Raw genomic sequence first — 72,089 nt, forward strand, 5'->3', positions numbered from 1 at the left:
CAAAACTGGATCTTCAACCTTCAAGCCCATCTTAAATGTTGGGCTCTTGCTAAACACGTCCCAAGTGGATTGCATCAATCCTTACCTTGCTTCCTTGCTCTTCTTAGCTCTTGATCTTATGATCGCCCCATCTGAAACTTTCAAATGATTTTTAAGACTTGGTCCATCTTGGTGCCCATCAAATGCGTTTAATGTAGTTTGATTTATTAACTGCCATCTATCAAGTGAATCTTGCATGACCCTGACCTTTTGTCCCTCGAGGCTCCGTCCTCACCTACTAAACATAATGACAGCCAACACCAACTATAAAACCCATTGAGATATGCTCTCCATTCTAATTGAGAATTGAAATTTGATAACCCGATAACATGAGCCACAGTTTATTTTTAGCCTTAGTAATTGAGGGCCCTAGTGAATTAAGGGAAGAAGAGGCCTTAGAAGATTAATTATGAATTTTAGCCCTAAAAACCCTTAGTGTAATTCAGCCCATAAAAAAACCCATGCCCGTTTGGACTTTAGCCCCAAATTCAAACCCTAACTGTATCTAGTCATAATGGACTAAGGGGGAGAAAAGAGTGGGAAGCCCAAGGGAAGGCTTGCACGCCTAACCTTAGTAGTATTGCCATTAGTCACTCATGCAAGGATGCTTCTAGAAGAATGAAATGATGATATGCATAGGGAAATTCAAGAGGCACTTGGCCAAGCCATCCCACAAACCTAGCACCTTCTACTTTGGCACTGTTTCAATTTCCAAGAGAGACATGTATAGGGAAGTGGCGCCTAGGGAAGATCAAGGGGATTTTCAAGAAGGATTGGTGGGGAAAGCCAAGGGACAAGAATGATTTTCGGTTTTCCTCCTACCACATGCCCACTCATGTGTTTTTCTCAGATCTCACCACTTGTCAATCATGTACAATATTCTAGAAGGAATAGGAGAAAACATTTGCACAAAAGACCATCTTAACACTAAAGTTTCAGTCACTACACTCAAGGGCACACACTCACACGCCACTTGTTAACTAGGGGTACAAGAAGAAGTTTTGGGAAGTGAAAGGTCACCTAGGGAATATGTATAGAAGAGGAAAGATCTTCATGGGGAAGAGAGAGAGAGAGAGAAGCGGCATCTAGAAGCCACCACATGCCTAAGCCATGTAGCATCCATGCAACCAACAAGGGTTTCCTAGGGTTTGGTCCAAACCGAATGATGATGAGTCCAAATCCTTCATATATTCAGCCAAAACTACTTGTCTTTTCACCTTACTTTGAGTTATGGAGAGGAAACCAAGAAAAAGGAAAGATTTCTTGACTCAAAAGCCCAGAAGCCGAATGGCCTATTGGTGTTTAAACTCTAGTTATAACTATAGTAATCATGCACACTCAAGCCTCATGGATTAGGATTTTTGGAAACCTCATTCTAACTAGTTACACTTAGATTTGAAACTTACTATTTATTACTCTAAATGGATTTTTGTAAGTATACACTCAACTTAGTTTTGGTTAATGCATGTATACTTTGTGTAAATCTCTTGTTTGTTTCTATTACTTTAGTTTCTATTCTTATTTGTTTGTTTGATTGAATACTCTTACATGAACTTGGAATATGATTATTGAATGACTAATGTGAATCGGTTCGTGATAAAAAAAAAAAAAAAAATGGTAATAAGATCTCTTGCATGTTTTGGTTTTAAGGAAAATGATGTTGATGTTTTAAGACCTTTGATGACTCAGCTTTACCCTACTTTGAGTGACTCGGATCTTGTTCCAATGCTATGATTTCATGTCTTATTTTACTATTGTATGATTTCTAAGCATTTTGGATGAAGTTTGGAGTATGTTGAAGTGATAATTTTCCATGTTTTTGTGCATATATGTTTCGGCCAAGGCTAGTTTACCTAGTTCCATGTTTGTGTTTCAATATGTTATGAGTTCTATATTATCATGTTATGAATTAAACATGTCATGCTCGGTTATTTCATGCATGGTATCTCATATGGTATATGTCAAGTACTAGCACACATGTCTTAAGTCTCATGTCACATGCATTTGGGAAGAGTTATTTGAAAAAAAAAAATCAAGAACAAAAAAGGTCTTTGGAAATGAAATAATGTTTTAAAAAATTTTATCATGACCCCAAATACTAGGACGGGAGAATGTCCTAGTGGATACCCTCTGTCTACTCTAGAGTGCTTAAGAATGGAGTGGTAACCCCTGGGTCAACAAAGAACCATTGACGTGCATCTAGAGTGCTTAAGAATGGAGTGGCATTCTTTTTAAAGAATGTCGAAGCAAGGTAGCTTCTAATGCCAGTGGGTGCATAATGCATTTAACCCGACAAAATATTTCCATGTTAATAAGTTAAGTTATGTTTAAGATGTAGTCATCACAGTGCACGGACCAGTGATGGTGCGGTAATTAGCAGGAACACACTGTGCATATGGGAGCTGTGATGTATCCACAAGTGTTATAAGAGCAAGGTTACACACCTACATGATATTTTATGGATCACATGACGTGAATCATGCGATATGATATTATATGTTTTGGATCACGTGATTAACTAATATATGACTAATGACAAAAGTATGTTTTTCTGAAAATACTAAGTCTATGTTACAAGTTTAAAAGTGGTCAATGCATAAATCACAGTTTGGTTTCAGTCATGAGTTACATACATGTCCATGCACACATTGTATGATATATCTCTTGTATGCTTGTGTTAACTATGGTATGTTGTATGATTAGTTACTGAGATTTCTTGAAATCTCACTGTTACAATTTTTCCACTATCATTCATCTCCCAGAATGGTAGAAGTTGTAATAGGACTAGAAGGTAATGCTGATGACCAAGAGGAAGAGAACGACACCTTGTCCTCCGAAAAGGATCGTGCCTAAGATGGGTATAAGTGGACACAAGCCCACTATTTTGGAGCATTTGGATGCTATAGATCAAGAGATCTCTAAGATCCTCTAGTTTGTTAATGAGTGTCAATGCCTTAATAATAGAGATAAGGGTTAGGTTTTGGAGAAGCAGGTGAAGGACGAACCTATAAAAACAATAAAAATTAAAATAAAATAAAATAAAATAAAAGGAGAAGAGAGATGCCTAATGTTGGGACCCAGTTTTCCATGAAGGGAAATGTTTCTTGGAATTTGATATATTTGAAGGAATATTTGGTCCCGTGTTTTGGGAGACACAAACTCGTATTATCTTTTGAAAACTCTCTTTGTTTATTGATGATAATGATGTGACAAAGTTGGAAAAAAGTTTTTTTTGTGTACCATGTACTATGCAATTGCCATTGGCATTACTTAGATCTCTTTACCTTTTTACTGTTACTTGTTGAATATTTATCGCATACTACTAGAATATCTAGGAGCATTGCATATTATCTATCATATACGAGGGGTGTGTAGCTTTGTGTTACATGTCCCGATGTCTCAATCACCTCCAAATCTCAAGTAGGGGCTGGGGGCGCCACAAAGGATGGTATCAGAGCATTTACGTCTCTGGGTAAACCCATACTTTTTCCTAGGGATACATGTTACTTACAACTAGGTTTGAGATCTATAGTTATAGGCTATGATCCTATAAGCGGTAGGCCTGAGTCTCGGAAGGATGGAGTAGAATGCATAGGCGACCTCTAAAACACCGAGTAATGAAGGGATAAGCTATCAGGAGAAGGAGCTACAATGCGAAACCAACTTGAGAATACCACTCCTCGAAGAGAGCAAGAAGCCGAGAACCCACCTATGGAAGGAGGACAAGCGATAGCAGAGGCTATTCGCCAAATGACTGAAGTGGTGCAGACTCAAATGGAACAAGGATAGCAGACTAGACAAGGACCGCCCAGATGAGAACAAGAATGTTCTTATGAGAAATTCTTGGTGTATAAATACTCGAATTTCATGGGAATAGAAGGATCAATGAAAGTTAATAAGTGGATCCTGGACTTAGAAAGGACTTTCAATATTAGAGGATGCATGGCAGAGTAGAGAGTCCAGTATGTGGGACATATGCTTCAGGGAGAAGCTAGAATATGATGAGATACTAAAAGACAACTATTGGCTCACGAATTTGGGAATTGGACTGCACTTACTTGGGATCGATTCAAGATGAAGTTTGACAATCATTTCTTCCTCTAAATGGCAAAGCAGCAAAAGGCTTTAGAATTTGCAAGCTTAACCCAATGAAATATGACAGTCGATCAGTATGCGGCTCATTTTATGGAATTGGGGAGATTCGTGCCTCACCTGATCAGCACAAAGCATATGCAGGCTAGGAAATTCTAGGATGGGTTGCAACCCTTATTCAAAATCAAGTGGCCTGCTTATGGATAGATAATTTCCATGAACTAGTCAACGTAGCATCTATAGCAGAAGCGGAACAACAAAGATTGATTGCACAAGCTCAAGCAGATAGAAAGAAGGGATTTCCTTACTCACTAGGAGGTAGTGCGGGAAAGTGAAAGGTCACTATAACCCCAAATAAAATAAAGGGTGTAGTAGCTGGGAGAGTAGCACTTGTCACTCCACCACCATGTCGACGATGTGGGAAAAGGCATAGTGGAGAATGTTGTTTAGCCTTAGGAGCATGTTTTAGATGTGGCCAAACTGGTCATAAGATCCAAGATTGTCCACAGAATATGCCTGGAGGGGCATCAATGCCAAGTAATAAACCAAAGGTCCTTGTGAAAGCTAAGGTTTATGCCATTACACCAGGAGAGGTAGATTTACAAGCCGACAAGACTGCAGAAGTAGGAGTGATTACTGGTGACATTTCCAACCTTGCTTTGGCTCAATTATAACTTATGTTTGAGAATTTTTTAGTAATCTTAGTTACCTTATTAGGTAAGGTTAGATTGAAACAATTTTCGATGTGTGCTCTATTTGATTCTAAAGCATCAAGATCATTTATCTCTAGTAATTGTGTACGACGATGTGAGCTCAAGGCTGAGCTAATGCCTCAAAAAGTGTTAGTGGCTATCCCATACGAGAAGATTATTGGGTGCACGAGTATAGTTAAGAATTGCCAGTTGGAGATCGCAAATTTGGTTCTAACCATGGATTTGATTGTCTTCCGTATTATGGAATTCAATTTAATCCTAGGAATGGACTGGTTATTGAGACACTATGCCAAGATAGACTGCCATAGTTAGGCGAGAAGTAGTGTTCGAATTTCCTTTAAAGGAAAAGCTCTGTTATATGGGGCAAATTGTTCAATTGAATCCATCTATGATAAACATTGGACAAGTCAAGAAGAGCTTGATGAGTGGAGATACTGCTTATCTCATAATGATCATTAGCATGGCGGAGGAACCTAAGGGAGTCGAAGGGATTCTTGTGATTGAGGATTTTCCAAAGGTTTTTGCCAATGAATTGCCTGGATTACCCTCGAATCGAGAGACAAAATTTGTAATAGAGCTTGAACTGGCCACAGCCCCAGTGCATAAGGTACCATATCAAATGGCCCCTGCAGAATTGAATGAGCTTGAGCTTCAAACTGAAGAGCTCTTGGAAAATGGATTTACCCGACCTGGGCTCACCACCATGGGAAGCACGGATATTGTTCTTTGAGAAGAAGGATGGAACTTTAAGGATGTGTATTGATTATAGAGATTTGGTGTGATGACCCGCTTTTGAGTGTATTTTCGCTGAAATAGTTGTTTTTATTTTAATTAATATATTAGTTATTATTTTAATTTATTTGCGTTTTAAAATTATTAGTTTTTAATTTAATTGATGTTGTGTTTTATTTCTTTTAGTTGTTTACAGTTTTTAATATCTTCGCGGCGGTTTAGTGTTGTTTTTCCCAGACTGAGGATTAGACCTCGTCTTTTCCCTACCTCTCTTTTCCTTTTTCCTTTTCTTTTTCCTTTTTCTCTTTTTCCTGCTTTCTTTTTTTTTTCCTTTCTTTTTCTTTTTTTCTTTCTTTTCTTTTTCCCTCTCTCTCCCCACGTCGACCCCCCCGGCCTCTCTCTCTCTCTTCTCTCTCCCTCATGCCGGAAGCCTCTCACCCCCAATCTACCGCCGTCCGGCCACCGTGCGGCTCACCGTCGGCACCGTTTGGTTCGTCTCCCTCCGGCGCACCTCCCCACCGAAGCTCACCCCCATCCGGCCGGCCGTTTGGCCGGAAAACCTCTTTAAAGCCCGCACGGCTTTGGCTCCGATCCGCCGCCGTCGCTCCACCTCCGGCCACCATTTCTTCACCACTTCATCACCGGTCCCTTGCCGTCCTAACCCACCTATTTCCGGCCTCCAACGACCACCGGAACAACTCCTACAAGCTAGCTTTCCTTTTTGGGAAATCCGGCCTCCCACCGCCGTTTTCGCCGCCACCCACGGCCAACCACCACTTCCAATAGCTTCACAATCATCCTTAGACCATTCCCTATCAATCCCAAGCCCTAGTTTGTCCCCGTTCAAAAGTGGGTTTTTCACAACCCATGGCCACAATGAATTTTCACTGTGACGTTGCTTTTTCTCAGCCGTTTGCAACACCGCGTGTTTTCTAAAATTGCCATATAGCGTTGTAAGTATTTTCCAAACCCTATTTTCAGATTTAAATATATATTGCTCATTCAATTTATTTTATCTGCTGGTTGGTTGATTCCGGACTGAGTCTGAGGAGTTCAGTGGTCGAATGAATGGAGGATGGAGTTGCCTGTTTATTTGATTTATGTTGTTGGTTTATTTTATGCATTGTTATGGCATTGCATAGTGCATGCACGTGTGTTTGTGAAATAGTGTGAAAAGCATGTGTATTGGCGTAAGTGGTCTTACGGGTGCGTGTGTATCACGACCCCAAGCCGGGATGGGGTATTATCCCAGTGGAGCTCCTCTGGTCACTCGGGAGCGGAATAAACTGAGTGATGTCCCCTGGGTCGTCGCTAGACGACGGGAGCGGGGGCTAGGGGTTGCTTGGCTACGAACGCGCCGGGCATCGCTCTACGCACCGACTCCGTGGCCCTTTGCTGGTGAGGGCTAGAGGATGCTTGGCTACGAACACGCGGGGCGTGGAACTGGGCATCGCTCGTTAGGTGTCACATGCGTAGTGGTACTCTGCGGTGTGGCACTGGAGCCAGGGTGTGCGGATGACCCCTAGGGGAGGTCATGGTGCATACGGTTAATATGGATTCTGGATTGAGTCGGATAAAGGCCAAATGTAACTTTTGGAGTGTTTTTCGGAAAGGTTATGTTTTTGGGCCAAATGGGATTTTTGGCGTGTGTGGAAAAATCGTGTTTTATGGGCTTTGTGCATTGGGCATGTTTCATGCATATTGTTTGAGTTCTATATGCTTTTATCTAGTAGTGTTTGGGTTTTACTTACCTGCGGTACCATTTTTGGTTCCGTAGCTTTTGGTGCAGAGTTTGAGGATGAAGAGGAGGAGGCTGAGCCCGAGGAGGCGGCTCCGCCGGGTTGCTGATGCTATGCTTTATATTTGGTTTAAAACTGTATTTGTGTTTTTGTAATACTTTATTTATGTATGTTTTAAACAGCTTGTATTACGTTAAGAAAAATTCTGGTACTTAGTTATGATTTTCGTTATCTGCTGCGTGTTTCTTTGTGCACATATGTTGTCTTGCACACACTTGGCACCCGTCAATAGGATGGTGACCCGGGTTGTCACCATTCGGACGTCTCGATTTCCCCGTGTTCGGGCGTGGGGATTTGGGGGCGTCACATTTGGACAAAGTGACTATCAAGAATAAGCACTCGTTACCAAGAATAGATGATATGTTAGTCAATTGCAAGGAGTTAAAGTTTTCTCTAAGATTGATCTACCATCAAGATATCACCAGCTCAGAATCAAAGATCAGGACGTGTCTAAGATAGCTTTACAAACTCACTATGGACATTTCAAGTTCCTAGTTATGCCTTTCAATTTAACTAATGCTCCAGCAACATTTATGGACTTGATGAATTTGATTTGCCGGCAATATCTAGACAGTTTCGTGGTAGTTTTCATATATGATATATTGATTTGCTCGGGAAATGATGAATAGCATAAGAAACATTTGCAGATAGTGTTAGAGACTTTATAGGAACATCAACTTTATGGCAAGCTGAGTAAGTGTGAGTTTTGGCTCCAAGAAGTGAGATTTTTGGGACATGTCATCTCTAGTGTAGGAGTAGCAGTGGATCGTGCTAAAATAAAAGCAATAACAGAATGGCAAAGTTTGACGAACGCCCACGAGATGCATAGTTTTCTTGGATTGGTAGGATATTATAAATGATTTGTGGAAGGGTTTTCCAAACTTTCTAGTCCTCTAACAATGCTCACTAGGAAGAACACTAAGTATGTATGGACTGAGAAATGTGAAAAGAGTTTATAGAAGTTGAAGAATAGATTAACTTCAGCACCTATATTAGCATTACCTAAACCTCATAAACCATATGTGGTTTCTCGTGATGCATCCAAGATGGGTTTAGGATGTGTTCTAATGCAAGAGGAAAGAGTCGTCACTTATGCTTCGCGGCAACTCATGGATCATGAATAGAACTACCCTACCCATGATTTTGAGTTGGCGGCTATAGTTTTGCTTTGAAGATCTAGAGGCACTACTTGTATGTTGAACAATGTGAGGTGTACACGGATCACAGAAGCCTCAAGTATTTGTTTAGTCAAAAAAACCTAAACATGAGGCAGAGAAGATGGATCGAGACCATTAGTGATTACCAGTGTGAGATTAAGTATCACCCTAGTAAGGCTAACGTTGTGGTAGATGCACTTAGTCACAAAGCACAGACTGATATGACCTCTCTTTTGGATGCCATGAGAAATTTGTTGATTGGATACCCTCATCGAGTTTCTAACTAGGCACTGATGCAAGAGATTGTACCGATAACTAAGAAAGAAAGTCTGGACGGGTAGCATAAGGATGATAAGTTAGAAGGGCTAAGACAGAAAATTTTGAAGTTAGAAGAACCTCTACATTTTTCAATTAAGGAAGACGAGATACTACTCTATAAGGATAGAAAAGTAATTCCTAATGCCATGGAATTAAAGGAGAAGATTTTGAAGAAAGCACATTGCACTCCTTATACAGCTCAACCTGGTAGTACCAAGACATACCAGGATTTGAAAGGTCACTATTGGTGGGAAGGTCTTAAGAAAGACGTGGTAGATTTTGTGTCAAAATGCTCTATCTGTCAACTAGTAAAAGCTGAACACCAAAGACCAGCAAGAGAATTACAACTGTTTCCTATTTCAAAATAGAAATGGGAGGATGTATCAATGAATTTTGTAATTGGGTTGCCAAGGACCTCATCAGATAAGAATTCAATATGGGTCATAGTGGATAGATTTAAGAGAGTACGTTTTCTATCTATGGCCAATACTGATTCTATGGATAAGCTTTTTCAAATCTATGTTAAAGAAATAGTTCGGTTGCATGGAGTTCCAAGAACTATAGTGTCAAACCGAGATACCTGTTTTACTTCACATTTTTGGCAAAGTTTGCAAAAGATGATGGGTAACCAGTTAGAATTCAACAACATATATCATCCTCAAACTGACAGTCAAATTGAGCGTACAATTCAAACATTGGAAGATATGTTGTGAGCATATGTTTTGGAGCTCAATGGTGATTGGGAAAGTCACCGTTAGTAGAGTTTGCTTATAATAATAGCTTTCCAAACCACAATACAGATGGCCCTATATGAATCCTTGTATGAAAGAAAGCGTAGGTCCACATTGTATTGGAATGAAGTGGGAGAACGGAAAGTGCACGGACCAGGGTATTTGCACGAAGTTCAAAAGCAAGTGGCTCTAATCCAAGAAAGAATGCAAGTGACACAAAATTGACAAAAGAGTTATGCCGACAATCGATGAAGAAATTTGGAGTTTTCTGTAGGAGATTGGGTATATATTAAAATATCACTAATGAAGGGAGTTGTACGTTTCAGTAAGAAAGGGAAATTGAGTCGCTGATACGTAGGACCCTTTGAGATCGTGGAAAGAGTGGGTCCAGTAGCTTATCGATTGGATTTGCCTGCAACAATGCAAGGAATTCATGATGTGTTTCATGTTTTGACTTTGAAGAAGAGTTTTGGAGACAAGCAACCAATAATAATGGACACTGGCAGTTTCCAATTGCAACCTAATTTGTCTTACAAGGAACAACTTGTCCAAATTGTGGATTGTAAAGATAAAAAACTGAGAAATTAGAAGATAACACTATAAAGTTCTTTGGAATAACCCAGACTTTCAGGAAGCAACTTGGGAACGAATGGATTCTATGAGAAATAGATACCCTCATTTTTTGTATCTTAGAATCTGTAAACTCTTGATGAATGTATGAATTGTTTGATTTCTATTATGTGTGTGACTATTTTCTGGATTGAATATGTCTGTTTGATAATTGTAGTCTAAGTGTATTAACCCTGTATGCACCTACCAAACCCTTGAAGCAGGGAATGACACGACCTAGGAGGGCCCCATGAATGTCAGTGTTTTCAATGTCACAGTTAAGAAAGCAAAGGGAACGACATTGTAGAAAAGGCATCAGGAAAAGGAAGTAGATGATGGCAACTCAGTTAAGACAAATGTAGAAATTTGAGCAGCATCATACTCACATATTGGATGTAGACATTGATGACTTGCAAAATTTCGTATTGCAAATTTTACAAGATCGCTCGAGCGGAGGCTTTTGGCCGCTCGAGCGAATTCAGGCAGATTCAAACGCTCGATTGCCACTCGACAGTGAGCTCGAGCGGGTTGCAGGAAAACAAAGATCGCTCGAGCGGAGGCTTTTGGCTGCTTGAGTGAAATCAGGCAGAGTCGAACACTCGACGTGCGCTCGATAGGACGCTCAAGCAAAATTAGGCAGAGTCGAACGCTTGATGTGCGCTCGACACCCCGCTCGAGCGAACATCGTAATTTGACAGATCAAGGGTTTTTCGCCATCACACCATATAAAAGGAATTTTTCACTCTATGGTCGTGGCTGTTGACTAAAGAACACTTTTTGGGACAGAAAAACACAGTTAGAAGGATTCAATTCATCTGTTTTGGAGAGGGGATTCCATATATTGCACGAACGTTGGAATCATACACGGGCACAGACGGGAGAAAAGCATTGAAACATTTCCTTGAGTTTTTGAAGACGAGTTGCGGCTGCGAGGAATATTTTTCAGCGTTTATTTTCTTTCAATATTCTCAGAACAATTATGGTAAATTCGTTTATGTTGCATTTCATTTCTAGCATGAGCTAAATTTTATTTATTCTAGGAAAACGATATAACTTAGTTTCGAACTATACTTGATTGTCTATGCTAATTTAAGGCAATTCTCTCTTTGTTTTTCTGATTTATTCTGAGTTTATTACTTCTAATTAACTGGCCATTGATTAGATGATATTTAATCTTGTGATTTGCTATCGAAAGATGGAATCATAGGGTAGATCTTGAATATCTCAGCATAGGAAAGTATAGAGATCGAAGGTCTTATTGCTTTCTTGCTTTATTAATTTGCATATTCTTGTGTGAATTGATGAACAAGAATTATTTCCAATTGACTATCGAAAGAGGCTGTTGGATGAATTAGAGATTTGCTAATGAACAAAAAAGAATTAAATTAAATTAGCTAGATGAGAAAAGCATAGTGAAGAATTAGGTGAAATCGATTTCTTAGAAGTTTTCTTTCCCATTAGTTTGATCTTTGAACGTCAGTTTTATTTCCTTTGCGTATTTCTCTTTGAGTTGATCTTAGTTTAATTTGCAACTACAAAAATCTTAGTGATTCCTCTAGATAAAATCGAGATTAGTATAATTTTAGTCTTTGGCAAAAGTAAGGTACCAATCCCTGAGGACGATTCTCTTCTTATCACTTTATTATAAAACTACGATCCTGTGCACTTGTAGTTTTGCACCGACCAGACATATGTGGTAACCTTTATAATTGATGAGCGTTACCGCATGAGGAGCAACAACCTCAACTTAGCTAGAAATAAGTAGAAATGGAAAATCTGTGAAATTTCAATCCAAAAGTGGAATCAAGTCGAGCAACTGAAGGACGCTTGATTAGGTTTACGTCCTGTGAGACCTCAGATACATCCACAAATCACATTCATTTCGTGGAGAAGGCCAACCTATCAAGCGCTTATAAATATAATAAAAATATGCAAGAAATTAAAACAGAAGATGGTCAACCTATAGAAGATGCTGTTAATACTTTAATATTTATATTAACAAAACATTTTGTAAGAGATCATGTTCAATTTAAATAAAGAACTAGTGATTTATCAATCAATTCAAGATGTCCTCAATTATCCGATTTTATATGGTATAAGGATGTCTTTCTAACTAAAGTTATGATCAGATATGACTGTCAATAACCATACTGGAATGAACAATTCATAGCAAGACTTCCATATTACTTCGTCCAAAAGGTGCGAGAATTTTTAGTAAAACCAAATGGTACTATTGATTTTATTAATCTCACATATGAAGATATAATATCTGTGACACCCCGTTTTTACGTGTATTTTCACTGAAGGAATATTTTAATTTAATTAAAATAATAGTTCTTTTATTTTAAATTATCGAATTTTAAGTGGATTTTAAATTGCTGTTGAGTTTAAATTGCTGTTTAATTTACTTTAGCTTGTCTTTGGTTTTAAAATTAAGTAATTAGTTTTTATTAGTTATTTATTATATTTTAGCTTCACGTTGTGTTTAAAATATTTTCTTGGTTTTATTGCTTTCAAAGTTGTTTTCGTTGGATCAGTTTTTAGACTCCAGAGGTGAGGATTGGACCTCATTTCTTTTCCTCCATCTTTTCTTTTCTCTTTTTCCTTTCTCTTTCTTCTCTTTTCTTTCTTTTTTTTCTTTCTTTTTTCCTTCTCCCCGTGCTTTCCCTTTCTCCCCCGTACATTTTTCTTTCTCTCTCTCCTCTCCCTCACGTTGTCCGGCCAGCCGCCCAGACCTGCCACCGGCCACTGCCGTGCGTCACACCGCCCCTCCCACCTGACTCCCCTCCGGCCGGTGCACTTCCCCACAAAATCTTGGCCCCATCCGTGCCGCCATTTAGCCGGAAAACCACCTTCAAGCCGAGCGGCTTTTGCTCCGATTTGCCGCCGTCGCTCCACTTCCGGCCACCACCTCTTCACCACTTCATCACCGACTCCTTGCCGTCCTAACCCACCCATTTCCGGCCTCAATACGTCGCCGGAACAGTCCCCACAAGCTAGGTTTTCGATTTTGGTATTTTGGCCTACCTCCGTCGTTTTCGCCACCACCCACAGCCAAACTCCACTTCCCTTAACTTCATAAACATCCCTAGGCTTTTCCCTATCAATCTCGAGCTTTGTTTTGTCCCCGTTCGAAAGTGGGTAATTTATTACCCATGGCCACAGTGTAAATTACACTGTTATGTTGCTTTTCTTCCGCTGTTTGCAACGCCGCGAGCTTTCGAAAAATAGCATATAGCACTGTAAGTATTTTCCAAACTCTACTTTTAGATTCAAATGTATTTTTCTCTTACAATAAATATTTATCTGTTGGTTGGTTGATTCCGAACTGAGTCCGAGGAGTTCGGGGGTCGGATGGTTTGAGGACGGAGTGCTTGGTTCTGACTGTTTGTGGTTGCTTGGTTATTTGTGCCATGAGGCGTGGGTTGCATATTGCATACATGTGCATTTTAATTAAATTGAGAAAATCCCGTTTTATTGGCGTAAATAGATTTTGGGAGCGTGTGTCTCACTAGCCCAAGCCGGGATGGGTTATTATCCCGGTGAAGCTCCTCTGGTCATTCAGGAGCGTAATATATTGAGTGACGTCCCCTGAGTTGTCATTGGACAACGACGGGAGCGGGGGCTAGGGGATGCTTGGCTACGAATGCGCCGGGCGCTGAACTGGGCATCGCTTTACGCACCGACTCCGTGGCCCTTCGCTAGCGAGGGCTAGAGGATGCTTGGCTACGAACGCGCGGGGCGCGGAACTGGGCATCGCTCGTTTAGGTGTCACACGCGTGGTTGTTACCTGCAGTGTGGCACAGGAGCCAGGCTGTGCGGATGACCCCTAGGGGAGGTTATGATGCATATGGATTAATCGATTAATGGTTTGAGTTGGATATGGGCCAAATGTGACTTTTGGCGTGATATTTAGAAAGGATATGTTTTTTGGGCCAAATGGGATTTTTGGCGTGTGTGGAAAAATATGATTTTATGGGTTTTGAGTTTTGGCATCCTTTCATGCATTTTGTTTGAGTTTTATATGTTTTTATCTGGTGGTGTTTGGATTTTACTTACCTGCGGCACTATTTTTGGTTCCGTAGATTTTTGGTGCAGAGATTGAGAATGAGGAGGAGGCTGAGCCCGAGGATGCGGCTCCGCCGGAGTATTGAGTTGAAGTTAATATCTTGTTGTTGCTTTGAATAATATTTGTAATTCGTAATATTTTGAACAGTTTTGTATTATATTAAGAAAAATTCTGGTACTTAGTTATATGACTTTACTATCTACTGCATGTTTCTTCATGCACATTTGTTACTTTTACACATACTTGGTACTCATCGATAGGGTGGTGACCCGCGATGTCACCATCCGGACGTCTCGATTTCTACGTGTCCGAGCATGAGGATTTGGGGGCGTTACAATATCTGATATCAATAGATTAGTCTAATTATGTGTAATGACTTAAGATTAAAAAAAAGAAATGGTAAAAGAAAAGAAATTTGCTAAGAAAAAGTTAGGCACATTTTCTAAACAGTTCGGTTATTTCTCATTATTGGCTCTTTCTAAAAGATGAAAAAATAAAAAGACAATTTATAAGAACTATCTAAATACGAAACAAAAATATAAAAAAATCTTATAAAAAGAAAAAAGAAAAACAAATATATAATAAACCAGTAAAGGGTAAAACAAAGTTCAATAAAAAGAAAAAATAAATTGTTTGTTATAAATGTAGAAAAGTTAGACATTATTCATCAAATTGTAAGGTTAAAAAAGAAATTAACGAATTAGATATACCTAAAGTAGTAAAAGAAAAATTACTAAATATTTTTATACAATCAAGTGAGAAAGAGGAAAGCTCTTCAGAGAAAGAGAAAATTTATTAATTAAAAGAATCGGGTTTTTCGGAACAATCTTCTAGTAGTGAGTTAGAAAAAGATGAGATACATGTTTGTAATTGCCTAGATAAAAATAATTGTATTTATAACAAAAGTATTAATGTATTATCAACACATGAAAATATTATATTACAATTAATAGATAAAATTAGTAATCCACAAGAAAGAAAAAAATATTTGAAAAAATTAAAGGCTACTTTTGCTAATCCAATCATTTCTGTACCTACTTCAACTTCCTCATCATATAACATTTTAGAAATAGTAAATATATACAAAACAATAAAAAAACAAAATATTACTTTAAAAGACTTACAACAAGAAATTAATGAAATAAAGAAAGAAATTAGAGATTTGAAAGGTTCTAATATTAAACTAAAAATTTCTAATGAACAATTATTACAAGAAATCATACTATTAAAAATAGATAAAAAAATTATTGATACTCCTAAAAAAGAACAAGGAAAAAGCTCAACAATAATTACCAAAAAAGAATCAGATAATTTTATTAATATACTTAACAAAATAAATTTTCAAAAATGGTATATGGAAGTAACTATCTCTATTAATGAAGAATCTTTTTTTTCAGTAATCGCTTTATTAAATACATATGCAGATTTAAACTGCATACAAGAAGGTATAATACCTTCTAAGTATTTTGAAAAAATAAAAGACACATTATCTCAAACTAATGGAGCAAAATTAAACATAAATTATAAATTATCAAATGCACATATTTACAATAAAGGAATTTGCTTTAAAATAACATTTATTTTAGTAAAGAATATCAACACTAGAGTAATATTAGGAAGCACATTTATTCATCAAATTGTAAGGTTACAAAGGAAATTAATGAATTAGATATACCTGAAGTAGTAAAAGAAAAATTACTAAATATTTTTATACAATCAAGTGAGAAAGAGGAAAGCTCTTCAGAGAAAGAGAAAATTTATTAATTAAAAGAATCAGGTTTTTTCGAACAATCTTCTGGTAGTGAGTTAGAAAAAGATAAGATACATGTTTGTAATTGCCTAGATAAAAATAATTGTATTTATAACAAAAGTATTAATGTATTATCAACACATGAAAATATTATTTTATAATTAATAGATAAAATTAGTAATCCATAAGAAAGAAAAAAATATTTGAAAAAATTAAAGGCTACTTTTACTAATCCAATCATTTCTGTACCTACTTCAACTTCCTCATCATATAACATTTTAGAAATAGTAAATATATACAAAACAAAACAAAAAAAAAAACAAAATATTACTTTAAAAGACTTACAACAAAAAATTAATGAAATAAAGAAAAAAATTAGAGATTTGAAAGCTTCTAATATTAAACTAAAAATTTCTAATGAACAATTATTACAAGAAATCATACTATTAAAAATAGATAAAAAATTATTGATACTCCTAAAAAAGAACAATGAGAAAGCTCAACAATAATTACCAAAAAAGAATCAGATAATTTTATTAATATACTTAACAAAATAAATTTTCAAAAATAGTATATGGAAGTAACTATCTCTATTAATGAAGAATTTTCTTTTTCAGTAATCGCTTTATTAAATACATATGCAGATTTAAACTGCATACAAGAAGGTATAATACCTTCTAAGTATTTTGAAAAAATAAAAGACACATTATCTCAAACTAATGGAGCAAAATTAAATATAAATTATAAATTATCAAATGCACATATTTACAATAAAGGAATTTGCTTTAAAATAACATTTATTTTAGTAAAGAATATCAACACTAGAGTAATATTAGGAAACACATTTATTCATCAAATTGTAAGGTTAAAAAGGAAATTAACGAATTAGATAAACCTGAAGTAGTAAAAGAAAAATTACTAAATATTTTTATACAATCAAGTGAGAAAGAGGAAAGCTCTTCAGAGAAAGAGAAAATTTATTAATTAAAAGAATCAGGTTTTTCGGAACAATCTTCTGGTAGTGAGCTAGAAAAAGATGAGATACATGTTTGTAATTGCCTAGATAAAAATAATTGTATTTATAACAAAAGTATTAATGTATTATCAACACATGAAAATATTATATTACAATTAATAGATAAAATTAGAAATCCATAAGAAAGAAAAAAATATTTGAAAAAATTAAAGGCTACTTTTACTAATCCAATCATTTCTGTACCTACTTCAACTTCCTCATCATATAACGTTTTAGAAATAGTAAATATATACAAAACAAAACAAAAATAAAATAAAATAAAATATTACTTTAAAAGACTTACAACAAGAAATTAATGAAATAAAGAAAGAAATTAGAGATTTGAAAGGTTCTAATATTAAACTAAAAATTTCTAATGAACAATTATTACAAGAAATCATACTATTAAAAATAGATAAAAATTATTGATACTCCTAAAAAAGAACAAGGAGAAAGCTCAACAATAATTACCAAAAAAGAATCAGATAATTTTATTAATATACTTAACAAAATAAATTTTCAAAAATGGTATATGGAAGTAACTATCTCTATTAATGAAGAATTTTCTTTTTCAGCAATCGCTTTATTAGATACAGATGCAGATTTAAACTGCATACAAGAAGGAATAATACCTTCTAAGTATTTTGAAAAAATAAAAGAGACATTATCTCAAACTAATTGAGCAAAATTAAACATAAATTATAAATTATCAAATGCACATATTTACAATAAAGGAATTTGCTTTAAAATAACATTTATTTTAGTAAAGAATATCAACACTAGAGTAATATTAGGAAACACATTTCTTGCCTTACTTTAAGCTTTCTCTGTAATAGAAAAAGAAATTTCTACTAAAGTATTAGAAAAAGAAATTCACTTTAAATTTTTATTTCCTTCAATCTCAAAGGAAATTAATTCCTTAAAAAAAAGTTTCATTAACAAAAGAAATTAATTTTTTAACAAAAAATAAGATTAAAAGAAAAGAAAAACAAAAAAATTTCTTAAAACAAGAATTAAAATATAAAAGAATTGAATAAAAATTAAAAGATTCATTATTAATTCAAAAAATTAATAATTTCAAAAATATTATTGAAAAAGAAGTATGTTCCAATTTACCTAATGGCTTTTAGAAGAGAAAACAACATATAGTTGAATTGCCTGATGAAAAAGAATATTTAGAAAAGAATATTCCTACTAAAGCCAGACCAATCCAAATGAATAATAAATTATTAGAATTTTGTAAAAAAGATATTAATGATTTATTATCTAAATGACATATTAGAAAGAGCAAATCATTATGGAGTTATACTACTTTTTATGTACAAAAAAAAATGAGAATTAGAAAGAGGTGTTCCACGATTAATCATAAATTATAAGCCGTTAAATAAAGTTTTACAATGGATTAGGTACGCTCTTCCTAATAAAAAAAAGATTTATTATTTCAACTTTGTGATGCCACTATATTTTCAAAATTTGATATGAAAAGTAGATTTTGGCAAATCCAAATTGCTAAAAAAGATAAATATAAAACTGCATTTACAGTTCCATTTGGATGTTATGAATGAAATGTTATGCCTTTTGGATTAAAAATGCTCTTAGTGAACTTTAAAATATTATGAATGAAATATTTATGCATTTCACTCATTTTTCTATAGTTTATATAGATGATATATTAATATTCTCTTCATCTATTGAACAACATTGGAAGCATTTAAATACATTTGTTCAAATTATTAAATAAAATGAATTAGTAGTTTTATCATTTAAAGTTAAATTATTTCAAAACAAAATTTGATTCCATAGACATGACATTTATTAAGGAACTATTACACCAATAAGTAAGACTATAGAATTTGCTAATAAATTTGCTAATAAAATAAAAAATAAGCAACAACTACAAAAATTTCTAAAAAGTCTAAATTATGTTGCTAATTTCTATCCTAAGAATTCTTACAGGAAAATCATGTCTTCCTTGAAGTCTAGAGTAAAGTTTAAATCCTCTTATGCCAGACCACTTTCTTATTTTTATTCTTTACCTTGTCCTTCGCTACACCAAAATCATATACGGTACTAGAGACATTACCACAAAATATTAGGTCATCTTATAATCAATTTTCACCATTATCCTCTCCAAAATTACCAACATACTCAAAAATTGTTTCTTCTCTTCTACTCTTTCCCAAATTATCAATCATCTACCATTATCTCAGCCTTCTTCAACTTCCGTTATCCTCAAAACTTATTGGCACCCAGTGTTTCCTATTGAACCCGAATTACAATACCTATCTGATCCTAAAAAATTACTCGATACTTTTCTATTACCAAAGTGGTATTATGTTTCTCAAAACATTACGAAACCTTAGAATTTTTATGAATTTGTTTTAGTAGATCCAGATTCCATTATTATCTCTAAAATCTCATGTTCTCTCCAATCACAACCTTCTCCACATGCAGCTCTGATTATTGCATTTCACAAAATCACTATTAAACAAGTTCTTAACTTAGAACAGTCGGGAAAAAGCCCTTATCTGATGAGAAGATTTTTTCAACCATGTGATCATCCCTATTTTGATTATTATGATTATCAGCAGGCAATGATAAAAATATTTTTAAGACAGAATAAGAATTTGCATCATTCTTAGTTTCTTCATTTTGACAGATTGCAAGAAATTAAAACACTCTCATGATGGTTCCTAATATGTTGGGATTAATTTGGACCAGAATATCTCATTCTTCCTATTCCTCTCTAGGAAAGTCTTCAGGCTTTTACATTACAAAATGATTATCCACCTTCATTATCACACTGTTCACCACTTCTTCTTTTCTTCCTTAAAATCAAATTAAACTGGATTATGAAGTAAAAATATGTCATTAAATCCCATCATTCTCTCAAAAACATTATGTTCTTGGCTCACTAAGTTTCTGTAAAATAGTGAAAAAAGTACAATTATGATCATGTTGTAAAAATGTTTTCAAAAATTACTAAGACCCCTAAAGTTCTAGTTCAGAGAAGCAAATTCCAGGCCCAATTAGCATCAATTACCAATAAAAATGACTTGAAAGAATTAGCTGATGCAATATCATAAGTCTCGGACAGTGATGAAGAAGAAGACCATCAAGTCGGATTATCTTCAGCACAACAAGCAACATCATCACCATTACAACAGGCCTCTCATTCTCACAACAACTCGTCATATTATCTTTCGCAGATGATAGATTTTCAAGATCTGTTCGAACTCAAACGTGCAAATTATGACTCTCAAATTATGTAATTCCAAAAGATTATTGTCATTTTTATCTATTATCATAATACTTTTCAAGATTCTCATCAGAATGAGTCAGAAGCATTATCTTTTTTAGATTACTGTTCAAGATCCTCGTCAGAACATGAAAAACCAGTCGTTCAGCTGTCCATTTACTGTTTAGTTACCCACACCTATTTAATGTTTTACTGTGTAAGAGTTATTTGAGTTATTGTTTATGTCGGATGTATCATTGTAAATTACTATTTGTCACTGTTGTGGTATCTATAAATAGACTGATTGTAAGCATAGAAAGAGGGCATTCAGAACTTCTCATCTGAAGCCATCTTTCTCATCACTCTCAATCTCCAAAAGACTTTCTCTTGTAAACTCATTTTCATGTATCTTGCCTTTCAATCCTTTGAGAATTAATCTCCTTGTAAGTACTATATTTTTAATGAAGTTAATTTCATCATACGCTGTCTTTTATTTTTATTTATGCATCAAGGACGGTTGTACCACCTATCCTTATATTCTGCACTTCATGCATTTAATTATTGTTATATATTAATAATATATCTTGGTATACATAGTTGGTATCAAAGTCATTGGTTATTATATTAGTATATATAGTGATAATTAAATTATATTAATTATAGTGATAAATATACTATATAGCTATACATAATATTAATTATAGTGATTAGTATAACTATATAAATTATATAATATTATATTAGTATTAGTAGTAGACTATTAGTATAGGTCACTATAGCTATTGTTAAAGTATTTACAAAATCCAAAAACAAAGCTCATACCCCCAAACCCTAAAACAAAACTTATTTTCCCTACAACACCGCCCCAACCTCCCGTCCCAACCCAGAAATAATATTATTTCTAATGATTCTTGCAAATCGCTAGTAAAAAGCAGTTGTATCCCTACTTTGGCATCCAATGTGCATCGAATGGGAAATCGATGGAAAAGCTTAGTAGCAATGATTTTTAGCATGTTTTGGACAAATTCTTGGCATGTCTTATAAATATATATACTTACATATATATATATATATATATGGCTTATACTTTAAAAATATTTAATGAGTAATGCTACATACAGTCACTTTTGCGTACTCTCTGAGCACTTCACTGATGTGATTGGCTGCATAAATTTTTTTTAATAAGCAACCAATCATATCAGTAAAGTGTGCAAAACAGTATACAAAAATGACTGTACATGGAATTTTTATATGAAATATCATTAGATAGAACCGAACTATGAAAATAGTCTTGATCACCCTATGAAAGCATAAAGTCATTTTACGTATATAGTTGGCCAAACTGTTTTGAGATTTAAACGATTTAACCACAACCTATTTATTTTAATAAACTATGAAAAAAACGAATTGGCATTTTGGTAAAAAAAAAATGAAACATTTTCATAAAAATATAAACAATAGACTTCTACTCCTAATTCTTTTTGTATTAAAATTAATGATATATAGATTACACATTTCAGCCCTCTTTTGACCCTTAAAGGTCAAGAAATTGTGTTTTTTCCTCTCTAATGGATAAGATTAAGCTCACATGACATGCATCAAGTTTAATACACCGTATTTACATGTTTTTTTTATTGAAGAATTATTTAAATTATTATAATTAGTGATTTTTTTTATTTTAAATTAAATGTGATTTTTGTGGTATCATTTTATGATTTTTAAGTTGTGAAATTATTTTAATATGCTTTCTTGATATTAATTATTGTTTTACATTTAAATTATTCTTTAATTTAATTTATTTTATTATTGGACTTTAAATATTTTATTAATAATGTATTGTAGTGTTTTTATTTGACTTTTATTTAATTTTATTGTACCTTTTTCCTTTCTTAGATCCTTATTTTCGGGTTGGGCTTGGGCTTTGTTTAGTGGGTTTTTCTCTTGTTTTGGGCCAAATTCCCTTCATTTTCAGGCCCAGCCCGTTGCTTCAAGACCCAGCCCTTTAATTTCCTCATACGGCGTCGTTTTGGGCTGCTAGGACTTGTTTTCTTCTTTCCCTGCGCCGATGCCTTCATCTTCTTCCTCTGAAATGTTTTTCCTTGCCGCAGCTGTCTTCTTCTTCCTCCCTTGTGACGCCGTTTCTTCCACGATTTCTTGTGGTTAGCTTGCATTTTTTTTATCTTGCTTTTTTTTGTTTCCTTTTGATGTAAACCGAATCCCCTCTCTTCTCTTTTCTACATTTTATTTCATGGGTTTCTCTCCATTGTTGCAGGTTTGGCCGAAACTCCTTGTGCACCTCCTTCCTCTTCTTCTTTTCTTATGTATTCCTTGTTATTGTGGTGTAAAAACCCTTGCTTTTTCCCTTTGTTTTTCTCCTATATCGCGCCATATTTTGGATCCGAAATCATGCTCTATTTTGTTCCAAACGTGAAGCTTGAAGCTCGGTTTTTCCTCACTTTTTCTCTAGTATTTTCATGCTCTAGCTTGTTGGTTAAACCTTGAGATTTTCGGGTGTTTTTGGACTCAAACTGTGCCCTATTTTTTGGTCTAATTTGTGGGTTGCGTTTTTGGGTTCTTGGTGATTTGTGGTTCTTGCCGTGAGCTTTATTTTGAGTTTTCTTGGTATTTTTGGTACTACGTGGTCTACATCGTCAGCCATATACTTTCAGATTTTATTGCCATTAAAGCATTGTAAATAACTTTTCAAATACATTTTTGAAATTTAAATATATTTTACACTAACAATTTTTTATGATTTGTGGGTTTTGCCAGATGTTGAATCCAAGGAGTTTGGAGGTAGGTTGGATTGGAGGATGAAGTTATATGTGAGGTTGGATTGTGCTTGGTATTTTTATGTCTTGCTTGGGTTCATGTTATACATTGCATGTTTATAAGCATGAATGAAATTGAGTTTTCTTGTGTGAAAAGATTTTTGGCCGACCCTAAATCGAAATGTGGCATTATCTCAGTGGAGCTTCTTTGGTCACTCGGAAGCAAAATATACTGAGTGATGTCTTTTGGGTTATTGCTGGGCGACAACGAAATCGGACGAAATGGTAACGCTCTCATGCTAACTTTGTGGTCCCTCTTCTGGCAGGGGATAGAGGATGCTTACGAATGCGCTAGGCGCGGAACTGGGCATCGCTTGTTATAAAATTACACGTACAGTCATTACCCGTGGTGTGGCGAAGGGAGACAAGGTGTGTGGATGATCCCTATGGGATATCACGGTGAATACGGTTTAAAATTAGATAATTGGTTTTAATAATGGATTTATGTGAACTATTTTTTGAAAAAATTGTGAATTTTTATACTGGGTCATTTTCTGAAAAAATAACGGATGATATTTTTATAGACTTGATTTTTGGGCCAAAATGAGATTTTGGCATACGTTGAAAAATAATCATTTTTGAAAAAAATGATTTTTGGGTTCTATGCATATTTCATCATATGCACGTATTTTAGTGGTTGTATGAATGTATTTTTATCTCTTGGACTATTTAGTCTATTGCTTACTTACTGAACCGTTTCATGGTACCGTAGATTTTGGTTGCATGTAAATCTTGAGGATGCGGCTGCGGCTGCGGCGAAGAAGTGATCGGGGATCACTTTCTCGTGGGATGGAATTTATGTTCGTCTTTGGTTATTATATTTTAGTTTATTTATGTTTTTATTAGATAATTGTATTACTTTTAAAATGCTTATATTTATATAAATTTGTATTTAACAATTCTAGTGCTTAGTTGATCGTGTTACATGCGCACATATTTAGTACTTGTTGTTAGAGTGCGTGATCTATACTGTCATTATCCCGACATTTCGATTTTTATATTTTTGTACGTGGATGTTGATAGCATCACATCAAAATAGCTATATTTTAACTTAAAATACCAATTGCAAGATCCTCTTGCATTGGCTTAGCCTAAACATATATAAGCTATACTACTTTTAGCTATAATGTTCCAACAAATCTATTGGACAATGTAGTTCAACCAAAACATTGAAGTGTTTTTTTCACGCTCCCTTTGCCTTCATTAGGTACGTTACTCGTTGGCTTTGCTGATGATCTCTACCTCGCTGCAACTATCTCATAATCTCTTCTCTATCTCTAACATTGAACATTTCAATTAGGATACTGCAACATCTACCAAGAGATGTAGTCCAAATACTCATCGAAGAAGGTAAAAGTTTTTTTTTTTTTTTTTTCCATTTATTTTTTTTTATATATATATTTTTTTTTTGTTAAATCACAACATCATTATATAACATTTCTTTAATTATTAAGTAAAAAAATTAAAAAAAAAAATTATTTTGAAACACAATTTGGATCCTAAATTTCAAATTCGAATTTGAGACTCAGCATTTCTGTTTCAATAATATATACTTAAAAACAGGAGGGACGAGAGAGCTCTAGACTCTAGTGATGTTGTGCTGGCGCTCATGGACTTTCCCAACGTTCATTTTTTTCCAAGAACATAGTCAAGGCTATGAGATAGCGACCATGCATGTCGTGGATCATCTGTGCACATCATCACGTTCTTCATTATGATTTCCCACACAGTGGTGCGGGAATGGAAGCTTCGAATAATGAAAATGGAGAAGAATATATAGGCCGTATTTGAATATTGAGTTAAGTTAAATTTTTTATAAATAATAGTAATTTAAGTTAGTAGAGTGAGTTATGTAGCTCATTCAATATGAGTATAGATAGATTTAGATGTTAAGATAAATTTAGAGATATTTATAAAAAATTAAAAAAAACTGTGAGTCTCATGTATAAAGAGATATTGAATTAAAAAAAGATTGTCGGTCTTACGTTTAAAAAAGTTTTGAGTTAAAATGAGTTTAATAATTTGAGAGTTGGATATTTAAATATTAGACTCAACTTAAAATTAGATTGAACTGAATTAAATTGATCTCAATTGAGTTTAATAACCAAACCGAGCTAGTGACTACTAACTTTACAACTTGATCACCATTGGAAAATATTTTAATTTTTTCTCTTCCACGAAAATTCGTTTTATAATTTCACAGTGACAAATAATGCTGGCTGAAAATTATGAAAATGATAATAGAAAAATTAAATATTCATTGCAAATATATATAAATAAATAAATAAAACTAATTGATTATTATTATATATTTTTAGTGTTACTTTTACGTAATTTGAAACGACCGTTAAGAACTATTACCTCATTGAATATTATATCGTTATAATCTCTTAATTTATTTTTATTTTTTTAAAAAAAACTGATTATTATTGTAGGAAGTCCTATGAATGCTAACTCGACATAATCGTCCAGAATTGATGGTATGATGACATAGAGATTCTCTAAATAAAAAATTTGTGCTAAAAATCTACCACTCCGGCTATATAAAATAAAATAAAATAAAAATATGATAATATTACTATTATTTTATTACCTATTTACTACTTATTTTATATTTAATTTTTTTTAATTTTTAATTTTATTTAATAGTCAAGAAAGTGATTATTAGTAAAATTATATTTTTTTTAAATTTTTTCTTAATAGCTAAAGATTTAAAAAAATACTTTAAAAATTGATAAAAAAATAAAAATTTTCTAATAGTTTATAAGTAATAAATTAGTAGTGATAAAATAGTAATAAACTTATCATTACCCATAAAAAAAATATCTACATAATCAATTCGTAGAAAGAGACTGATACATATCTGAGTATTATTTCTAAGAAATAATTAATGAAGAATATCAAAGCATTTCTTCCGATAATATTTTTTATTTAGTAATTAAAGAAATGTCTTTTAATAATATTATCAATTTTTTAAAAATATATATATTTAAAAATACCCAAAAAAATGCCTTTCAGGGAAGATCCTTAAGGCTACATCCTCATACTCGATATGGCATTATTCGTAGTGATATGATAATTACTTTATTATTATCTATTTATCACTTTTAAAATATTAGAAAGTTTTTATTTGTTTATTATTTTTTTAGATATTTAGTTATTAAAAAAATTAAAAATATATATAAATTTATTAATAGTCATTTTTTTAATTATTAAAAAAATAAAAAAAATTAATACAAAAATCAAATAAAAAAAAGTTATAGATAAACAGAAAAAAGGTAACCTATCATTTTCTTTAATTATTTACCATGTTTTCTTCTCTTCATGTTCTGAAAAGTCTTCCTATATGAAAAACAGAGCACAAAAGACAAAAAAAAATTGGGACAAGCATATGGTGTACGTACGTGTGTCAGTATAGACTGCGGGATGCTGTCTTCTCGTTATCTTGCGTGCTCCAGGCAAGAACTGCATTTTATGTGGCCCAAGTTTCATTGCCAATGGACAAATGCACACTGTCGCCGCGTGTCTCCTCCACCGACTCATTCCATTTCCCCGTAGGCTGTAACCAAGTTTACTTGTTATCCATGCAGAAACTTTTCCCTTCGCGGCAATCATGAGACCCTCTTCCCCGTACACCGCAAAACCAGTCAGACCACCACCGACGCCAACTCCATCAGTCTTCCCCCAAAACTTCTCTTTCAATCTAAATGTGAAAAGGTCCTCCGTGTTTAGGCCACGTAATGCCAGATTTGCAGTGACCATGACCCCCAGCTCCGGACACTCTTCATCTCCCGTGATCGAATCGGATATCGGATCCCACTCCAGCATGATTCGGAATACGCCTGGGAAGTCGGAAGCTGTAGAGGAGGGCATCGAGAGGGTAGAACGTTATAGTATAGAGTTGATCTAAGTTCTTTACTATTAAACATGATTTGCTGATTTAGATATTACTTTCTTCATTGAAATGTATGTAGGCTATATATCGATGTCGTTTCATGGCTCTTTTGGGAGTCTTGGGCTCTTTGGTCGGATCAATTTTGTGTTTTATCAAGGTATGATTTGTTTATTCGTTTTGGTTATTTCATATCTAAGATGTTTTATTTTCTTCTTGTGAGGGATTCACGAGGCTTTTGATGTGATCAAATTGGCTTGGTCAAGATAATTTTGAGACCCAATGTTTTTAAATTGTTTTAGCTTTGCAGTCTTGCCGATTAACAAGTTAAGAAGAACCCTTATCAAAACAATTTTTAAATTGTCCCAGTTTGATTTGTGGAGTCGATAAGCATGTAAATGTGTTTAGTTTGCAACTACTTATCACTACTTTGATAAGAATAAGATTCCATCTCAAATTTGTGTAGTCATTGTTTGGTATTCTCATATAAAATGATTTGTACAAGCCTCGCATGGCCCTTTGAAAAAAAGTGCAATCCATATGAAAAAAAATCTTTTTTTTTTTAACAGTGGATCCCACTTTTGTTCAAAGGGTATGCACGATTCTTGCATATACTAGGCCTCTATCTAGCATTACTAGCTGGATAATTCATTTTCAACAAATAAAGGATGGCCGCATGTAATTTGTGTGTTCCATTCTATCCCTCAGCTCCAAATACTTCTTCATTACTTCAATTAGGGCTGACAATTCGTGTTTTCGTATCGGATATTGGTCGTGTCGAATCGGTTTTGGATTGTATATGAGTCAGGCCTATCATACGAATCTAATTAAATGCATTAGACCTTTCAATCCTTATCCACTAGTTTCATGTTGAATTCAAGGCTGAAACTCAATATTTGATTAATTGGGTCAAACACTTCATCCTATTATGCTAGTTAAATATTGGGTTTGCCAATTGCGTAAAAAATTGTCAGCCTTAACTCATATATATTGTGCTAGGCCTCGTAACTATTTTTGCTCATTCCTCTTTACTTTAGCTACTCTTCTTCATTGGTCTCCCTCTTCTTGCCCAAAAACATGTGGGATCTTTTGCACATTTTCACTAGAATGAGTATTTATGCAACACATTGCATATGGGGAATGTCCTAGCTAACTTTTGCCCACTTCTTATTGCCTCTGCAATTGGCATGGTGCATCGCCTATGGATCAATTCACCTAATGAAAGTTTTATTGATGGGGTTTTCACTACCATAACCATCCTATACAAGGCATGGAAACCGATGTTTAAAAAGATCAGAACACTATGCACTAAGACTGTATAATTTTTTTGTTAGTTTATATGGTTTTTTCTTCTAATGTTTTGTAGGGAGTTACTCACTCATTAGTTTAGTACAATGATATTGTGAAACATTGGAGTTTTTAGCCGTGGAGGGTTTCTTGGAAAGTAAAAAACGAATGAAGTGTAGTTACAATGCTAAAACATGCATAGGACCAAAGGTTTACTAACTTTGGAGAAGGCTGGCTGTCAATACTTATCAAGTAGATGATTTTGTATACATCTACGTTTTATCTTTTGAGTTAGTTTTCAGTAAAGGTGTTGCTCCCTCCTTGAGGAGGCTGGTATATGAAAGTTTATATTCTTCAAAGAAAATGTGCTTAATATTATTATTAAAGGATAAAACTAGAAACTTTAATTTTTTCTCTCCCCTCTCTTAAAAGATGGATGTATTAGTGCAAACAATCTCATGAATAATGCCGAAACATATCAAGAGGGTTTAACTAGTTAATCAAGATAAAGTTTAGGGTTCAATCCACTGATGTAGAAGAGGGTTTTGTTGTAGGAAGGTTCTAAATTCACTATTTTCGTTTTTATCTATATGTGGATATCTAGAGCTGTTATTTTAGTTCAGTAGCTTTAGTCTTATACATGCAGAACCTTGTCAGATTTTTTGTTTTTCAAATATTTACCTTTTGAATATTATAGGTTATGTTTGCTTCTATTCTATTTAGTGCTCTCACATGCACCATAGATAAATGGGCCGATTAATTTTAGCTGATTTAATGGTTTTGTGTTGATGACCTGTTACCTGACAAGTCTCTTAATCCATCGAGTTACACGGTTGACTGCAGGGCTGCACCTATGTTGTATCATCATATCTGGAGTACTCTGTAAATCGGGGAAAAGTGATTATGTTGCTGGTTGAGTCTATCGGTGAGTGTTGTTGAACTATTGTGATATTCATTTTTCTTCCCTAAAATGTAGAGTGCTTCCTTTGTTTTATCTTGAAAAGTGCATCTTATTGTGAATTTCATTTTAGATAACGCATATGCAGCTCTCCATTATGAGAACAATTAACTTTGTTGCATCAAAGAAAATGAGACTAAAATTTGTTATTTTACAGATATATAACTTAATCATACTGGAAAATTAGCAGCATGGCATAGTGATTAGTATGTCATTGTGTTTGATCTTTCTTTAATCATTTGCATTTATCCTTGAAAAATCATAATAGAATTAAAAAAAAAAAAAAAAGTGCAGTGGAGATAGATTCCCCTTCGATTGTACACAGGGTTCGAGGAATCCCCGTCACCGTGCTTATGGGGCCTATGGGGGTCTCCATTCACCCAGGGTGATGACCAACCCTAAGGGCTCTGGGGATCCACCTGTTCTGCCGTTCCCCTCACTGGGAAAGGGTGGATATTCCCCCTTGCAGCCCCTCAATCCCACCCTTCGCTGCACTGGAGGGGTGCTGGTCCAGACCTGTTCACTTCCTCAGTCCATCTCCACGGCGTTGGGAGGGATGGATCCCCCCCCCCCCCCCCCCCCCCCCTTTTTTTTCTTTTCAAGAGTTGAAACAAGTTTTATGTATAAGGTTGTTGAGAACAGTTGCCAAGTGCTACTTATTTTCTTGACTGTAGCACTAATGTCTTTTGACAGATTAGCATCATGCACTGTAATGGAATATGGTCAATAATTTGCCACTGAGTAATGCTCAATATGTGATCCGTGGATATTAAAGTAAATTAGATGCATACATTTGATCCCAAATAGAGTAATCTCGATAGGGAATCTCTTATTAGGGAGACATAATGTGGGGCTTGAGACGTCTCATTTTCTACTATATGTTTGAGGCTAAAACATGAAGTAGTGCTATTAATGAAGAATCCTGGAAAAAACCTTGTATAGAGATAGTTTGAACTGACATGGTATGCATCTCCTCTCTTTTTGTGATACCCCATATGATAAAGATAAGGATAAGGATATGTGGTGAATAGGATCCCACATTGCTTGGGAAGGAGGAGTTCTTGCTCTTTATAAGATTCCAATGGAGCTTCAATTGTATCATTGACGTCTTTTTGGAGTATAAGTCATGTGGTTTGGGACTTTCATTGGGACGTTACAAATGATATCAGAGCCTATCCCAACAAAAAATGTGAGACTTGAGCCGTGCCACCTATAACGGACAGGCGTCGGAAATTTAAGAATGAGAGATTGTGATACCCCATATGATAAGGATAAGGGTAGGTGGTGAATGGGATCCACATTGCTTGAGAATGAGAAGTTCTTGATCTTTATAAGGTTCCAATAGGGGCTCCAATTGTATCCTTGACTCGTCCTTTTGAAGTAAGCCATGTAATTTAGGCCTTCCATTGGGGCGTTACACTTTTGGCTCTCTCTTTTTATTTTAATGTTTATATTTTCCAGTCATTTCCTGTAAAACAATAAATCATTTGGAAACATATTCAATTAAATGTAGCCATAGACTAGTGGTCCTTACAAGCAAATGTACCTCACATGAAGGACTTCTGGTGTATACATATTGATCAATGGGACGGTTATTGCTGCCTTTGGTATTACAAAACAGATAGTTGATTGGAGAATTAATAAACAAGGACATGCATATTCATTAATAGAACAAAGTTATTGCAGTCTTTGGTTTTGTGAACACATGATTGATTGGAGAATTATTGAAATTTTGACTAATGGATTATTTGTGGTGCTTACTTGCAAACATTCCAGCACATACTGAGTTCCAATGAAATAAATATTGATTTCTGCAACAGTCATTACTGTCTTTGTTTGACAGACCACATGGAGGATTGGAAACTACACGAACAAGAAGAGTCTCTAGAATTTTTTTTTTGATAAGTAGAACAGTCTCTAGAGAGAGAACAGTCTCTAGAATTTTTACCAATGAATTGATAAGAATAAGAGATGTTCTTATTCTTTATAATGGATCCAATGGGAATCCAATTATACCATTAATTTGTCCTCTTGGAGTACGTTTTAGATAGGGCTGAAAACCAACCGGCCAATTTCGGTTTTAGGCCTAAACCGAAACCGACCGGTCCTTAAAAAAACAATACATCAACCGGCCGAAACCGACCGTGTTGGGGGAAGAAAACCGGCCGGTTCCGGTCGGTTCCCCCTGTTTGGGCTGTGGGTTTTGGGCCCGGTTTTACGCCCTGTTTTGGCCCTTTTATCCAATATGTTTGGGCCTTTTTTTTTTTTTTTGTTATATATATATTTTTTTTGAATTCATCATCCAACATTTTTGTAATTTTTTGTTATTAAATAATAATTCATCATTCATCATAATTCATATTATAAATAAATAAAAATAATAAATAACCAAAGCATTCATCATATTAACTAACTAATTACTATATTACTTACTATATAATTAAAAATAAATAAAGACAACTTCACTAGATATTTAGTATTACATATTACAAATTTGAAAAACAAACCAAATTGTCTTAAGCATAGCAAAAATACAAGCACAACAAATAACATAAATAAATGAAAAATATTGCTTCAAGTCTTCAATCTTCAATACTTGTCACGTTCGATTGTGCGGTCAACTCTATAAGAATAAATAAGAATAAAATATTAAATGTTAGTGAATTCATATTATGAAAAATATGCAAAATTAAATTACAATGAAAATTTGAAAACATTACCCGATTCTACTACAAAGCTCTCGACATTATCCATAGCTTCTCGGATATCAATGTGTGTTGCCGGATGCCTTAACCAATTTTGAGTGCAAATAAGTGCCTCAATAGTTCTCGGAGCCAACGAACTCCGAAAAGGATCAAGCACACGACCTCCCGTGCTAAATGCTAACTCGGATGCAACTGTGGAAACAGGCATGGCTAATAAGTCTCGTGCAATCCTCGCAAGTATAGGATAGTTAGCCTAATTTATTTTCCACCAAGTCAACAAGTCAAATGATTCGCTGAGTGTCTCACAACCATCTGATAAATATCGATCCACTTCAGTTTTGGTAATATTAGATCCCATGGCGGAAAATGCCCTATACCACTCCTTGAACCATTTGGTCTCACATTTGCCATCACTAACATTCATGGATCTAGATATTGGAGGGGGTTGAGAAACTGAAGTACTCGTGGTGGAAAAAAATGTAGCATTATACTCTGCATACAAATCTGCTAATACCTGTCTCACATTTGAAACCAGCTCAGCACGAAACTCATCATGGATTTTCTTCAAATGAAGTCCTAACTTGCTTCGTAGATCAAGCACAACAACAATTAACATGAACAAGTTCATCCTATCTAATGACCCACAATACTTATCATATTTGGTTCTCATGTTTATGGCCATACTCCTCAAACAAGTATTAGTACTCTCACTCAGCATAATCAATTCTGTTTGGAGATCACAAATCTTTAAAAAACTGGTGTTAGCTGTCACATACAAAGATCCAGAAAATCTAGTAGTGGCTTCATAAAACATCTCCAAAAACTTGACAAACACCCACACTGTCTCTCATTCTGTAGCTTTAGGAGGTCCCATGTTGCCCATCATCAAAGTAAGAGAGGAAATTATAATCCTCACTCTCCATCCGCCTGAAAGCCTTCTCAAACTTCTCAGCTACCTCCAACATCAAATAGGTTGAGTTCCATCGTGTCTGTACATCAAGACACAACATTTTCTTACAATCAATTTTTTCTTTTTCTGCACATCTCTTAAACTTCTCTAATCTTGTTGGGGATGAACACACATATCTCACTGCATTTCTAACCATTGTAATTGCATCATTGCACTCCTTCAAACCCTCGCTCACAATAAGATTCAATATGTGAGCACAACATTTCATGTGCATATACTTACCCCCCAACAAATTCCCAATAAAAAACTGTTTCAAATAGGAAATTGCAGTATCATTCGATATTGCATTATCAACAGTTACAGTAAATATTCTATCAATACCCCAATCAAGCAAGCACGACTCAACATATCTTCCAATGGTATCCCTTTGATGATTAGGGATTAAACAAAAATTAATTATTTTTTTCTGCAATTTCCAATTCTTATCAATGAAATGTGCAGTCAGACACATATAATTCAAATTCTGTACTGATGTCCATGTATCTGTCGTCAAGGAAATCCTCATGCCACCATCTCTAAACACTTTTTTAAGCTTCCCCATACAACTTCATACAATCTCTTGCAACTGTGACACGACATGGAACTTTAAACAGGGGTTCAAGAGACCAAGCAAATTTTCTAAATCCATGTCATTCAACAACCTTAAATGGCATTTCATCAACAATTACCATTTCTGCAATAGCCAATCTCGCAATCTCTTCACTAAATTTGTGGGTTACAAGAGTCCTTAATGTACTACCATCACTCTCTCCAACCCCCTCCTCAGGTGATGCCTCACCTGTTAATGTTTTTTGATACCTATCCAAAGGTCCACGTTTATGAGGATTTTTACGACAAGAAGGCAAATGATTTTGCATCGTTGAAGTTCCATTCCTCTTTGAGTGGCAAGCATACATCTTGCCACAATAATTACATTTAGCTTTTGGATCATCTACAGGACAACCATCCACCTTCGTAAAATGATCCCATACAATCGACTTGTCCATCCCTTTCCGTTTCTTAGGTAATGGACAAGTACTACTAGTAGGGGCACTAAGGGGTTTTGGGACATTGGTATCTCTCACATCTTCTTCCAAATTAAGGGTTGGTTGAGTTTCATTTGTATCAACATCAATAGGAGACGAAGAAGAATCCATCTAAATTATAAAACAAAATATAAATGTTAGGCAAACATAACACTCAATATCCCAGCAGCTAGTTTGCAACATGGCAAACATTACAAGTATAAGACTCTAATCTAAGTTGTTCACTCATCTTCTCTCAATTTATATAAATAATTAACAAGTTATATAAGTTAATATATAACAAAGTGTATATATATATAACAAAATAGATACGATTTATATATATAATATATATACATTATATATATAATATATATAACAGATTAAAATTTATAATTATATATATATAAAACAGATTATATATATAACTGTTTATACGCATTATAACAGATTCAATATTAGATACGATATATATATACACATTATAATAGATTCAATATAACGGATTTATATATATAATATAATAATATATATACATTATATATATAATATATATAACAGATTAAAATTTATATACACTTATATCTATAAAACAGATATAATATATAATATATATAACATTCTACAGATTAAAATTTATAATTATAATCATATATAACAGATTATATAAATAATAAATATATAAGAAAAAACATCACAAGAATACTCACAGTCACAGAGGCCGGCTTGCGAGGGAGTCACGGAGTGCTGCGGCGGTTCACCGGTTGAGCTTGCAGCCGGAGTGAGAGAATCGGAGAGAGAGAGAATTGGGGGGGGGGGGGGGGGGGGGGGGGGGGGCGGCAGAAGAGAATAGGGAGAGGGAAGGGGGGAACTGGGAACGGGAAGGGTAATAACCCTAACCCGCTCCCAACCAAACGACGCCGTTTCATATGAAACGGCGTCGTTTTTATATAAGATATATATTTAAAAATATATATACTGTCAGTCGGTTTACCGGTTTTCTTTGTGGGCGAACTGGGACCGAACCGACCGTGCTCGGTTCCTACTTATTTCTACCGCCGGCGGACCGGTTCTTCGCCAGTTCCAGCCGGTTCTGGCGTCCGGCGGTCGGTTGCCGTCAGTGGAGGTCGGTTCGCCGGTTTGTTGTACACCCCTAGTTTTAGATATGTCTTGGGTCTTCCCTTGGGGCATTACTAATTTTAGCAAAGCAAATTCTATAACCAAAAGTGTGGGTCTTGAGCCTTGCCACTTATGATGGAATGGCGCGATGAGAATGTTGGGACTTTAAGGGGGGAGATTGTGTTACCCTATATTTGATTGATGAGTGTAGGAGTGTAGGTAGTCTATGGGATCCCACATTGCTTGGGAGAGACAATTTCTTACTCTATATAATGATTCCAATGAGGCTCCAGTAGTACCATTGACTAGTCCTTTTAGAATATGACCCAGTTATGACTTGGGTCTTCCCTTGGGACGTTACAGTTCTTGTACTAATTAGTGGGTTCAGGAATCCAAATGTGATGAATGGTATGAGCAAGACAATTTGAGGGGGTTTATGGTGCCCTATTTAGGCAGAGGTTATAATCTGCTAAGAGTTGGAAGCAATGGTAGATTTTGATAAAGATGTGCTTGGGGAAAAATGGGGTGTTTGATGCGGCTGTCCTTCGAACTCCAAACAATGATTTCCTGGTCAATATCAAGTATTCAGACTTGGGGCTCATTAAAGCATGTTGCCTGAAAGAGCGAAAACTGATAATCATGATCAGCCATGCTAGTCAGGTTGGGAGGTGGCTTTTGTGGCAATATTATGAAGTTGTATTTTAATGTCAGTGAACTTGTGGGTGGCTGCCTCTCTTGTAGCAATAATGCCAATGTTGACAATAGGGCATTAATATGCAATTGATAGGAATAAATTCTTGAATATTTAGATATGAGACTTCTAATGTCTTTTACAATTAGATCTTGCAAAAGCTTATGACGAGACAATTTTTTCGAAGTCAATAGAAGGAAGTGTTTAAAGGTGAGTGAAGTGGCTTTTGGCACGCATCTACTTAGTGTCATTCTAGATCGTGTTATATAAGATTCCTATAGGACTTTTTCTGCTCTGCAGAAAAGGTTATGTGAAAAGCTAATTATGCATGTTTTCAGGAAGAGTTTTAGTCTTGATGAGAATTGTAGAATAAAGAAAGGTTTTGTCAAGTTGTGTTTTTTCTGACCTTTCTTAGCTGTAGTTTAACTTGAGAAGTTTGCTACAGCTTGTAACTTCGTGGATTTCTATTTTGGTTTCGTGAAAGCCAAGCTTTGGGTGTTAAATAGATGGAACTTGTAAAATTACTGACCTTCCACCGGGACTAGGAGGTGTGGTGCAGATTATGCTAAAATTTGAATTGGAAACAGGATTGTTTACGTTACTTACTGCTCACTACATAAGCTTTTTTTTCTTTTTTCTTTTTTTGATTTCAAGCAGGGTTTGGGGTATGCAGACTTGATCCCTATAAATACCCTCATGATAGGCCATTTGCCCTTGTTCTCTGTTAGTCTGCTCAAATCACTAATTACTACTACATTGCACTTGTAGATGTCTATCTTTTGGGAACTGTGATGCTGGTTTTTGGAATGGGTCTTTATGAGCTCTTTGTCAGCAATCTTGACACTGTCAAATCACCATTGAAGGAAAAACTTCCATACAGATCTAATCTCTTTGGCTTATTCACTCTAAAGGTCAGTTGGAATTTTTTCAGCAATTGAGCAACTGCAATGCCTGTTAGCCCAAGTGAGTGGGCCATAAGCCAACCTTGACTGATTGATGCTTTAGAAAATTTTAATTGTTCATTCTAGAAAACCTAACTACTTTAGGTAGTAAAAGCATTGGGAAAACTGATATTAATGGTTCCTGTTTTTGGTCATTAAAATTGATTTTGTCATTTCTTTTAGTTGAATCGAGTCTAGTAACATGTGAAATGCATTTAATTCATGAAAAAACCTGTACTTTCCTGTCTTTTCTGCTTTTCCATGCCAGACTTACTAGTGTTGCATGTGAACTAAAACTAGCTGGAAGTATGAAAAAAAAATGAAGGTAACATATTTGAACTTGTGACAATACTTATTTATGATTGACCTTCCATTTCTTTACATTTCCAGGAACGACCTAAATGGTTAAATATTAAAACTGTCAATGAGCTAAAAACCAAGCTTGGCCATGTTATAGTGATGCTGCTTCTAATTGGGTTGTTTGAAAAGAGTAAAAAGGCAGTTATACAGTCTCCGGTAGATTTGCTTTGCTTCTCAGCTTCTGTCCTCCTCTCCTCTGGTTCCCTGTTTCTATTGTCGAAGCTCACTGATCAAACTGATTGCCAAACATGATGCTGCTTTGAGGAAAAAAACTAATGGAATGCACATACGTGTGTATATATGATTGTACCTGGCTCTATGTATATACGTGTATGAGTTGCATCTGAATTTTGCTACATGAACCAACCAGGTGCATATCTGGCTCTATGCTTTCGCAATTTTATAGATACTGTTAAGACTATCTGTGTTTACCCGATAGTCACTATGGTACATTCTGAGACTGCAGCCGCTAAACAAACCATGACCATCTTTAAAAGCTTTTTCCCTGCGGCTTTGCTACTCATAAGCCTCATACATCAAACACCTCACTTATTTATTTTTGAAAGTTTTCTTAGAATTTTTCTACTCATTCATATACCAAACATTTGGTAAAAGGAAAAAAGAAAAAAAAAATTAAAAAAATGTTTGGTGTGTGGTATATGGGTTTATGTTTAGAATTTTTCATGTTTAAAATTCAACTACTTTGGGATGCCAACATAATAATTTATATTTACACTTTGTGTGCAAAACCATGTATATTTGAATTGAAGTGATGTGAACGAAGGATCTAGTAGACTAGAATAAAATAGCTGGCTTTAGAAGTGGGATGGCTCTTCTATTAATATCTACATGTAATACAGCCGAGCAGATGAAAGATGTGCAAACTTTTATAGCATACGTCCCTCTCCACCTGTGCGTAAAACTTAAGATTTCGCTGGGGAGGGGGGATTCTCTCTTCCATCGCCTTAGTTAACGAGCAGAAACTGTATCAATTATCTTTGCGGGGTGGGCAGATTTACCGAGTGGGTTTGAGGGGCAGCCGCCATTGCATGCCTAGTCCTTCTTGGGCATCACTATATTGATGAAATGTGTAGGAATCATTACCCTACACATATATATACACACATATATAGGCCACTTAGGAGGGTTATAGAGGGTGGGGGGCAGCTGCAAGCACTCCCTAACATGGTCCATGGCCTCACCCCGAGTCAACCAATGACACGTGCACTTATGCGGGTGCGGATAATAATGTACTATATGAAGTTATAATGGACTATACAACAAATGGATTTTCTCAAACCCAAATGAAGTAGAATTATTAAGATATGATCTTTTTAAACTTTACATATGATCAAGCATAGAACATAAAGATTGATTCTTTCACCTTAATCTTGCTTAAGAACAAGATTTCAACTTCAAAATCTTTGAAGTTCTTGCTTTAGAAGACCAAAAATTCCTTCTACCCGACTCGCTGCATAAATTTCAGCCAAAGAGGGAGTGAGCTCTCCTCTTCCTCAAAATGCGTGGAACATTAGGATGAAAGACTAGAAGAACCATTTCTTCAGCTTTTCTCGCTCTATGCATTCATGGATGCCTAATTAATTAGGAAGACCCGAAAAGTTTCTCCCTTGGCTTATCTTATAAGTTCTTACAATTCATATTAGTTATAAAACTTATCACTATTTATTTATAATTGTAGCTCGTCTATGATCTAGTAACTATATTTTTGTTGGTTAATAACAACTCATAAACCTCAATACAAGAAAATAACAAGATTCGAGAGAATGTAAAAGGGTTCGGCACTCATTTTTTCACATACACCAAGAGAAAAGTTTACAATAGCAATCTCCTCCCCGGCCGGAGAGCCTACAGGACAAGGGGGCGGATGTTTTCTAACATTCAACCACACGTACATAAGTTAATGTTTTCTCTCATTTCTCTCTATTCCTATGACACAAGGAAGGAGAATTGAGAGAAGTCTCTCTATGATGCACAGCCCAAGCTGGGGAATAATGACATTGCTATTTTGGCAACCTTGTTAGTCCTTAAACAGAGCTAGAGCTAGACCTATTTAGAATAGAAGAGTCCAAGCTCCAACAAGATTAATAGTTTTCTACATATCTCATTACTTTCTACAATTCTTTCTAGTTACAAATCTTACCATTATTGATTTATAAGCATAAATCCAAATGACCATTTTTATGAAAAAAACATACGTTTTTTTAATTGAATTTTAGAACAAGATTTTAACCATCTCTCATTTGTTGTCAAAAACCAATTACATATACATTATTTGTACTAATCCCTTCAAGATGAGACCTGAAAGTCTTCAATATCAGGGACTTAGTGAAGCAAATTGCTAGGTTGTTTGAATAGGCTATCTTTGACTACCATCACGTCTCTTTATCCCACCATGCCACCAGAAATATAGTCTGGGGTTTGCATACACCCACCCTAGCTGGCCGGGGCGGTGGAGTCAATGTTAGTATAAATTTACCTGCTTTTTAAAGAATATTATAGTAATATTCTATATTAGAATATTATGTATTTAAGTATTGATTATATTTTCTTTATTACACATGCCTTACTATATTATAAATAGTCCACCTCCGCATATTGTCAATACTTATTAGCATATCGAGTTTTCTTACAGGAAAATTCTATACACACTCTCATCCCACTTTTATCTCAATATGTAAGATATAACATATTTATCATCATTAAATGATAAAGAATCATCTGATAAGGATCATCCAATTATGATAAATGTGTTACATCTTACATAATGGGATGAAAGTGAGATGTCAGTGTAGTATATAAAATGTTTCTATTAGAAAACTTGATATGTTCAATACGTATTTGACAATATGCAAGGTGGCCTATTTATAATATTCTAATTTAGAATATTCTTTAAAAAGCAAGTAAATATATACTAACATTGACTCCACTGCCCCGGCAAGCTAGGTTGGGTGTATACAAACCCGAGTATTGGCTTAAGTCAGACAAAGCCGTGCATCCAATACAAATCAAATCCTCATGATCATGTTAGACTAGCATACCATACAGTGCCCAATTTTCTCTCTAATTAACAAATATCTAGTGTCGGATTTGATTGACAAATAGATATCTTGCACAACATGGGATACAATACATATGATGCTCCTAATACTCGAACTGTGGGATATATCCTTTATGAGCTCTTCTCATGACATCTCTCTTTGGAAAGAGTTGGGAAAAATTACTGTACAAGTAATTGGGGATTGGATCTTTCTCAAACTAGAGTGATAGAAGTTTCGTAGAGATTCTTGAGATAATATCCCAATTTTTATACAATCTTTTGGTCTATTGTCAGTTTTGTTTGATTCCTTAAACTAACTCATTGTTATTGTTGATGTCGTGTTTCTTACGTTTTTGGACCAGACCCTTGGCAATTCGGACCTTTAATCTTGAGCTGCAAACACAAAAGTAACTTTGAAGTCCAGTGGCCGGGATGGCAACTTGGTGGAGCCTCCAAGTCGCCATCCGATGCTTAAGTCAATAGAGTTTGAAGGAGAGAATTCAATGCTAGCTATAATAAGCAAATTTTAGAGAGTCCAACCCCCATTTCAGTGTCTGGCGATTGCCTTTATACCTGCATTCGGAATCAGAGGCCTACGACTTGCGACTGGGTGGAGGGGTGTCCTCCTGGGGTCTCCCCCGCCAGGTTTCATTCAATGTGGCATGGCCCTCTAATAAAGTAATTAATGCAGCGTAATTCTCTGGTGGGTGCAATTAATGCGGTGTGATTTTTTGGTGTTGCATTAGAGTTTAGTTCCATCAAGGTGGTGTGTTTCACCTTTTCCTCGTCTAAATAGCTTCCTGTATTCCCAAAACCACAACTTGTTCAAGACGAGAGCCCTCAGTCTGGCCGCCGTGGTGCTTATTGGGTTTAGGCCCTGGAGTACTGGGCTTGGCTTCTCGGGCCTTTAGTGGTTTAGGGAAGGCCCTCCCTACACCTTGACAGGGCCCAAGAACCCAGGAAAAATCCCTCCAATAGTTACCCCACTAATTCCCATCAAAGCGGTTTGGTGGGAATTCCTGTAGACTCTCATTTTCTCGCTCTTTCACTTGATCAATCGCTGTTACTCGTCTTTAGTGTCGTTAATTCGACCGTTCGGTGGTTCTCTCGCGTGTTCTGTTGCAATTGGTTTTCATTCATTGTTGATGTGGCTCGACAGTTTCCATCCTTTTTGTAATGGCATGTTCCGACGGTTTCATTCATGAACTCAATGGCGCACGTTCTATCCTATCCGCATTGATGGTCATAGGCAACTTCTATCACATCCTCTCCTTGTGCTTCATATTTGTCCTTTTAATGTGGCGTGGGGGTTCCCATAATCCCTGAATTCGAATCATTCTTCCTTGCGCATATATAATCCCTACAAGGGGGTAGACCGTTCTATGCTACCGTCCTACTTTCTGTTGTGTGTTGGTTGAAACCTTTTCATTTCCAGTACTTGTCTCATTCCTTCTTCCCTTTAATGGCACCCAAGATATCTTCATGCGCAGCCCCAAAAAATTTGAAGAGCCCTAAATCCGCCAAACCCCCTAGCCCTTTCCGCCCCTCGATGGGGTGGGGCCTTTGGAGACACCTGCAAAGTCCAGAGGTATGCAGGTTCCTAGTGACGGTCATTAGTGACTCTCCAGGACTTGAATGTAAGGCTGGGTAGCAAGGCCTTGCACCCCATCTGCCTCTCCTTCGCATGGCTGGGAGGGGAGGGGGGGAACCTCGTACCGTATGCTCCCGCCCCACATCTGGCCCCCCTAGCAGGGGCAGGACCCAACCCCTCCCCCCATTTCCCCTGGCCCGCACCCTTTATATATTATATATAAGGTTTGGCTACTATGCCATCACATTCATACCACTTGGCGTACCACCCAGCAATTTTTTTTTTTTACATTTTTTAATCACTTTCTTAATAATTAAGAAAAAAATACACAAATACACTTAAAATCACTTTATTAATCACTAAGTAAAAAAATATATATAATTATACCTGAGTGGTACTGCCCAGTGTACTGAGCGATACACCTGGGCGGTACCGAATGTACCGCTTATGTGGCAAGGGAGCTTTTCTCATTATATAAACATTAATATATATATTTATATTTTACAAATTGTGTATATATAAATATATATTACAATTTTTTAGACTTATTTACAAAGTATGCACTAGCAAATTTAAAAACTACAACTTACATAAAATATGCATTAGCAAATTTTAAAAAATTACAAAGTTTTTAAATTTAGTCATATTTATGAAATTTAAATTTATAATTTAAGTCAAAATGTATTTTTGATCACTTTTTGACTTAGGACTAATTTTTAAATTTAGTGAAATGTAATCTTTTTTTGAAGTGGATATAAGCCCTAGGGATGCAGGGTTAGGGGTGAAAACCCCAACCCCCCCCCCTCCCCCGGGCCTATGTGGGGCGGGATGCGGGGAGGGGGCTCCCTCGCATCGTATGGTGCGGGTAGCACCCTTACTTGAACTTGTTGAGGCAGGAGTACGATGTAACGGGAAGCATAGTTTTTGAGATACTGAGACCAGATGAGGGGGTTGTGGATCCTAAGTGATATTCTTACAAAGACTTGTCAAGGCTTCATAGGTTGTGCATATTTAGTTTCTTCAGGCAAGCTTGCGGATTCTACGACAAAATCCACTACTATCTGCCCTTTCATGGAGGTGCGCAGGGCATACTCGATATCTAATTCGCTTAGTTCCATAGCCCAATTGGTAAACCAATTGGTAAAGTGGCACAAGGCATCTAACTCTGTAGGATCTTTCTTAGGGGAGCCTCAGTGAGAACTTTGAAAGTGGGCCTGAAAATAGGGTCGAAATTTTCAAGTGGTTATTATCAAGGCGAATGCGAGTTGCTCAACGCAAGGGTATCTGGCTTCTGCCCCCTATAAGCCCGACTAATATAGTATACTGGCCTTTGAACCCTGCCATCGTCTTGTACTAGGGTCAAGGAGACCGCTTGCAGGGACATGGATAGGTACAAGATTAATACCTCCTTGCACTGGGGTTGACTGAGTAGCATGGGGCTAGTTAAATACTTCTTGAGCGTGGCGAATGCCTCAGCACACTCTTCATCCCAATCTTGAGCCTTCACAACACTATGAAGAAAGGAAGACATTTATCCATTGACCATGATACAAAGCAGCTGGTGATTTTCTATACGTCATTAATGCTTTGCAGAGGAGGCATGTCAAGCATGGCCTCTACTTTTTCAGGATTGACTTTGATCCCCCTTTGTGATACCATAAATATGAGGAACCTTCCTGAACCCATCCTGAACGCGCATTTTGTGGGGTTCAACTTCATCTTGAACTGCCTCAGTACCGCAAAGGCTTTTCAAAGGTCATCTAAGTGTTGCCCAGAGTCTCCCTTTTAAAATAGCAGGTCGTCCACATAGACCTCCATATTTCTTCCGATTTGATTCTTGAACATTCGATTAACAAACAGTTGGTATGTTGCCCCCACATTCTTTTAGCCGAATGGCATGGCTGAGTAGTAGTATAGCCCTCAGTTCGTGATGAACAATGTTTTTTCCTTGTTGTCTGGGTTCATGCAGATTTGATTGTACCCAAAGTAAGCATCCATGAAGCTATGCATGCGGTGGCCCGCCATTGAATCCACAATGAGGTTGATGCAAGGAAGCGGGAAGATGTCCCTCAGGCAAACTTTGTTCAAGTTAGTAAAGTCTACACACATTCTCCATTTACCGTTTGGTTTCTTCACAAGCACCATGTTGGATAGCCAATTAGGGTAGTGTGCTTCCCTTCTGAACCCTATTGCCAGCAGTTGTTCAACCTCGGCCATAATGATAGTGTTCTTTTCTGCACTAAAGCTCCTATGCTTCTGTCTTAGGGCCTGTTTGGGATTGTAGTAGGAGTCTTAAAAAGTGCTTAAATAGTTTTTAAAGCTCTTTAATAAAAAAAAATTAGATTGTTTGGATGTTACATATTAAAGTACTTTTAATCTCAAATAAGTTAAAAAGTATGTTTGAGAAAAAATATTATTTTGATGTTTTTCCTCAAACGTATTTTTTTTGAATAATACGAAACGTAATTTGAATTTTAAAAAGACTGTTAATAGACAAAAATACCCATACAACTTTAAGATGTTTACAACTTTTAATGTGGTGCAGGCTCCCCCTCCAGTGCCTCCCAGTTTATCGGTCACATCATCATGTGTCCCCTCTTTCGTTCCTTCTGATTGGATTGCTTCCGTGTCCATCATTTCCATACTTATCTATTATCCCATTCATTCGCACTCTCGAGCCTTTCGAGGGAGGGTTTTTGCAAGCGTACGAAGGACACAAAAAAGTTTTTCTTTTAAGAATCCCACAGTCGGCGCCACTGTTGACGTTGTATTTCGTATGCTTTTTAGCCAAACCCTCCGCAACTTGGGCCTTTAATCTTGAGTTTGCAAACGCAAAAGGAACTCCGAAGTCCAGCGGTCAGGATGGCAACCAGGTGGAGCCTCTATTGCCTATGTTAGTAGAGTTTAAAGGAGAGAATTCAAGGCTAGCTGTAATAAGCAGAGTTTAGAGACTTCAACCCTTGTTTTGGTGTCTGGAGGTTGCCTTTATACCTACATACGAGGTCAAAAGCCTATGACTTGCGACTGGGTGGGGAGGTGTCCTCTTGGGGTCTCACCAGCCAGGTCTCATTCAATGCAGCATGGCCCTCTAATGAAGTAATTAATGCGATATGATTCTTTGGTGGGTGCAATTAATACAGAGTTATTATTTAATATTGCTTTAGAATTTAGTCCCATCAAGGTGGCATGTTCCCTCTTTCCCTCATCTGAACTGTCTCCCGTATTCCTAGAATCGCAATTCGTCCCTAACCTGGCACCCATACCCAACTCGTTTGGGTAGATAGCCCTCAATCGAGCCTCTGGGGTGCTTATTGGGTTTAGGCCCTAAAATACTGGGCTTGGCTTTCTGGGCCTTTAGTGGTTTAGGGAAGGCCTCCTGACACCTTGACTGGGCCCAAAGCCTCAGGGAAAATCCTCCTAACAATTATAGTCTAGTATTAGTTTTAGTAATGCTAGATATAATTTTAGGGTGTATTAGTCCAACGCACTTCTTTCGAAAAAAACAAAAACAAAAAAAAAACAAAAAGAAGTGAAATCTACCATTAAAAAAATAATTTTTTTTTTATATGAGTCTTAGATTAACCAAATTTTTTAAAAGAGATGTCACAGGACCTATACATAATTCTAGACTTGTAAACATAATTTTTCTAGCGTTTATTGTTGGCCCAAGTTGGACGACTTATTTTATTTTACTTTTTTGGGCAAGGAATTTGGAGACCTAAACACATCAACCTCTTCTAATGCCAGTTTAATGTAAAAATAGAATCTCAAAACAATTGTGTAATCATCTGAAGTGAGATATTGAGAATCCTAATTAGTTAACTTGGGGAGACACATAATGGTTTTCTTAATGGAAACTAAGGCCAGAAATAAATGTTGTCTAAAAGTTAAAAAAATGTTGGATTGTGAAGGATGTTTTGTGGTGGAGGCAGTGGGTAGAGGGGGGGGTTTAGTCTTATTATGGAAATCAGGGGTGTCTTTAGAAATTATAAACTATTCTCAAAGACATATAAATGCATGGGTAGAAGAAGAAGGTGAGGGCAGGTGGATGCTTACATGTTTCTATGGACAACCAGAGACAATAAAGAGGAAGGATACATGGGAAATGCTTAAATCCATGAAACCAAAAGGGGGGGAAGGCTGGTGCATAATAGGTGATTTCAACGAGATATTAACAAATGATGAGAAGTGGGGAGGGAAGGCAAGACCAGAAGGGCAGATGAAGTTGTTTAGGGAAGTGTTGCATGAGGGGAATCTATATGACTTGGGATGGGAGGGGGACAAGTACACGTGGAGTAACTCTCACAATGATGAAACCTTTACAAAGGAAAGGTTGGACAGGGCCCTAGCAAATCATGTGTGGATGGATATGTATAAGGAAGCTTGGGTGGAAGTGTTAGTAGCTAGAACATCTGATCATAAACCTCTGTTAGCTCACCTTATTACAAGAAGGGTAGCTGCAGAACTAAGCCATAGATGGAAGCAAAGATCTTTCAAATATGAGGTATGTTGGGCTTTAGAAGACGACTGTGAAGATGTTATAAAAGAAGTGTGGAAGGTAAAGGATATAGAGGGACCACAGAATAATACTTCTGGTGTGACTGGCTTATTACAGAAGAGTAGAACAGCTTTTCAGAAATGGAAGAAGTATAGGAGAAAAGGAGTGGAGAAGGAAATAGAAGAAAAAACGAGGTTGTTAAAAAAGTTACAGGCTGAGGAATGCAATAGAAATGTGGAGGTCATTAAAAGGACAACTGCAGACCTGAACATGTTATTGGATAAGGAAGACCTCAGATGGAAACAAAGAGCAAAAAATAATTGGTACAAGCATGGAGATAGAAACACCAAATATTTCCATGCCTGTGCCAATCAAAGGAAAAAAAGAAATACCATTAAAGAAGTGGAGGATGAAAGAAACAGAAGAGCTGTGGGTTTTAAGGAGATTGAAGAAACTTTCAGGCTATATTTTGGAAAGCTGTTTCAAACTACGAAACCTAGTAGAGAGGAGATTGAATCTTGCCTCGTGGGGTTGGATAAAAGGGTCACAAATGAAATGAATGAAAAGCTATCAAGAAGTTTCTCTGAAGCTGAAGTAGAAGAAGCTGTGAAGCAGATGGCACCTTTAAAAGCTCCTGGACCAGATGGATTTGGCCCTTGTTTCTACCAGAACCATTGGAATCTAGTGTCAAGAGAGGTATGCAAAGAAGCAATTTCTGTGCTGAATGGTAACCCTCTAAACCCCTCTCTCAACTATACTTACATAGCTTTGATTCCTAAGACAAAAAGCCCAAAAAAGGTGAGTGAGTTCAGACCCATAAGTCTTTGTAATGTCATGTATAAAATAGTGTCAAAAACTATCACAAACAGAATTAAATATGTTTTAGCTGACATTATATCCCCAACCCAGAGTGCTTTTCTTCCTGGAAGGCTTATTAATGATAATGTAATGATTGCTTATGAACTGTTACATTCTATGAAAACTAGAAAAAAAGGTAAGGAAGGAAGTATGGCCTTGAAGTTAGACATGTCCAAGGCTTATGACCGGGTAGAGTGGGAGTTTTTAGAAGCTGTGTTAATAAAGTTGGGGTTTGGTGAGAAGTGGGTGAGTCTTGTTATGAGATGTGTTAGGAGTGTTTCTTTCTCTGTTTTGATAAATGGGATTCCTGGTTATGTTTTTCAGCCTACAAGAGGATTAAGACAAGGTGACCCCTTGTCACCTTATCTATTCCTTTTATGTGCTGAGGGTTTGAGTTCTTTACTTAACCACTATGAGCAGAGGCAGTTAACAAGAGGAGTACAGGTGGCTCGAGGAGGCATTAGAATTAATCATCTGCTCTTTGCAGATGATTGTATTCTATTTGGTCGAGCAAGGCTCGAGGAGTGGAGAAGGATACAAGAGGTGCTAAAAGTTTATGAAACAGCTTCAGGCCAATTCCTAAACAAAGAGAAGACCTCGATTTTCTTTAGTAGAAACACAAAGGCAGAGGATAGGAAGGCTGTGCAGGAAGCTGGCAATTCTGTAGTATGTGAAACTTATGAGAAGTACCTTGGTCTACCTGCAATGGTAGGAAGATCAAAACTCAGTACCTTCAGGAATCTTAAAGAAAGAATTTGGCAGAAAGTGACAAGCTGGAAGAATAGCTTCATCTCACAAGCTGGAAAAGAGGTTATGATCAAGGCAGTTCTACAGGCTATACCTACCTTCACTATGGGGGTTTTCAAACTACCTAAAAAACTGTGCAAGGATATCAATGGTATGTTGGCCAAATTCTGGTGGGGAAAACAGAATGAGGGGAAGGGAATGGTGTGGAAAAAATGGGATAAAATGGGGATGCAGAAAAGGAGGGGGGGTTTGGGATTCCGAGACTTGGAAAGCTTCAATACAGCACTATTGGCAAAGCAAGGATGGAGGTTCATAAAATTCCCTAACTCCTTGGCAGCTACAATATTCAAGGAGAAATATTTTAGGAAAACAAGTTTCTTAGAGACAAAACTGGGTGCACAACCTTCTCTGGTTTGGAAAAGTGTTTGGTCAGCTAGAGGTTTGCTAAAAGAAGGGATTAGGTGGAGAGTAGGGGATGGGGAAGATATAAAAATATGGGGTTCTAAGTGGATTCCTAGTCCTTCCTCATATGCCATTCAATCACCAGTAGCAATGTTGCATGCTGACTCAAAGGTTGCAGTTCTAATTGATAAACAAAAGGGTGAATGGGATGAACAACAGATCAGAAGCATTTTCCAGAAAGAAGAAGCTGAAAAGATTCTTAGTATTCCTTTGAGCAAGGGCAGAGCAAAAGATAAGATGTACTGGGGTCCTTCTAAAAAAGGATTCTTTTCAGTTAGAAGTGCATATTTTTTGCATATAGAAAACCGAGAGAAGGCCAAAGGTGAGAGCTCCTATGGAGTAAAAGAAGATGAAAGATGGAGGTCCATATGGGATCTAGATGTTACAGGAGTGACAAAACTATTCTTGTGGAAAGCTGGCAATGATTTGTTACCTACGAAGGTGAATTTATTCAGGAGGGGAGTGACACAAGACAAAATATGCCCTATGTGTGAAGTGAAAGATGAGTCTCTGATGCATGCACTATGGGAGTGCCCTGCAGCAAATGACATATGGGGGGAGGTAAACAGTTATGTACAAAAATGGAACAGACAGGAAGATGATTTTCTGCTATTATGGCAGAAATTAATGAGTGTCTTAAAAAGAAATCAGTTAGAGGAAATGGCAGTGTTATTCAGAAGAATTTGGCTACGAAGAAATGGGTATGTCTTTGAACAAAGAGTTGAATGTCCTAGAAATCTTATCATCTCTGCCAAAGCTTCTGTTAAAAACTTCCAAGAAGCCCACAGCTTTTGCAAACCTGCAAGGAAAGAGTTGAATGATGGTCAAATACAGAATAGGGGAGTGAATCTGAGGTGGGAAAGACCAGGTAGGGATTCTGTTAAGGTAAATTGGGATGCATCTCTGGATTCAAACAGGAAGTTAATGGGTATTGGCATCATGATCAGAGATGAGAAAGGGGAAGCTTTGGTTACTCTATGTAACCAGAAAACACATGTAGGTGATGCAGTTGTGGCAGAGTGCATTGCACTAAGGAAAGCAGCTGAATTGTGCAATGATCTCAATATCCAGAAGGCTTGTTTTGAAGGTGATGCAAAGGAAGTCATTTCTGCAGTAAAAAGTGAAGATGAAGTACTGACATGTTACGGACCTATAGCAGAAGATGTAAAGGATTTTTTTAAACACAGATTAAACTGGACTATACAGTTTGCCCATAGAGAAAAGAACATGGTAGCTCATACTTTAGCAAAAAAAGCCTTGGCTTTAGAAGAAGAAAAAGTGTGGATAGAGGATGTCCCAGATTTCATTGTGGGATGCTTAAACAGAGATAAATTTTGTAATGATTGATGTTACATGGAATGAAAAGTTTATATTCAAAAAAAAAAAAAACTTGGGGAGACACATCTAGGCCGGACAGACTGATCTTGAAGCATTTTTATTATATTTTATCAGTCCCGTGCATGATACACGGAATTAAGGCTCCTAATTTATTAACACAACAAAACAAAGCATACGCAATTTCCAAAACTATTCTTCGGTCGGCCATAGCCATGGTTTTCTTTAATACTTATTTATAATAGATATGGGCAAACCCACCCCGGCCATGGCCATCCATGATCCATGCATGTTTTCAAACCACGTTACATTACTACTGGTGACGGCAAAATCCTTTTGTTTGGAACAACATTAATAGATCGATCAGTCAAATAATGTCGCAATTGAATATTGTCTCTGTTTTTCATTTTAGCCCATATCGTGATCTTTCAAATAATGTAAGCTGAAATACAGAAAATTCCAATACATGATTGTTTTCGTCTCTCCCACTCAGTAATCGATCCTTTTCATCTTAACCAATGAAGGACGGCTTGAACGTTACAATTGTGGCTCTTTTTACGTTTTATCGTTTAAGCTTTAATATTTAAAGAGTATAAGATTTGTAAGCAAGTAGAAAAGAATATCCCCAAAGGGATCAATATTGTGCAATATACCTTCAGTACTATCCTTAATGTTTGGCATACATGATAACGATATAAGGTACGGTCCAAGTTTCTTGCTAAAGCTGACCAATTAATATATAGATGACAATATATATCCTTAAACCATCTTATCCTAGTTCTTGCTTTTCTAGATCACATAAGGAGAATCAATTAATTCTGATTATATATATATAAATTAAGAATCCGAGGTAGAATTGGTTTAAACTTTAAAGAATATTAATATAACTACCCCGAATAAGCTCAATTTTGGGGACCAATCCGGGAGGTAGTACTTGGGATTATACCTACCCCAAATAAGCTGTGTTTTGATGCAATTTATACGACTAAAGTAGTGGAGACTGGCCGGAGACCAATTAATTAGTTTGATTTTTCACATCCTGCATGCTAATTGCTATTTATTATTTATTTCTATAGTCAATAAAAAATGTGACAAACCTTCCGATAGTCAATAAAAGATAGATAGAGACTAAACGCTACAAATATAAATATTTTTTAATTTTTAATTTTAATTTTTTTCATCTAATTATTAGAGTATTTCTAAATCTCTAAATAAAATTAAAAATAATAATTTAATTTTTTTCAAATCTCAAAATAAAAATAATATTGAAAATTTATATTATAATAATATTCAATTTTATAATATTTTTTTCATTTTTTTCTCTCTTTCCTTTTCAAAACTCATAAAATATATTAACTCAAAATATTTATCTGTTATTTATAAATTATTTCATTACTACTTTTAGATTACTTCATCTCATAACGAGGTCTAAGTTGAAATTAGTTTCTAAACATACAAAGTTTTTAAACAATTGATATTAAGATTAATTATGTTTTTATCTTTTAAAATGTGACGAAGATATGAGAACGGAGAATGATAGGGTTACAACGTCTTACCTATTATTCATTTACTACTCTTTTTATATTTATTTTTTTTAATTTTTAATTTTATTTAAGGATTAAGGTAGTGATTATTAATAAAATTATATATTTTTTTTAATTTTTTTTAATGATTAAGAATGTTAAAAAAAATACTTTAAAAAATAATAAAAAAAATTAAAGTTTTTATAAATAATAAAGTAGTATTCCTATCGATCGCTACCCTACGAGAATATACGACAAGAGAGTAGACGTCCCCTCCTTTAGAGTAATCCCTTTTACTTTATGCATCGTCCATTTGTAGATGAATTATATTTGCTTTACGTCATTTTTACCATTTTTGTATGTCAGTCGGCCGACTTTTGTTTATCTTTTTCTTACTTTATGTCTTTATCTCTTATGATCCTTATCTTTTCTTTTTTATCATAATTAGCATTTCTAATTCATTTTTTATACCTAACAGCTTCAATTTTTAATACAAATCAAGTACAGTAATAGTAATATGGTAAAAAAAAATCTAGTTATAAGTATAATTATGTATTAATATATATATATTAATATAATGTAATTAGTCAAAAAATAAATTTTATCAAAAACAGTATTAATTTAAATTTTGAATGTAAAAGAATCAATATTAATACGCATATTAATATACAAATTTATTTATACGTAATAAAACTCAACATGAAATAATTCTCTTGAATTCTTAAAATTATATCAGATACTACTACTAATTTATAATTATTCAAGTTTAAATAAATGAAATAAAGTTCAATAAAAATATAAGGATTGATTTAGATTTAGATATGAGATGAGATGATTTTAAATAAAAATTAAAAATTAAATAAAATATTATATTATAATAATATTATTATTTTAAGATTAAAAAAAGTTAAATTATTTATTATATTTTTATAAAAAATTTAAAAAAATTATAATAATAAAATGAGATAAAACAATCTTTGAATTCAATAAACTTTAAATTGAAATCTTATATTCTCTAAGGCTACTAACTGCCTTTGAAGATGTAATTATAATATGATTAAAAGTCAAAAGCATGTTACTACGCCTAAAAATAAATCTTCTATTATTATATTATTAATCACAAATAAACTATTTAATAGAAATATCTATATATTACACCTGAACGTCTACTTTCGTGCCTATTAAAAGCTATTTTTAATTCTATCATTACACGTACTTTGCTTTTGTTTTTGTTTTTGTTTTTATTTTTATTTTTCTTTTTCTTTTTCTCTCAAGAAGTAAGACTTTATAGAGAAACTAACAAATATAAGATATAAGTTTAATTAGGGGGAGTCTCTTACAATCTTTTTAAAGTCAACACACATTATAATATAAAAGAAAAAGGAAAAAATAGGTGATTGAAGCCAAGAGGAGACCACTTTGTAACAGTTTTTAAATAGTCTGACGAACAGATTATAAAGTTGCAGTTAGAAGCAACAATATAGAGAGGTGTGCTACAACGTGTTAGTCTGAGTTGGCTGAAAGAAATTTTCATGTCCACTTTCAATTAATTTTTAATTAGGAAAAGTGAAAAACATAACGTAGCAATTAAAAACTGTGACGAATCACCGACGAGAGGTTGTTATTGGTTATGGCGATGCGTGCACCTAGAGTGGAGAGAACGAACGGATCTAGAAGATCCAATACCATTGATCCCAAAGCTATTGCGCATGGCGGCAAAGAGCCCTCCAATATGCGACGGCACATGAAGGTCACATGTGGCATAATGTATGCGCCACGTGAATGAACAAATTTCTTTCGTCAACTGGACATAGCAGGGGTGCGTGTCAGCCCTATGTCACATGAAAGCAGCAGATTGACACAATTAAACGGTGTTAACGGAAAAAAATAAGAAGAAACAAAAAATAAAAATAAAAAAAATTAAATGGAAAGATACAAGGCCGTGGCCGACGGGAGGAGTTGGGTGGAGCCGAAACACAAAACCCCTTCACCAATGAACGAAAGAAATTTTTGCGTGAGGTGGTGAGAATCTGGAGAGAAAACACATAGAGAGAGAGAGCTATAAGTCCGTTCCACATACTAATTAAGTGAGCGTCATTCTTTCCTTGAGTAATGATGGGGACTGAGATTGTTTACAAGTTTAATTTCTTCTATAGATACAGTGATGGCAAAAGCCCCCAATTCACTTATACTACTATTCGATCACTCCCAGTATGTTCTCCTTATACTTATTGTTACAAGGAAAGTGCTTCTCCCACGTAGAGAAGCTACTTGTCTGGTTTTGATACATTGAAGGCTGAAGCCAATATTTTTATCATTCTAAAATGAGCGGTGCTGAGTAGCACTTCATTTGACCGCCAAGTTATTTTGGAATTTTTATTTTATATTTTTTAATATATTTAAATATTTAAAAAAATACACAAATATATTAAAAATTACTTCCTTAATCATTAATTAAAAAATAATTACTGAACAGTACACATTAATTAAAAAATAATTACTGAACAGTACACTTAAATAGGCAAGCTAGCTTTATTCTTCTAAAATAGCTTAAACACAATTTTTTGAGAATCTGAAAATAGAAAGACTGTAGGAGAAAATATATGGTAACTAACTGAAATTAATGGTCATCAAACAAGCCACTAAATATAGATCATAATTTCTGATTTTAAAATTTTATTTTGAAATGTTTTAGTAATGAAAAATTCTATTCATCATTACACATAATTTTTTAATTTTTAGTTAAAAAATAAAAATACAGCACATTACACATAATTTTTTAATTTTTAGTTATTTTTCTCTTACTAAATACATAGTACTGTATGAATGATGAATATAAGAACCCAATTAATTTAGAAAGAATAAAAAAAATAAAAAAATAAAAATTACGATATATAATATGTAAAGATAATGAGTAACAAAACTAGTAAATAATTACACTCCTTAATAGCTTCTTGCGACTATGCATAAGTGACACTCCCTAATGCGCATCATCGGACTCAAAGCCTGTTATTGCTGATGCACCGCTTATGCAACTTTCTTCGCCTTCACTTTAAGATAATACTATATACTTCCGATAATTCTATAGAAACTACTTCTTAAGTTGTATATGATCGGATTACCTAGCAATAATATAATTACAACCAAATTAAAACTATTTTAGTTACCAGTAGTCTAGTACATTACAAACTAATATTTATTAAATTCAAATTTATTAAAACAAAAGAAAAAGTCAAAATTTTTAAAAGAATAAATATTTTATTATTAAGTTGTAGAGAAGTTGTTGACAATTAATAAGGAGTTTTGCTACATACAAGCACAGTCGCGTACTAATCTGTGTACCAATACTGATTTATTCATATTTAAAATTTAAATTAACACTGTTTTCAATAAAATCTATTTTTTGACCAATCACATCACATTGATGTGCAGATTAGTACACAATTATACTTGTAACTATATTTTTCCATTAATAAGTATCATTTTGTGTGTGCAGCAGGAGCCTGCACCTTGCCATCTCACTCGTCTGCCCCCATAGGGAGAATGCTTATCAAGGGTGGGGGCAGGGTGGCCCCAGAGAGGCCCCCCTGCCTTGCCTCCCGCTTCGCTCTACTATATATTAAAAAATAAATTTTATATATTTACATAAATATCTATATAAATAAATATATTATATATAGATATATATAATTTGTTGAAAACTTGAAATTATATTTAAGTTATTGGATTATCTTGATCTCTTAAGCTAATCTTTATATAAGAGGTCAAGACAATATAATGGACATACTTAAGTAAAATATAACTCTAATGCGTTTATTTATTTATTTTATAAATTTTAATTTATAATTTAAATTATATTATAATTTAGGTAAAAAAAGATTTTTTTTATTCCTATAGATTGGCCTAGGTGGGAGACGGGATGGATGAGACTTTCGACCCCCACCACCCGGCACCAGGTCAGGGGATAGGGTTGAAAACCTTTCCCCCACACCATGCTGTCCAACCCTTCCCGTGCCATGTAATTGCAGGGGTAGACCGCACCATATGAGTATCACCTCTAGTTGAAATACTCAAAATAATTAATTTATTTTGTTTAATTTTTTTTTTGAAATATACTTCAATTCATTATTAAATAAAAGGAAGTTACAGCTATGACCAATAATAACGGTAACAAGTCCCGATTACAAGCCAACTACCTATTGGTTGTACGCTCCTCCGTACACAATTTTCATTGCGCCGGACTATGTCTAAAAACTTCTAAGCTCTCCAATGACGACACCATACTGAGATGCAAGACTCTGATAATCAGAAGTGTCCATCCTGGCTCGTCTGCAAGAAAAACAACACAAACCATCCTCACCCTCTAAAAGAGAAGAGAAACTATCCAACATTCACCCTCTATAAGAGGAGATGACTCACAATCCCCATCCTCAAAAGAGGAGAGGTACTTGCCTATTTCAAAAATTATTTATTAAGATCTAAAATAAAAGCAACATAACAGAACTGAAAAAGCAAACTAATAAGGCACTATGCCCGTATGCCCACTCGCCTTTCGCCCAACTTTCTGCCCATCGATTTCTGTCAGCACCCATCACGCACAGGTAGCCTGCACCACGCACAGGTATCCTGCACCACGCAATTCCTGCACAATGGTTTCTGACAACAAACCAACCGTAACAGAGCCACATCCTGCACAATGGTTTCATCCCCATCACTGTCGCCAGCCCACAACCACCAAAACCATTCATACTCCACATCGGCTAGACTAAACGGAAACAGAGACGAAAACCAAAACAAAATAAAGACGAACCCGAGGCTTATTCCAGACACCCAAACAACCAAAAAAACCAGATCTAGCCAAATTTAAACAACCAAAACGAAATCAAAGAAGAACTAAGAAACCATCTAAACCCTGCGACACCCGGTTTCCGCCACCAACCAAAGGAGTGACCACCATGAGTTGCATCCGGACTCCACTTCAAAACCCCTTTAAAACCTCCATGCAGCTCGGCTTACAACCCAAAAACAACCTTCTGTTTTCCATGAATAAAACAGAGATCCTTTACCCCGCGGGAAGCACCCCAAACCAACATGCAAAAACATCATCTCCAGGAGCAAGTCATCCGAATCAACTCACACCGTAACCCTCTGAGAAAACCCCACAAAAGACTATACCAAAACAGTCAGGAAACTCGCCCAAAATGAAACCGAGAACCTCCACCCCCAAAATGAAAAGCCTCTCCGCCCAGCTGGGTGTAAAACTAAAATAAAGGTCTCAGGACACAGCCTCTGGTGTTGGCCTCCGGACACCAATCTTATTTTTAGAAGAAAGGTAATGAAAAACAAAAAAAAGAAAGGGTTGGGGGAGGAAGGGAGAAGCTGAAGCTCTACCTCCGTCGGACGGTTTTCACTTTCTTTAACCTAGAGAGAAGATAGAGATTCTCTCACAAGAACAATTGTTTTCATTTTTAATTTATTTTGTTTAATTAATAAAACCGAAGAAGTTTCCTTTATTTTTCTCGCACTGGCCACTAGGGCTAAACAAAATTAAAAGTAAAAACGAAGAGCAATTCTTAATGCGCACTATATGAGTAAGGATTCCATGAATAATTACACCGTCATGCTCTTATAATCTATGACGATGCTTCATAACACATCAATATTTAATATCTCATTTAGTTATACAGTTTAGTTGAGATGAAATATTTTGTTAAAAATAAAATAAAATATTATTATAATATAATTTTTTTATATTAATTTTATTTTATAATTAAAAAAAATTAAATTATTTATTATATTTTATATAAAATTTTATAAAAATTATATGAGATAATATAATTTGAGTTTATGTATCTAAATCTGCCTAAATTTTTATTTTCAAAATATAAAAAAAAAAAATCTAAAAATGATGAAAAGTAATACATTTTATCTAATGGAATAGAAGTTTGCATCATATTGTATAAGAGTTTTGCTATATATAAGTATAGTCGTGCACTAATTTATGTATCAATATTGATTTATTTATACTTAAAATTTAAATTAATATTATTTTTAATAAAATTTATTTTTTGATCAATCACATCATATTGATATATAAATTAATGAATAATTATACTTGTAACTATATTTTTTCATTATATAAATACAAACTCCTGAATCATTGTCCCGTCACATCATTTACTAGGCGTGTGGAGCTGAATTTCGTGTCCACCACGTATCAGATATTTTTAGTATATTCCGATTGAGAAATCATATAATCCTACAATTATTTAAAAAAAAATTTACTATATATAATTATTTTTATATATTTTATTAATATAATTAATTAAATAAATTATTTTATATTAAAATAAAATAATATTATCAATTATATTAATAGAGTGTATAAAAAATATTTAAAAAATATTTGATTAAGTTTTAGAAAATAAAATTAATTTTTTTAATAATAGATCTTATTTATTTTAAAGAAAATACACGACATTTGTATATTTCAAGTTCAAAATTGTATGTAATATTATTTTTTTTAATTTTTTAAAAATCTTTTTAGAATTTTTTTTATTTTATTATTTCGAAACTAATTAAGTTATTTTATTTATTATCTATATACTATATATAAAAAAATAATAATTTTATATAGTATGACGTATAAAAATGATGAGTAAATTTTTTGTTTTTAGTTAATATATGAATGAATAAATACTTAGGGAACAAAATTCTTACACTGATTGTTAAAGGAATCCATTATGCAGTGTTTTTTAAACCCAAACTATTATTTTCAACAAGAATGTTGCGTGCGCGGACTGTTAATGTACAAACTCTTTACGGGCTGCCACGTCATATAATGTCACGGGGCACTACCATGTCCTCCCATGCACATATGTCATTGCTCTATTTTTTTAAATTTAATGGTCTAGATTTTACCACGTCAACGATTTACATTTTCAAATTTGGTTTAATATATGTGTTGAGTACTAATGCGGTACAATCCCAAGCATTTTGAAGAAATCTTTGGGATTCAAGGAAATCCATCCTATACAACTTAAAAAATAACAATCTTGTTTGGACATGTGATCTTGACATTTCTGAAAATTTCCTTCCTAGCTCGATTTTAAGGTACAACTGGCAAAGGGATAGAATATGTAGTACGTCTTACGTACGTAATGTGTTGTTGCATGTTAGTGTGAATCTCACTGAATCCTATACATATGCGCACACACAAACATACATACATACATATATATATATATATATATATGTATACTTATATATAAAGTATGAATCGGCTTAATACAGTGTTTTCGTCTACATTTATTTTTTCAATTTTGCCCTTTGCATTGCTTAAAATTTGTGATCCTTTTATTTTTTTATTTTCTTTTTAGCTGACAGTCATTTTGGTCTTTTTACATTCTCACCGCCTGACTTTCTTCCTCAATTTTATTTCTGATTTTACCCCTAACTTATATTGTTTACTTTGTTGTGCTACTTGCCGTTTTACTTCACCACCTAAATATTATTATCTTTTTACTGATCTTATCCCTTCATTCCGTTCTTTTTTGTGCTCTGTATTCTCATTTTCTTCAAAAAAAAAAAAAAAAATGTCCGTGTCTTTTGAATTGGTACTACTCGTGAACCAAAAAGAAAAATACAATAAAAAAACAAACGGATCTACACTCCAAATTAGCGAAGAAAAATAACCTAGAAGAAAGAAGAACAAATTTTGCATGCAATCGAAAAACCCACCAATTTCACAAACACCAGTGCGTCACAACACTCCAGATTTATGAAGAAATTCAGAAAAATGCTACCTTTCCAAAGGTTTTTACGAAATAGTAGAAATTAAAAAAAAAAAGAACCCCAAAAGAGTCTGTGCATGACAATGGTGAAGACAATGATGCCAACTGAGTTAGTATCCATGAACATAAGAAAAGAAGAACCCAACGCCGTCCACTCCTCTTCGAACTCCCACGCCATTACCAACCAAACGAAGCCAACAAAATAAAGATAAAAACAACGGGCTTTAAGAATGTGTGAACAGTACACATGGAGGCAAAGTATCTGCACAAGATAACAAAAGGAGAAGGACCACCTTGATCTCAGCTTTTTGGAGGGAGACTATTTTTGTATGAAGTGAAAAGGTTGGATGGAAACTGAGTGACCATGCGGCAGAATAGAGTGAGGAAAAACACAAAAAAGTGAGTTGGGGGTAAAGGCGGAAGAAGAGAAGAGAGAGAGAACTTGGCATAGCTGGGCTGGGGAAAAAAAAAAAAAAGAGAGGTGAAAATAATACATACAAAAATAAGAGAGAAAGTAATAGATAAGGAAAAAAAAAAAACTAAATTTTCAAATATTTTATTCTTGATCTAAAATTAAAATTTTTATTATAAATATAAAATGATAAGTTTTAATAAATATTTCTTAAGAAAAAAGAGTCATCTAAATAATGAGAGTTCTTAACATAAAATAAATTAATGAATATTAAATAACATTCTTAAAATAATAAAATCACTTAAATAAATTAATTTTTTAAAACTATATTATTTTTGAAACTTCAAAATAGAAAAAGGCTTACTTAAACATTAGTATTTGTTCAATAACACTACAAATTGATAAAATATTTAGAAGATTTTAAAATATAAAAATCTTTTTTTAATCTTTCAAACAAAATATAAAAATTTATTCAACTTTTTTAAATATTAAAATAAAAATAATATTATAAAATAATATTTTAATCATCTTTTCACTTTTTATTCAAATTTTTCTTTCTTATTTTTTAAAATTATATTCTAACCCTCTCATTCATATAAGAATTGGGGCTAAAGAATTACAGGGAATGTTGATTAATCAGAATTAAAGAAAACTTGCTCGCAGCTGCGGAGGGGTCACTCCCATCCAACGCTATAAAGGAAGTGGCCAGCCGAGGTTGAAAAATAAATTAAAAGAAGTCAAACTTAATTGAAATAAATACGACAAAAATTATATATACCTGGTGACGTTAATTATCACTTCATATGATCCAGCTGACAACAGTTAATGCTGTCTGTTATAGTCTTCGCTTCCAACTCATTAAGGCCAAGATTTTTTTAAGGAGCAGCACTACTTCTCCTGATCAGTTCTGCTCAAAAATAAAATTTTTTACTTTAAAAAAAAATTAAATTATTTATTATACTTTATATAAAAATTTAAAAAAATTATAATAATAAAATAAAAATTTTATGATTAAGATAAGAATTTTGAGAAGGACAAACCGAACTTAACGTTTGGTTGGGAAAACGCGGTTGATTTATTATCTTCTTATAAAAGAAGTAAAATTGTGCTGTTTATTTATACCTATTCCGAGCCTTCCAGCTTCGACACTGCCTGCCCTGTTTATCAGAAACAGAAGAACTCTCTTTCTCCCTTTCTTTCGCTCCCTCTCTCATCTTTCTCTCTCATCACAGTTCCATCGAAGCTTCTAGCCTTCTACCAATATAGCAAAGAAAGAGGTATACATGTATTTGATATTATGATCATCCCTGTATGTATACCATTTTCGGAGTTAGCTAGCTAGCTAGGGAGAAGAACTTGTCGATCACAAACAAAAAAAAGGATCGAAGGCAAAGAAAGAGGGAGGAATCAATGGATGGCAAAGAGAGGCGAAAGATTGCTGATTTGGTGAGAACTTTGCTGCTAATTTTGGCTGCTACGGCGACATACGAAGCGAGGGAGGCGTTTGGAGGAGAAGACGTAGCTGTAAGAGCGCCGAACAAGAACGCGTACGCGACGATGATGTATATGGGGACGCCGAGGGATTACGAGTTCTACGTGGCTATCCGCGTCCTGCTAAGATCGCTTGCCGCCCTCGACGTTCAGGCCGATCGACTCGTCATTGCCTCGCTCGACGTCCCTCTCCGTTGGGTCCGTGCTCTGTAAGTCTTGATCTCTTCCATGTCCTGCTCTCTCATCATCATCTTTTGAGCGAATATAATTTAATGTTCTTCGATTTAAATGGATAAAAACCCGATCATGCTAATTATTTGGTTAATAGATCAAATGCGTCGAAAATATCAAAATATATATTACAGTACTTGATGTTCAAGACCTTCGAGATCAGTTCTGTGCTGAAATATCCTAAAATTCCTAATATTCTGAAACACATACGACATACGACATATCATGGGAACCATTCATTCGGCCTTGTCCTTTAGATCTCTTTGGTCAACTACTGAAAGCTTACATCATATTTGCACATCTTTGCTCATTTTAAAACGGTAAGGAATAAAGAAAAGAAAAAGGCAACTAAAGCCGAAACTTCCGCTCGGACCCCTTCAGGATATATTAATACAAAAATTTTATGTGTAGTTATTTTTATATACTTTTTTGTCTATTCCAGTGATATGATTAGTTGGATATTAAAAAAAAATTAATCCAGCCAATCATATCAGTGGAGTGCACAGAGAATATGTAAAAGTGACTATATATAATATTGCTCATATAAATATAGGCCAGCTCAGCTGGTGGATCAGAACCATTCTGATATTAAATATTATTTACAGATAATTACTGTTGTTTGCTTTATTTAAGATGATCACACACACACACATATATATATATATATATATAACTTGGTTTTTTATGCTATATTTTTATGTTGTTTCAATATTTTGAAATAAATCGAAAAGTTATTTGTATATATGTAGTCTTACACTATGGAAAATCGACGTGTTCAACCCGACCGGACCCAGATAACTCAGATATTTTAATGACCAGAAGTATGGTATTCGGTGAAGGCATAGCTATAAAAATTGTTGACTCGTAGTACGGTCGTTGTAGGTAGCTAGAAGCCAAGATATCCCAAACAAACCCTTGACTCCAATATTTGATATTAATTTATAGATGATTTTTAAAGTTTTCTTTTCTCTATTATTATTCTAAATATAAATTTAAATATTCTTTAAAAATATAAATAATTATCTCTCCATATTATAGATTCAACAATAAAAACCTTTTCAGGAGAGATCACGGAGTACCAACATGCTCGTGAAATGTCAACTGCATAAATGTATACATTTGTTTTCCATATATATATATATATATATATAATATAGAAAAATCTATTTATCGTCTTTTTTATTATCATTATTTTAATATATTTTGATATTATATTAAATAATAAATTCACAAATAAAAAAAATGATGAATAATATTACTTACAATAAATATTTTAAGGAAAGATGTAATCAAGTTGAGAATAGTGGAGAGGGCAATAAATATATAAAAGCATATAGCATGGAGGTGATGCCATATGCATAATACCGTCCATTAATGATCAATATGGTCGGCAATATGTACTTGTTGGTTATGCTAATTAATTAAGAGGATAGAAGCGCCTGTGGGATTCAATTCTCCCAATAATATTCTTTGTGGGAGACCCAATATCGATGCTCGTCCTTGTCACGAGCTTTTAGAGCCATATTGGATTGTTATAATTAGTGCCTAGTCAAATAAGGTATTTTTAAATTCATTACTATATAATCTGTGTACGTATTTAATGTTAATTATAAATAGTTTTTAAAAACAGATATAGATAAAGTTAGGAAGAAATTATATGTCAACCTTTGGGTCACTTGAGAAGCTACATCCTGATTCCTGATCTAGCCCTACCTTGTTGTTACATATTTTTAAGAGTTTTTGGATAAATAATTAAGTCTTTAATAATTAATATCAGAGTAGTGATCTCACAAGTTCAAGTCATGTAAGGAGTGACCTAGCTATAGGTTGAATTAAAATGTTTATTATATATGAGTATAATATTAAATTATTGAATATCGATGAATGAGTGAAAAAAACTAATATTGATCTAGATGATAGAGTTATTTGGATCAATAGCTGTTTGTTTGACTTAAATTGAGGTTAATAAAGGTATTGTGCACTTTAGCGGTGATATTGTATTTGAGACTCTGCGTATTACGATTTTCACTTTGCGTTTGGACAGTGAGATATTGTCAACACTTATTATTATTATTTATTATTTTATTATTATTATTTATTTATTTTTATTATTATTCATTATTTTTGTTATTATTATTTATTATTTTATTATTATTTTTTATCTATTTTTTACTATTAATAATTCTTCTCCGCCCAAATCCAGTGGGTTGAATCAGTTATAGTTAAAAGACAAGTTTATCCAAAAGATAAGCGTAGCCACTCTTTCACAGACAGCAGAGACTGACATAACAGAGGATATCCAATTCCAATTCAGTATGCTTTAATACGTTAAAAGACCAATGCAACCCTAGGTGGAGGGTAATTCTGTCAATTAGGATCAAACAGTCAGGCCAGGCCAGAGGTCCCACCCAGGGCCCCTTACATTAAAATTGTTAAGATTTCCTAAAGCAAACGGAAACGACAGCGTAAACTCTTCGCTACTCCGCACTCAGGCTTCGCATCCCGCCACGTGGCATTGATGAATCTATTTATAAACGTCAACGTTTTTGATCACTTGAAATAAGTGAACGAGCGGTCGAGATCTCAAGTTGGCAGCCCAACACAGTCATCGTACCCGACAAATGAAAAAACGGAAAACTAAATGAAGAAAAAGGTTCCCAACGTTGTGAACAAAGCCCGTTCTAGTTTTTAATTCCTCTGTGAAATGAAACAACAAACAAGCTTCACTTGTCCGAATCTCGTCTTCTTTGTCTGACATTTTAATGGAAGCTTTGGAATCGAAAAGGCAAGAGCTCTGTTAAGTACCGTTCGTTTTGACTGCTACTCTGATCCCATTGTCCCAGCCCCACCAACTTAAATGCTCTGTTTTCTCCTTCTCTCTCTCTATATATAATGGGTATATATCGGAGGGACTGATTAAAGAGCTCCAAGAAAAAGGAAAGGAAGAATGGGCCGGAAAGAGGGGCCGAATGTTGTCGGGTTTTTTAGGTTTCTGCTGCTGCTCTTCGCTGCTCATGAAACAATGGCGACGGAGGAGAGGGCGTACAGGAATGCGTACGCAACGATGCTGTACATGGGGACGCCGAGGGATTACGAGTTCTACGTGGCCACACGTGTCATGCTTAGATCGCTGACCGGGCTCGGCGTGGAGGCCGATCTCATTGTCATTGCCTCCCTCGACGTTCCTCTCCGATGGGTCCGAGTTCTGTGAGTCTCTCTTTATTCTTTAAACCGCTCTCCCTTTCTTCTTCTTTCGATCTTTCCTTTCCCTGAGTTTTTTTTTTTTTTCCGTCTTCCGTGCTCTCCATTTTTTTGTCCTGTTTTGTTTGGCGCTAACTTGCGCCACGGACACCGGTGCTTTTAAGATCACATGCTCAAACCAAGAAACTTAACCTAACCAATCCAGTCCAGTCCAAACCAGTGGCGTTGATCTTGATTTTGATTGGTTGTTCAGAAAATATCTATCCATCTATCTATATATATATATATATGTGCATCGTTCCTTTTAGGATTCTAATAAATTTCGTAGCATTCATGATCTCTACGCTCACATCGGATTTCCCAATAAATTTTAGAAGAGGAATGTAACACGGGTCGCAAAGCGTGGAAATGTGGTGCGATCGTTTTAAAAAAAGAGTAAGTAGAGTTTATTATTAAAAAAGTTTTTTTTTTTCTTTCTTTCTTTTTATTTAGGTTTTATATTTATTTATTTTTTTAAAAATAATTATGTAGTGATTGGACACTAAGAATCATTTTTTAGAAAGATTAAGATTAGCTAAAGTTATATACTCGAGTGTGAAGTTCGGACATTCCTTTTAAAATAAAGGTAAGAGTTATATTTTACGCGGATCTCAAATTGTTGGTATTTTTAGAAGAAGTGTGTGAAATTTGAATATTCTAAATCTATTAGATGCGGTCGAACAACCGCGTGCCATTGTAGTAGATAACTAATTTTCCATGGATTGAACAATAAGTCATGGAATGTAAGTTACATGTCACATCGTATTCGATTAACCAATCATGCATTTAGTTTGGATGCGATGAGTTAGCAGCCCGTTTTACCGATCATGGATAGTAATAAGATAATTAAAGTTAGGGGCCAGATTATCTAAATTTTACTTTGCGGGGCCAACATTAATAAATTATGAAACAAAATCTTGTCAAATTCCTAATTTTTGATAAATTTGTAGTTAGAAAATGACAAAAAAAAAAAAAAAAAAAGACTTTGTAAACATCTTATGTCCCAAAATTCGGGGGCAGGAATGCGGTCCCCTTCAGGTTCGTCGCCGAACCTCTTGTGTACCCCCTAGTTCTTAGTTCTTTGGAAAAAAACACAAGTAAAAGTTTCGGCGTCTTTTCGTCGTTAGAACAGAAATTTTGACTTTTATTATAGGGAGTGCGGCATTATTATTGTGGGTGTTTCTCGTTATCTTCGTGTGGGTGACAAAAATGTCACAAAAACACATAGGAAACCGAAACGTTGTTTGCTTTCAACGTACATCGTTGTTTGTGAGGCTGGTTTCCTCCTCCTTCCCTCCTTAGTTTTTACTTTTTTAACAGAAAATGCACATGTGAGCTGGTATTGCGCGCAATGCCTTTATGGTACAAGCGTCAATTTTGCCTCTGATGGGCAAAGGAGATTTCTTTCATGTTTACAGTTCTCTCTTTTGACTTTAATAAAAAGTGGGTGGCCCCACCATATATGATTCCATAAGTTTATTGCCATCTTTATCAATATATTTCATTAATCGACCTCGGATGTTATCGATAATAGAAATGCTCTTCTCAATCAGACCAGCTGATGTGTCATGTTACGAGTATATTTTCATTCCAAGTGACTAATATCATCTAAAATTGACACAGGATCACTTTTAAATATGAGATTCACATTTAAATGGATCGAATACATATCTACATTTCAGTCAAAACAAATTTGGGCTGCTAATTATTTTTGTTAGATCTGTGTTCTGTACCAATGTCAATCACGTGAAAAAGGTTGTTGCAAAATGAAGTGACTGGTTGTGTTTCTTTGATCTAGGGAACAGGAAGATGGGGCGAAGGTGTTGAGAGTTCAGAATTTGAATAATCCATACCAGGATCAGTCCAATTTCGACAGGAGATTCAAATTGACATTGAACAAACTCTATGCATGGAGCCTGGTCGACTATGACAGGGTTGTCATGCTCGATGCTGATAATCTCTTCCTTCAAAAGAGCGATGAATTATTCCAGTGTGGACAGTTTTGCGCGGTCTTTATCAACCCTTGCATATTTCATACTGGACTCTTTGTCTTGCAGGTAAATCCATCCTAGCTCACTTATACTATGGATAAATGAGAAAAAGAAGCGTTAATTGAACATTAATATTCTAGTTTTTGTTTTGTTTTCAACTCAAACTTTTATATGAATGATTCTAATGAGTTTATTATGAATCTGCCAATGCAGCCATCAATGGAGGTGTTCAACGACATGAAAAAAGAGTTGAAGAGAGGAAGAGAGAATCCAGATGGTGCAGACCAGGGTTTTATTTGTGGATACTATCCAGATTTGCTTGATCGGCCAATGTTCCATCCACCACCCAACGGCACCAAGCTTGATGGCACCTTCAGACTTCCCTTGGGCTATCAAATGGATGCTACTTACTACTGTATGTAATATCAAAAGAGAAAGTGCTCCTTTTTCCACCCTTTAAATTCTTAATGTTGGACCTGTGATTTTGGGGTTATCTTAATTTGGGTTGATCCTTGCTGGCGCCAGATCTTAGACTTCGCTGGAGCGTACCCTGTGGACCCAACAGTGTGATTACATTCCCAGGTGCACCGTGGTTGAAGCCTTGGTACTGGTGGTCCTGGCCCGTACTGCCGTTAGGCATTTCATGGCATGAACAACGCCGGCAAACCCTTGGGTATGATTAAAGCGCATTTTTATATATGTCTCACTTCTATTTCAGTTCCATCATTGTCTATTATAAAACCTTAAAATTTTTTCCTTAAATAATTGCTAAGCCAAGAATCATGTCTAATGTCTCATCAATACAGGAAGATAGAAGTAGGATGAGAAAAGTAGCAACAATCGTAACAGTAATGCATTTTTGTTTTTAAATACAGGTATGTTGAAGAGATACCAGCGGTACTTATCCAGTTTGCAACTTATCTAGGAATTATAGTAATGACTCGTCTAGCACGGCCAAACTTCTCTAAGTTATGCTACCGGCGATCGGAGAATCACATTTCCTTGATACAAGCAGGCCTCAAAGTAATAGCTGTGTGGTCTATTGTTGCCTCTTATATTGTACCCTTCTTCATTATTCCTCACACTCTTCATCCACTACCTGCATGGACTCTTTATTTGTTCGGCTCTTTTGCGCTTTGCTCCATAGCTATAAATGCATTTTTACTACCAATGGTACCGGTTCTGGTCCCGTGGTTCGGGATCTTCGGGTCCCTTCTAGTAATGGCATTTCCTTGGTACTCAGATGGGGTTGTAAGAGCACTAGCTATCTTTGGCTATGCATTTTGTGCTGCACCTTTCGTATGGATAGCTATAGTCAAGGTCATGGCAAGCCTTCAGGTCTCACTTGAAAGGGAAGCTTTCTTCCCAAGACTGGGTGAATCTTCGCCACCTCCAGGATTTAACAAGTTATATTGAGCAAGAAACAGATACTGGAGTTGCCTGTGGATAGAAATGGAGAGAGGCTGTGTTTTGCATGGGCTCCTCTAGTTTGGTGATGCATTCAAGTTACTGTCACAGATTAGGCAGGAAGAGGGAGGGGGTGGGGGGGATGGAATGTTGGCAATGAATCCATGCATCATTTGTTATAATTGAATTTGTTGTATTTTTTTGGTCCTGATGTTTTATGAGCTCTGCCCTTCATTTTCGTTTTCCCCCTCCTGGCTGAGCAATATGGGGTATTGTTACCCAAAAAAAGATTATTTTATCCACACGTTGAATTGTAAAGTTCTCTCTCCATCCAAATTAGAGGGAAGTCTTTATGTGCGCCCCCCAAAGATAGTGAACTTAAAGTAATACATTCCTCCCCTAGGCACTGCAACTAAACCAATCAGGTATTCCGACCAGGAGATTCCTCAAACACAAATCGCGCATCGCCCCCAATCACCAACCCATTTTTCCCGAATGAAAAAGCCAAGTCTGGCCCAAATTTCACAATATGTGTATGAAGTTATTTGCAGAATCCAGGCGACAAAAACGTCGAGAACGATGAATTGGCATCTGCACGTTTCGCACGAAGCAATAGAAAGAGTCACGGGCTTGGGTTATAGTTTTTGGACAACTAATGGACTGCAGACTCTGCAGCATATTGTAATCATGGAGAATCGGCCTCCGAACCAAAACCACCAAAACCTTGTGTCCTCGTTTGTCGCGGTAGCACTTGTACCTACACCATCCGGACAGGTGAACATTTTTATTTGTTTGTCTTTTTATAGGACAACAGCCTAATTTTATTTAGAACCCCTCGCTTAATGCTTTATTACAAAAATAAAAAATAAAAATAAAAAAGAAGAAAAAAAAAAAAAAAAAAAACCTGTAGATTTCGAAAATCTGAAAATAAAACTTAATATTGACAGCTATGAATATTTCCATATGTACATTACCATATATTTAGCCTCCAAGAAATCAGCACCAATTAGTTTCCTACCATATGTGATTATTTCCATTTTATTTCATTGTAAACATCTATTTATTTGTAACTCATTACCGAGCAATATAAGATATTCTATCCAAATAATTCTCTTCTCTTTAGTTTTAACATGGTATCAGCCTAATCGATCCTTACCCATTGCTCTATGGCCATCGATCCCCCTCCTCCCATCCCTTCTTCCTACCTCCTTCACCCATCAGATTCTCCCAGCCTCACCCTCGTCAATGGTCTCCTCACTGGTGACAATTTTCCCAAATGGCAAAAAGCTATGACACGGGCACTCAATGCAAAAAATAAATTAAGCTTTGTCGATGGCACTCTCACCCCTCCTGACCCCTCTTCAGCCGCATACCCTCAATGGAACCAAACAAAAGACATGGTTCTTACCTGGCTCCTTAACTCCATCAGTCCATCCATTGCAAATTCCCTTGAATACCATACTGATCCTCGTGCTGTATGGGTTGATTTATCTTCCCGATTCTGCCATGGCAACAACGCCCGAATATATCAACTCAAACGAGCCCTCTCTTCCCTGCAACAAACAACCAACTCTGTCCATGAATACTATAATCAAATTAAACAGCTTTGGGATGAACTTGGGCATCTCCAACGTAGTACCGACCTCAAAGACCTGCAAAAACAGGTTGAAGATGAGCAAGTTTTTCAATTTCTCCTTGGCTTGAACGATTCTTTTGCTTCTCTCCGAACTCAAATCTTGGCCATGGATCCCCTTCCCTCTATCAGTAAAGTGTTCTCCATTCTTTTCCAAGAGGAACAACAGAGGTTGCTTCACATTCACACCCCTCCATCCGAAAGCTTAGCCCTGGCCGTGCGTCCATCTGGTAGACCCAAACCCACCTTCAAATGTACCGTATGTGGCAAGGATGGTCACACACGTGACCGGTGCTGGAAAATAGTGGGTTATCCACCCGGAAGAGAGCCACGTCCCAAGCCGCAACCTTCCATTCTCGGTCAAGCTCCATCGTCGGCCCACCAGATCTCCTCCACCCATTCGGCGTCGAGCCCTGTTCCTGGTCTCTCACCGGACCTCTATCAGAAGCTCATCTCCTTGCTAGCACCGGTGACCCCATCTCCTTCCTCTTCCACTACCCATTTTGTCGGTAACAGTTTCTCTACTTCTCCCTCTGTTTTTTCATTTAATCGGGATCATCATTGGGTGATAGATAGTGGTGCAAGCCATTACATTTGTCATCAGAAATCCTGCTTCCGTGATTTGCAAAGACTGGAAACCAGTCATTTCGTACGGCTTCCGAATGGACATGAAGTCCCAGCCGAAGGCATCGGGACATGCCTTCTTTCTCCTCTTCTTACTCTATCAAATGTCTATTATATCCCTACTTTTTCTTTTAATCTCTTATCTATTTCCCAACTCACTCTCCATAATTCTTGTATTATTTTATTTTCTTCTAACACTTTTATTTTTCAGGACCCACAATTGATGAGGCCGATTGGAACGGGTGATCTTTGCAATGGACTCTACGTGTATCGCCCTGAACCTTCTCTTGCATTCGCTGCCCCCACTACCGATAATAAGCTTCTATGGCATCAACGTCTAGGTCATCCCTCTAGTTTTATTATTCTCAATCTTTTTAATTCTCCTTGTATTCTTTCTGATTGCGACATTTGTGCTCGTTCTAAGCACACCAGATTGCCTTTTTCTAATTCTTCAAATAAAAGTGTTTTTCCTTTTAATCGTATTTACTGTGATATTTGGGGTGGCTATCATACTTCTTCTTTATGTGGGGCTCATTATTTTCTCACTATTGTCGATGATTTTTCTCGCACTACTTGGATATATCTCATGTGTTTTAAATCTGAAGCCTATACTCATTTAACGCATTTTTTCGCTCTTCTTCAAAATCAATTTAATACCACCGTTAAAATCATTCGAACTGATAATGGACAAGAATTTTTATCTCATCAATTTCAAAATTATCTCAAGGACCACGGCATCGTTCATGAACGTACCTGTGTTGAAACTCCTCAACAAAATGGTGTTGCGGAGCGTAAACATCGGCACCTTCTTAATGTTGCTCGAAGCCTTCGCTTTCAAGCCCACCTACCCTTAAAATTTTGGGGTGATTGCGTCCTCACTGCTGCTTATCTCATTAATCGTACTCCTAGTCGTATTCTCCAAAATAAATCCCCTTTTGAAACTCTTTTTGACAAATCACCCAACTATGATCACCTACGTGTGTTCGGGTGCCTTTGCTATGCTCAAACTCTATCTGCGCATCGTGACAAATTTTCTCCCCGTGCTACCCAATGTGTTTTTTTAGGCTATCCCAGTACTCATAAAGCCTACAAACTCTACAATCTTGCCACTCAGTCTATTTTTTACTCCCGTGATGTCACCTTTCATGAACAACAATTTCCCTTCCAACATATTTCTGAATCTCCTTCCCAATCCTCTCCTATCATTCCTCTTCCTGTTCCTGAACCTATAGCTCCCTCTTCTTCCTCCTCTGATCTTCCCAATATCCCCTCTTCTCCATCTCCATCACTCCCCTCTCCTCCTCCCTCACCTGCCCCTCGTCCTCGTCGCACCATTACTCGCCCCGCCTATCTCCACGACTATATATGTCCCACCTTACATACGGAGTCCACGGCATCCTCACCTGCTCCACCGGTCTCAGGTACTGCTCATCCTCTATCTGCTTTTCTTTCATATTCTCGTTTTTCTCCTTCCCATATTTCTTATTTAACTGCTCTTACCACTTGTATTGATCCCACCTGTTATTCTGAGGCTATTCGTCACTCTCATTGGCGTGAGACCATGTCTTCTGAACTTCAAGCCTTAGAAGCCAACTCAACTTGGACTCTTGAGTTTCTTCCTCCTGGTAAAAAACCTATTGGCTGCAAATGGGTCTTCAAAACCAAACTCAAAGCTGATGGTTCTATTGAATGGTACAAAGCCCGTCTTGTTGCTAAGGGCTATACTCAAATTGAAGGCCTTGATTATCATGAAAATTTTGCTCCTGTTGCAAAAATGACCACTGTAAGGTGCCTGTTAGCTGTTGCCGCCTCCAAACATTGGATCATTCATCAACTCGACGTCCATAATGCCTTCTTGCATGGCGATCTTGATGAAGAAGTCTACATGACCCCACCCCCCGGATATTGCCCCAAGGGAGAGACCCGTGTCTGTCGCCTCAGAAAATCCCTTTATGGCCTTAAACAAGCCTCCAGGAATTGGTTTTTTAAACTAACCAATGTGCTTCTTGATGCAGGTTTTCATCAGTCTCAGGCTGACCATTCTTTGTTCACTTTTGTCACTTGCACTAGCATCACTCTTGTCCTTGTTTATGTTGACGATATTTTAGTCGCTGGTAATGACATCTCTCAGATCGAGTTTTTCAAACACGTTCTCTCTACTCATTTCAAGACTAA

At 35.5% G+C, this 72,089-nt stretch overlaps 4 protein-coding genes and 1 long non-coding RNA gene across 8 annotated transcripts; 4 read left to right on the top strand and 1 right to left on the bottom strand.

Moving 5' to 3' along the window:
• The first annotated feature begins 4,643 nt into the window (after positions 1–4,643).
• LOC122282320 lies at positions 4,644–5,156 on the top strand. Its single transcript, XM_043094277.1, has 2 exons — positions 4,644–4,770; positions 4,849–5,156. The coding sequence occupies exons 1-2, from the start codon at positions 4,644–4,646 to the stop codon at positions 5,154–5,156; spliced, it is 435 nt and encodes a 144-aa protein (XP_042950211.1).
• A 17,129-nt stretch (positions 5,157–22,285) lies between these two features.
• Positions 22,286–24,895, top strand: LOC122280710. 2 transcript variants are annotated; one of them, XR_006230011.1, is made up of 4 exons: positions 22,286–22,421; positions 22,535–23,492; positions 23,806–24,443; positions 24,657–24,895. It is a non-coding gene; the product is annotated as an uncharacterized LOC122280710 (long non-coding RNA). The 2 variants fall into 2 exon arrangements; XR_006230010.1 differs by having other exon boundaries at positions 22,535–23,462; positions 24,657–24,893.
• A 1,626-nt stretch (positions 24,896–26,521) lies between these two features.
• Positions 26,522–37,441, top strand: LOC122281672. The gene is made up of 5 exons (XM_043093398.1): positions 26,522–26,973; positions 27,068–27,145; positions 29,116–29,197; positions 36,488–36,630; positions 37,051–37,441. The coding sequence occupies exons 1-5, from the start codon at positions 26,707–26,709 to the stop codon at positions 37,270–37,272; spliced, it is 792 nt and encodes a 263-aa protein (XP_042949332.1). The 5' UTR covers positions 26,522–26,706; the 3' UTR covers positions 37,273–37,441.
• A 5,477-nt stretch (positions 37,442–42,918) lies between these two features.
• On the bottom strand, positions 42,919–43,886 carry LOC122282321. The gene is made up of 2 exons (XM_043094279.1): positions 43,651–43,886; positions 42,919–43,180 (listed from the first exon to the last, which is right to left on the bottom strand). Exons 1-2 carry the CDS (start codon positions 43,884–43,886, stop codon positions 42,919–42,921), a joined length of 498 nt encoding a protein of 165 aa, XP_042950213.1.
• Positions 43,887–60,414: 16,528 nt separating this feature from the next.
• LOC122282953 (putative glucuronosyltransferase PGSIP8) lies at positions 60,415–67,996 on the top strand. Of its 3 annotated transcripts, none has more exons than XM_043095043.1 (5): positions 60,415–60,997; positions 66,058–66,316; positions 66,464–66,665; positions 66,776–66,923; positions 67,126–67,996. In XM_043095043.1, exons 1-5 carry the CDS (start codon positions 60,708–60,710, stop codon positions 67,664–67,666), a joined length of 1,440 nt encoding a protein of 479 aa, XP_042950977.1. In that variant the 5' UTR covers positions 60,415–60,707; the 3' UTR covers positions 67,667–67,996. The 3 variants fall into 3 exon arrangements, with proteins under 3 accessions (XP_042950977.1, XP_042950978.1, XP_042950979.1); XM_043095044.1 differs by lacking the exon at positions 60,415–60,997 and adding an exon at positions 63,332–64,226; XM_043095045.1 differs by lacking the exon at positions 60,415–60,997 and adding an exon at positions 65,781–65,836.
• Positions 67,997–72,089: the final 4,093 nt, after the last annotated feature.

The sequence above is a fragment of the Carya illinoinensis genome, chromosome 11 (genome assembly GCF_018687715.1).
Source record: "Carya illinoinensis cultivar Pawnee chromosome 11, C.illinoinensisPawnee_v1, whole genome shotgun sequence".
NCBI lineage: Eukaryota > Viridiplantae > Streptophyta > Magnoliopsida > Fagales > Juglandaceae > Carya > Carya illinoinensis.

Coding starts and splice junctions, on each gene's coding strand:
- LOC122282953 (XM_043095043.1), top strand. CDS start 60,708: ATGGATGGCAAAGAGAGGCGAAAGATTGCTGATTTGGTGAGAACTTTG. Junction 66,317..66,463: donor CTGGACTCTTTGTCTTGCAG/GTAAATCCATCC, acceptor CTGCCAATGCAG/CCATCAATGGAGGTGTTCAA. Junction 66,666..66,775: donor AATGGATGCTACTTACTACT/GTATGTAATATC, acceptor TGCTGGCGCCAG/ATCTTAGACTTCGCTGGAGC.
- LOC122282321 (XM_043094279.1), bottom strand. CDS start 43,886: ATGGCCGAGGTTGAACAACTGCTGGCAATAGGGTTCAGAAGGGAAGCA. Junction 43,181..43,650: donor TTCATGGATGCTTACTTTGG/GTACAATCAAAT, acceptor CTTTCTTCATAG/TGTTGTGAAGGCTCAAGATT.
- LOC122282320 (XM_043094277.1), top strand. CDS start 4,644: ATGCCTGGAGGGGCATCAATGCCAAGTAATAAACCAAAGGTCCTTGTG. Junction 4,771..4,848: donor AGAAGTAGGAGTGATTACTG/GTGACATTTCCA, acceptor TTACCTTATTAG/GTAAGGTTAGATTGAAACAA.
- LOC122281672 (XM_043093398.1), top strand. CDS start 26,707: ATGAGACCCTCTTCCCCGTACACCGCAAAACCAGTCAGACCACCACCG. Junction 27,146..29,115: donor CAATTTTGTGTTTTATCAAG/GTATGATTTGTT, acceptor GGTTGACTGCAG/GGCTGCACCTATGTTGTATC. Junction 36,631..37,050: donor TTGGCTTATTCACTCTAAAG/GTCAGTTGGAAT, acceptor TTACATTTCCAG/GAACGACCTAAATGGTTAAA.